Source organism: Psammomys obesus, unplaced genomic scaffold, assembly GCF_907164565.1.
Source record: "Psammomys obesus unplaced genomic scaffold, mPsaObe1.curated_primary_1811, whole genome shotgun sequence".
NCBI classification, from domain to species: Eukaryota; Metazoa; Chordata; class Mammalia; order Rodentia; family Muridae; genus Psammomys; species Psammomys obesus.
In genome coordinates this window covers 8,360,823-8,432,911 of record NW_026592666.1, presented here as the reverse complement: position 1 = coordinate 8,432,911, position 72,089 = coordinate 8,360,823, and the positions used below count along the sequence as shown (strand labels likewise).

Here is a 72,089-nt window from a genome sequence, read left to right as displayed (position 1 = left end):
GACTTAGGGGTTCTGGTTTAGACCATGCCACTCTTACCAAACAGGTTGGAGGTAGTTTCTCATGTGTAAAGTGGGGTGAGCAGGTAGAAGAAAATAGGCTCAGTGGCTAGTTGGTCGCCAACCTTATACTGGTGAAAGACAGAGTGCCAGGGCAAGGGCAAATAATTGGCACAGGCTGGGATTACCGAGAAAGGTCTTTGTGCTTGTGGGGCTCAGGGTGTTTCCCGTCAATAGTGGGCTGCTGCAGCCGGTCATCGTTCATGGCTGGCTGCCTTTTTTTTTTTTTGTCAAAAGTAACTCATCTCTTTTTCTTCTGGGGGAAAGATATTGGCTTTCTGAGCCCAAATAGCACATGTTTGATGGGGAAATCTCAGAGAAAGGCTCTTCCCATCAGCCACCAGCTCGTCTACCCTGGTGCCGGCCCTCGATGACTCACTCGGGTCTCAGCACAGGCCTAGCTGCAGCCTTTGGAATTCTGAAGACCAGTGAGTGAGACAAAGAGCCTGTGTGAACTCTAGTGACACAGTGATGGAGTCAGGATAAGAGCCAGATGCAGGCACACTCATCCTGAGTTCAGGAATGAACATTTCTCAGGGACACAGCCTTCCCTTCTGTGTTCCTTACAGATACATTCATTTTTTTTATTGTTTAATTTTATGTGCATGAGTGTTTTGCCTGCATGTATGTCCGTGCACTGTGTGTGTGCCTGGTGCCCTTGGAGGTTATAAGAGGGCATTGTATCCCTGGAACTGCAGTTACGGATGGTTGCGAGGCACTCTGTGGGTTCTGGGAATTGAACCTGGGTCCTCTGCAGGACTGACAAATGCTCTTAACTGTTGAGCCCTGTCTCTAGCTCCCAACCCCCTGTAGGTTGATTTTAAAAGTAGATTTTTACATTTATGTGGTTGTGTATGTGTGCACACGCTCACACGTGCAATGGCACACATGCAGAGGGCACGGGACAGCTGTTGGAATCCGTTCTCTTCTTCCAGTGTGCGTATTCCAGGAACTGAACTCACGTCACCATGGTCGGCAGCACCACCTTTACCCACCGAACCACCTTGCCAGCCCACATGGGTGGATCTTGAACTTCTCCTATAGACATCAGATGTCTTGTTGTGGCTAAGTCACATTCTCTTACGCTGTCCAGACTCCTATGAACGATAAAACCAAAGGAAAGGCCAAGCCTCGGGGCGTCCAGTAATGACTTAACAGAACTACAGAACTAGATGGAAGTGGGTAACTGTGCTAGGAGAGAAGCCAGCTCAAACAGCATGGCCCCAGATCTAGATCCAGTTAGACCTCAAAGACAAGTATGGGGACAAGAGGACAAGCTGTGCTGGCACAGTTCTCATCCCAACATGGGAGAGGGGCAGCTGCTATGTTTAGAATGTGGTTTGTTCTCCAAAGTTTATGTGCTTGAGGCTGAAGTCAGACATTGGGAGCAGATTGGCCCAATCCACTCTCTGTAGCCTTATTTTCCACAGTAATCAGGTGACATATGGCCCCTTCCATTGCTGTGGCTTGACCAGCAAGAGGATCAATGGGAAGGAACCCTTCTAGCATGCCCACTGTGTAGTTGTTGGAAACTGTTGATGCACCAGCTCTCATGTCAAAGCCAAGGAGAGCTCATTCACCCTTGAGCCAACTATGTGTGGCCCATGGCTCAGAAACAGCAATTTAGGTTGCCCCAAAGACACATTCCACTGTGGAAATGGTTATATGAGATTTTATTAGCTCCAAAGCAAGGGAAGTAAAAAAAAAATCAAGACAGTTAGGGAATACATTGATGACAACATAGAGTGAGTGCATTATAGCACAGTGGGAAAACCCAGCCATCAACTTCAGATGCTATCTAAAGACATGTTTGGTGGAAACTAGTCATTTGTAAGGATATATTTTAAGGATGTAATGGTCCAAGGTCAGTCAAAGGGCTGAGTGATGAATGGCGTTGAAAGGACTAAAGCAACCTAACAAAATTTAACCTGCAGCAATCTAAGTTTGCATAGTCATGAAATTTGTGTTTAGCTTTGTAGACACTTCAACATAAGTATGTTACCCCCCCACCCAGGTGGGGATTTCAGGGATAAGAATGATAATGATCTTTGTTCTTGAGGTTCACAAATTAGGAAAACATTTGGTGACAAGCAAGCACGGTCCAATGTGCCTACCTGTCCACAAGTCTCCGTTGTGGGATGTGCCCACCAATCTGATCCTGTCTCTTAAACTACCCCTGTTTCATCACTCTGCTGTGATGGCTCCTTAGGACGCCATCTTAGGACTGCCCTCTTCCCATTAGCTAGCTAGTCACAATAAAGTTCTTTATCCACCACTGGCCTGTGTCCCCACTGAGTGGCTCCCATCAGCAAGCAGAGTGAGCCTTCCACATGGTAAGAGAACCTTGAAGAGCAGGAACGTGGTGAGAAGGCACTAGGTTCTTGGGGACACTTCCTGTGATGGTTTGAATGAAACCACCATAGGCTCACAGGGAATGGCACTGTCAAAGAGGTGTGGCTTTGTTGGAAGAAGAGAGTCACTAGCCGGGGTGGGCTTTGCGGCCTGCTGTCTGCTGATCCAGCTGTAGAACTCTCAGCTCCTTCTCCAGCAATGTCTGCCTACATCCCTCCATGTTTCCTGCCATGACAAAATTAGACTAAACCTCTGAACCTGTAAGCAGGTCCCAGTTAAATGTTTCCTTTGTAAGAGTGGCCATGGTCCTGGTGTTAGGCCCTTGGATGTCCTGGCCCCTGATGGAAGAAGGAATAGGAAAGAAAAGCCTCCCTCCAATCCTGCTGACCTCCTTGAAACCATGCAGTATTTGAGCTCCTCAGGGTGAGAAGTATTTACTGAAGTCTTGACATGACAGCAAGGTTGCTCACACCACAGGACTCCAACAGCTTAGCCTTGATCAGCCATCAGCTCTCCTTGTCTAAGTCCACAGGCTTGCCTGCTGTTAGGAGTTCATCAGTCTCCTTCCTGAGCTGCTGGAAGTCCTCCCAGGACAGAGAGACAGAAGTTCCGCTCTACACTCCTCTATGGGACACCGAGGAACATTAGAGTGCTCTGCTCACTCAGGGCATCCACTATTTCATTTCCCCTCACTGATGTCCCAGAAGGACCAGCAGGGACCTTGACATTTCAGTACTTCCGTTCTCTCCTCCGTCTGTGTGGGTGGAAGGGCACAATTTAGATATTTATCTTCCCACTGGGGTAAATGATGCCGTTCCCATTAGGAGGTGGTGGTGACTACAATCAGCTTGGCTGGTAATAGCGTTCTTTTTTTTTTATAGTAAAAATCTGAATGTAGGGTATCAGTGGGCTCCTAAACATTTAACAGGGTTAGGAAATGAATTGCGTGAGCCTGCACAGCTAGGTCAATGATTAGATAATTAAGTTTCTATTTTTTGAGCATGATGTGCCTTGTGAAGATAGCAATTTTTTTTTCAAATGAAATCTGGACTTGATCTGTACATTCTGAAAAATCCATTTTACCCAATCACTTAAATCACTATTTACTGTGTACATTGTTCTGCTTTGGGACTCTTTGTGTTAGTCAGACTATTTATCTAGTGCTGTACCAATGGTACACTTGAAATATTATGGTAACTTCTCAGGTTTGATGGCTCGTTTCTGTAATCCTAGCACTCCAGAGGCTTCGGGGTAAGATTGCCATGAGTTTGAGGCCAGTCTTGGTTACAGAATGAGATCCCATCTAAGAAAATAAGCAATAGCTCATGGCAGTTCAGTGTCCAAGTGGGTTCCATAGTAATGGGAACAGGGACTGTCTCTGACATGAACTGATTGGCCTGTTCTTTGATCACCTCTCCCTGAATGGGGAGCAGCCTTACCAGGACACAGCTGAAGACAATGCAGCCACTCCTGATGAGACCTGATAGACTAGGATCAGAAGGAAGGGGAGGAAGAGCTCCCCTATCACTGGGTGGAGAAGGGGGAGGGAGGGTGCGATTGGGAGGGGAGGAGCAAGGGAGCTACAGGGGGGATACAAAGTGAATAAATTGTAATTAATTAAAAAAAGAAAAAGAAAAGCAAAACAAACAAACAAACAACAAAAGGCTCTGATATGTTCTATGGTATATTTTGATACCTTGCAGAGCTAATAATTATCCTGTCATTGTGTTTTTGCCAAAGATCTTGGCTTCACCCTTTTCTTTCCCTGTCTTAATGTTTTTTTAATTTTTTGGTACTTGAATTTGAACCTAGGGCTTTGTGCATGTTATATAAATGCTCTACCACTGAATATCCCCAAGTTCGTTTACCATTTTTGTTTCAATTTTGAGATAAGTCTAACCTGTTGCAGGACATCTGATCATGCTACGAACCCTGAAATTGTTATTTAATGGAAAAACCTGTTTCTAGTTGTGGCTGATTCAGCCCTCCCACACACCTTTAATCTAAGAATGTTTTGCTTGAATATTGTGAACAGGATTAAATAAAGTTAACCTTAGGTCAAGAGGTGGAGCAAGCAGCCAGTTGACTGGGAGTGATCATAGGATCAGTAAGAAAAAAACCTATAGAGAGGAAGAGGAAGTCAGGGGGATGGATAGAGAGATTCTCGGGAAGGAGAATGGGACACCTTCAGTTTCAAGGAGGTTGTTGGAGAGGAGAGGGTGCTTCTGGGATGCCACCTGAGGAGGAGGATAGCTGGGCGCTTTCTCTGTCTCCGAGCTAACAGGCTTTCACCCCAGCATCTGGCTCCCGGGTCTTTGTTGGTAAAATAGAATGATCAAAATTTTTTTAAAAACAATACCACGTTACTCAGGTGAGCCTTGAACTTACTCTACAGCCTAGGAAGGCCTTGAACTGGTAACACTTCTGCTTCAGTGCCTCTCAAGCAGCTAAGATTTACAGCTTATATCATCAAGCCTGACAGAAATCAGGTAGGTGTGTGTGTGTGTGTGTGTGTGTGTGCTGGTAATCAAAGACATGGCCTTCGGTATGCGAGGCAAGCACTCTATTACTGAGCAGTACAATATGTATATACGTGTATATGTAGGTATATATTTCTGCTTTCCTAAAGCAGAATTCACTTGCAATAAAATCAGTGATAAAATGAACCTATACCGTTTTTAGTTTTGACACATGAATATCATCATAAAATCACCCTTATAGTTACGGCATATCACATTTCCATCATCTAAAAAGGTTTCCTCATGCTCTTTTGCAGTCAACTTCTCCACAACCCTAGCCCCAGGCAATCATTGTTCTTTCTTCCTGTTCCTATTACATGAAGGAAATCGTACAGCATGTAGTCTTTGTGTCTGCCTTTTCTTCAGTGGCATAATGCTTTATGAAGCTGTAGGAATTGCTCATTTGTTCCTTTTTATTGCTGTTGGCCATTCACCCCGCTGAGGATATACACAGTTTTCTGAACCATTCACCTGATGTTGGATGTTTGAGTCATTTCCAGCCTTTGTCCATCATGATAGAAACTTCTGCCTCACAGACTTAAACTTACATTTGTCTTGAATAGACACTCAAGAGCAGGTTTGCTGGATCATTTGGTAAAGTTTAACTTCACAGGGAGTGTTTAGATGTCTCAATTTCTCTGCATCTTCACCTGTATTTGTTATTGTTAGTTTTTTATTTCTATCTCTTTTGACAGCTGTGTGGTGGCACTTCATAGCTGCTTTAATTTTCATCTCTTTAATGACAGATGATAAACATCTTCTCATGTGCTTGTCACCTATATAGTTTTGGCAAACTGTCTGGTCGAGCGCTTTGACCATTTCTTTTTAAATTGGTATGTCCTATTACTGCTTAGGTAAGTCATTTGTCTAGTTTGTGATGTTCATATACAGATAAAGAATGTTATATCCAAAATGTCTGAGGCTACATCTTGAGCTAGCAGCAGCCCTGGGCAGTATCATTCACACAGTACTGGTTTAACAGTCATAAAAGATGCAGAGGAAAGGGGTTGTGGAAGCCTATTCTAAGGTCCCGAATAGCCACCAAGGCTAAGTAAGGTGTGACAGTGTCAGAGTCCCTGAAAGGAGCCCTTTCCACCCAGGCCATTGCGTCAGGCTGCGAAGGTGGCGCTTAAGTTACAATGCAGACTCAAGATGTTGGAGACAGGGAACACCTCTCAAGGAAAGCTACACCCATGGAGTGGAGCCAGCCCGAGACAGAGGTTACACCTGCCATAGGTGGTAGAGCTGGAAGAGAGCAGCTGCCCAAGGCCAGTGGAGCCATTGGAGCCCTGATGATTGCCACTTTCCCAGATCTTGACATGTGTGGGGTAGGAGGACCGTGCAATAGGCAGAGCCAGCGTAGAGCAAGAGTGATGTCGAGAAGTGTCCAAACCCCGAAAATCCATTCTAGAGACCAGCAGGAGTAAGGACTGTTCCCTCCCTGTTCTGGGCTTACATGTCCCTTTGCATGTAGCCTTGTGACCCTCACCTCTGCCACCCTTGAAGTGGCCAGGTTTCAGGTTAAAGCTTCCTATTTCCTTATAAGGACATGTCCAGCTAACATGCAAATGAGGCATTCCCAGCACCTCAGCCCCAGCCAAAGATGTACACTTGACCCACCGAAAAACCCCTACCCACTTCCCCAAGGATTAAATAGGCCTATTCTCCCCAGTAAAGGAGAGCTGTTTCACTGAAAATGGTTTCGGAGAAGGCTGTTTCTCCCCACACTCACCACAGGACTGAGGTCCTGCTAACCCAACGGCCTGGCCAAGCTGCATTCCTTTCAGTCCAGCCTGGTGAGAATGATGTCTGGCCGCCTGGGGGTCAGAAGCGGCCCCGGCTGGCAGACCCGGAGCTGTAGACTGTGACGTTTGCCCTGCTCCGTTCGGTCTTGCCGTGGCACATCCCTTGCTGTGCCCACATTCTTCCCTTTCAGAAGAATGTCTGCCTTGTGCCTTTCTACATGGGGGATGCTTTGATATAATTGTGAAGGGATTGCCTGGGGTCTCAGAAGAGACTGTGGACTTTTCAACGGTGTTGGGACCGTTACCCACTATGGGGACTTTTTTGGTTGGGTTGAATGCGTTTTGTGTTGAGATGACTGTGAGCTTATGGAGCCAAGGGTGGAGTGTTGTGTTTTGAATGTGTCTCATGGATTTGAGCGCTTGGTCCTGTTTTGGGAAGCTGTGGAATCGTTGGGAGTTAGACTCTCACTGGAGAAAGTGTTCTGGTGGGGGCAAGCCTTGAGGTTTTACAACCTGACTCCACTTGTAGGCTGCTCTGTTTCCTGTCCTGCAGCTGTATGAGGAGAAGATGAGCTCCAGTTTCAGGCCTGCCACCGAGTAACTCCTGCCACAGAGGAGCCTCTCGCCACTGTGGAATGCCCTGCCACCATCCCTTTTAATCCATGATGAACTTTTTGTCCTCAAACTTATGGAACAACCTGATGGAAGTAATCCTGCCTCCTTTGCGTTGTGTCTTATTAATTAATCATGCATGTACACATGATGTATACATGTATATCTGTGTCACAGTGTGAATATGGAGGTCAGAGGGCAACTTAGTGGAGTGAGTTGGCTTCTTCCACCTTTGTGTGGGTCCTGAGGATCAAACTCAGGTGGCTAGGATTAGCAGCAAATGCCTTTACCTGATGAGCCACCCTTTTGGCCCTGGGTGGCTTTTTTTTTTTTTGGTCCTTTCTTTTTTCAATGCCACTTTTTTTTATGTGTATTTTGTTTGCATGCACATCTGTCCACCACATACATGCTTGGTGTCCACAGAGGCTAGAAGAGGGCATCAGATCTCCTGGAACTGAGTTATAGATGGCTGTGAGGCACTATGGGGGGCTAAGAATTGAACCTGCATCCCCTGGGTGAGCAACCAGTGCTCATAACCCCTGAGCCATCTCTCCAGCTCCCTGTGTGGCTTCTTGACAGATATTTGGTGGTAGCAACAGGAAAAAGAGCACACCATCAGCCTCTATTTCTCTTTCATTCTCATCTTATCGTCTATCCTTCTCACTTTCCATAGAGCACAGTGTCGATGTTGAAAGGCCCAATCCAATGGTTTTTTTCACTTTTGGTGTCATTCCTAAGAACTCTTTTCCTAAGCCACACTCACAGATATGTCCCTCTTTGCTTTCTCTCAATGTTCTGGAGTTTCATGTTCTTTAGCCAGTGACTGACTTTGAGGCGTGATGCTATGGTAGGTTGGCTCTTCCTTTTGTTGTTGCCTGTGGTGGCCCAGTACTCCAGCGTCACGGTTGACTGGGCTGTCTCTCCGCCAACTTGCTTTGCACCCTTCCCCTTGTGTGAGTCTGCGTCTAGGTTCCCAGCTTCGTTCTGGCAACAGCACAGGGCCTTGGAGAACAGAAACACCAATGAATAGTCTAATTGTGTGTTAGGACTCAGCAGACAGTTACCAGGTCACTCAATCTTTGAGTCTTTGCTGCCCCTGTGCCTCACAGCCCCACCACCCAGGGAGCTTCAGGAGGGCAAGGACATGACTTTCTTTCCTCTACGTGGGACACATGGCCCGCTGCCTAGCAGGGACACAAGATTTGTTGCCTAAAATGAGTAAGGGTTCTCTGGCTGAATGCTGCCTACATTCTAAAAGAGAGACAAGAGGAAAGGTCTTTGCTCCCATGGTGACGATTTCACAAATGAAGGCCTGAGACAGTTTTCTATGCTGTGCTGGTGGGCAGTTTTTCTTTTTTCTTTTTCCACTCTTTTTTTTTTTTTTTTTTGTATGGCATAGTTCTAGAGAAAACGGTAAACCCCTGGGCTGGACTTCTTCCCTCCTCCATCAAATGAACTAATTATGTTAAGTCCCACGGGGAAAATAATATATTCTGTACCTAAATTTACCTACTCTATTCTATTTAAACTACTGTGAAAGACAGAGCAGGCATTGCGTCCACAGCCAGGCTTTCTCTGAGGTATTCTGTGGGATGTGGGTGGCTGGGTTCTGGCTTTTGTTAGGAAATGGTCCATGTGAGGTTGCCTCTTGCAGCTGTGATACAGTTTTCTGGTAAAGAATTGATAAGAAATCAGAAATCCCTAACTTTCTGTCATAAAAACAGCATGATAAGGCAGATTTTTCATAATGGAGGGAGAGAGGCAGAGAGAGAGAAAGAGAGAGAGAGGAGAGACAGAGACAGAGACAGTGACAGAGGCAGACCAAGATAGAGAGAGACAGAGAGAGACAGGCAGAGAGGCGCAGGCATACACAGAGAGAGGCAGAGGGAGACACAGAGAGAGAGACAGACATATAGAGAGAGACAGAGAAAGACAGAGACAAACACACAGAGACACAGACACACAGAGACAGAGAGACACATACACAGAAACAGAGAAAGACACACACACTCACACACATACACGGAGAGAGAGACTTTGGACATGGACTTTGTCCATGTTAGGCATGCCCTTCATCCCTGAGAGGCACCTCCAGTCCTATAGTGAACTTTTGCCTGTGATTCCACTGATCTGGTGGAGTTGACATATGCCTCTCTCATCTCTTCCCCACCCAGGGAGGAAGAACACCAGGAAGCCAGCCGGAGAGCTCCCAGTTCCTTCTCAGATGTTCAGTTTCTCAAGTCTCTGCTTCCGACAGTCTGGTGTAGTAGAACAGCTGACAAGACTGGAAAAGCTGGCCCGAGTCTCAATTCTCAGAAACTCCATGTTCTTTCCTTTTAAAGGCACGGGGATATGGTGATATGTTGCTCAATGACATGAACACGTTCAACAGAACGTGGAATGAGGCAGTTCCGCCATCAGGTGAGCGTGAGAGAGCGCTCACACGACATGCTGCGACACTGCAAGCTGGCGGCAATGCTGTGATGGGCACTGAGTGCACTCAGAATACAGAGTGCCACGCCCTAGCCCACCATCTTCAGAGAAGGGCTCATAGGGGGCAATTAGTGTGAAGTTGCTGCTTGAGGCCCCACCTGTGATAATTAGCTCCTTTACACTTTCTTTCTAACCCCACCTAGAGGGTCATGTAGCTCAACTTGACCTTAGAGTTGATATGTGGGCAGAGCTGTCCCCCCTGAATGCCGGAGTCTTCAGGCTTTACACCCTTTCTCCCTCCCCCAGTTCCAAGGGGGAGGGGTGGGGAGTGCACCACTGTGCCCAACCCCTTACACTTTCCTGACCTCAACCAGGTAGATGCTTCCTTCCTGGTGTGAAGTGGAACTCTACTGAAACCTTACCTGGATTTTAAACTTGCTTCCTTTGCGTAGAGTGGAATTTGACATTCTACTTTCAAAATAACCATACCAAACTACTTACTTAAATCCAAAGCCAAATAGCTCTATGCTTAATATTCAGAGCCATAAAACCATGTATGAAAATTGCAAACAGATAAATGCTATCTGCATGGGCTTTGAAAACAAAAGCGTTCAGTCATGCTGGTCTATGTAGAAGTGCATCGAAGTATCTAAAGGTGGCCTCTGCAACAATCAGCTACACCTGCAGTGTTTAAATGAGGCCAGAAGGAATAGGACTCATTTTTTCAGAAGCCTGACAGGCCTCAATTTCAGTGCTTCTTTCTTTAAAGAAAAATGTCTAAATATTTAACCAGCACCTGCCAAGCTCCACAGAAGAGCCATGCAAAGCCTTGACATCCTGTTTTTATTTTAGATAGGTTTCACGTAGCCCAGGATGGCCTGGAACTTGCTGTGTAGCAGGGGTGTGCCACCATGCCCAGTTAATGCGGTTCTGGGCCTCGGACTCGCTAGTCAAGCACTGCACCAAGTGAGCTACACCCAGAATCGAGCCACGACTGAGACCTCAAAATCCTGGGAATTACAGTAGCTTCAAGGTAAACCGCCAATAAAGAAATCCAAGGGCGAAGGGTGTACACATACGTTTGGGGAGCGCTCACTGAAAAGCAATAGCGCTCGTTGTCCTGACTACACAACTGAAAAAGACATCTAACGCCAAGTGGGCTGTTCAAGCACCAGGGGCTGCGGTGCTTCTTTGTGTCTGTTTGCATAAGGAGTGTGTGTACAAAGATACTGTGTCTGCGCGCAGCCAGGATTGGGTAAGAGAAGCAAAGAGGACAGGAGCAAACATTTTCTGTACATTCAGGTCTTTACTTATCCTCACAACACCTGTGGGGCATCATGATCATTGTCGAACAGAGGGTAAACCCGTCTCTCTATCCCATGGCTTTGTTCTCTTGGGCTACTATAACAAAACACCATTAGCTGGTGGCTTATCAGCAACAGCAACAAAATATTTCCCTCTGTGGCAGAGGCTGGAAATCCAGCACCAAAATGCTGAAAGCTTTAGTCTCTGGCATGAGCCCACTTCCTGATTCGCAGAGAGGGTCTTCTCACTGTATCTGCTGTGATGGAAGGCCAACCTGTGGTCTTTGCAGCTCTTACAAAAACACAGATCCACGTCTGAGGGCTCTGTCTACACATAGCCACCTCTCAAAGGGCAGATCTCTTAGTGCCATCACACTGTGGTCCAGGTCTCATCCTATGGGTTTTTTGGGGACCAGATTCATTCCAATGTAGGCCCATAATGGATTCATTTGTCCCCACCATCTCACCAAGGTGACATAGATATCTCTGCGTGTATCTCACAGACATGGGCTTCTTTTTTTACTCAAAGGTCCCCAACAGCTGAAGCACAGCCCCAGCTTCATTACAGACACCCATTTCCTCAGCTGCAGCTTCCTTTGTTTGCACACTGCCAGAAAGAACCACAGTCTGTGGTTTACGCAGCACAGCGGGAATAACCTGAGCATTCCGTTCAGTCAGTTCACATCATAGTTCTCTTTGAAAACAGGATTTTCTTCTCGGGGAAAGTACCCTCAGCATGTCGCTACTGCGCTGGTCCTGCGGAGCTCTCCCTCTGCAGAGGCCTCTGCAGACTTCCAGCAGCAACAAACGCCAACCCCGAGGGCAGCCTCAAGCTGGGCTGGCATCCCATTCTGTGTTCTCTCTCTGTGCATCGCTTCTAGGGCCAGGATATTCTGAAAGCCTCAGGTGACTCAGCCAGTCAAAGATCTCATTTCTCTTCCAAGACAGCTCACACATCCAATGCAGTGACAGCCTTTCCTGGTCAGTCTTATGAATAACTGAGAAACAACTTTTAAAAGTCTTAGTGATGGGGATGGGATTCTATTTTCTCTTGGGCTTTGTTGTTGTTTTGTTTTATTATGTAGAGATTTTGTCTTTATTTTTAATTATGTGTGTCTGGGTATGTGTGAGCGCAGTACCTATGGAGGCCAGAAGAGGGTGCCACATGTCCCGGTGAGTCTCTGGATCTGGGTGCTGGAAACCGGATGAGGATCCTTTGCAAGAGTGCAGGCTTTTAACTGCTGAGCCATCTTTCCAATCCTTGTTTTGGATTTGAGTTGGCGATTTGGACCAGCTGTCCTGAGCCCAGGAAGTTCAGGTCATGCTCCTGTCTCAGTCTCCTACGTAGCTGGTACTGAGGGTGCAATTCCCGAGTGCTAGGCTAGCCAATAACCAGGCTAAACAACATAGTCTATCAACTGCACTTGGTGATGCCAGTGCCAGGTCAGTGCAGCTCTGGGATTGATAGAGGCTGTCTGCCACCTTACTGGATCCCTCACTGGTTTCATGTTGAAGAAGAGGCTATGAGCCATGTGCCCTCTTTTTATAGACTCTGCCTGAAAGGGACCCACACCATTTCCACTGAGATCGCACTGGTCAGTTGATGGCAAGGAAAGGGGCATAGTAAGAGCAGAGCAGAACTTGCTCATCTCCAAGGAGACTGCATTTCTCTCCAGCCATTTGCTGCACCCCTGGCATCTATCTCCCAGTAGCTGGCCTCCTACAGCCACCACTTTTTTTTCCTCTTAGAGCAGTATGTTCAATTTGAAGATGGACTGTGGCTTCCAAATTAAACTCTCGCTTCTCACCTTCCTTTGCAAGGATGCATGGCTACAATTAACCTTTTACTCAATACAAGCTGAGCTAAAGCAGTAGATAGCCCATGACTCTCCCACAGGAAGGGATGTGGCTTTTCTGTTCTGTCTTTTTCTATATGCTGCTGGCAGAAACCTTGATTGACACACAGGTGAGCCTTCCCTGGCCATCATGATGCTGTAGGGATGAGGAAGTCTGGAGGCAGTAGGAGTCTTTACCTTCACAGAAGTCATATCATAGATCCAAATAGCAGTTAGGACTTACATACCAGATAAGTAGAGTGTAATTTATTCTTTTTGGCCATGGCTATTCTGAGTTTTCATCAGTCCTACACAGTTCCTGCCTGAACCTATTTAAAAAAAAAAAAAAAAAAAAGACCCAGCTGGCATTAAACAATACCAGAGGCAAAAAGCCAGGCTGTATTTAGTAATAAACATACCCAACTGTAGGATTGTTCCTTGATGCCACTTTTAGCAATGCCCTGCAAACAGCACACCTGCTCCTACAAGCAGGCTCAGCCAAGAGAGAGACACTGCTGTCACAGTGATGGCTGGCTCTGGAAGCAGACGCCATGCGTCTTTAACATCATTGTCTTCCATGTGGTCCCATAGAGGTGATTCCTGCAGAATCTTGTTTGTTGTGAATAGTGAGGGAGGCTGGGTAATCTAGTGGTCTTTAGAAAAGGCCTGTCAGGCCAGATGATGCTGTGTGTCTGGGACCTTTTCTGAGAGCAGTGGATAAAGTGGGAGGCCATTCTGAGCCTCTCGATTCTTCGTTGTGGTGGCTGATGTTGTCAACTTGGCAAGAATCACATGGGGATGGCCCCCGAGCATGCAGAGAGGGTTTTCTTAAGTGGGTTAGGTGAAATGGGAAGATCCCTGCTCAGTGCGGTATTTCACGGCCTATGCCCTGAGGAGGAGAGAGAGCACTGGTGCCCACTGCTCACCGCTCTTGACTGTGGGTTACGAGACCACTTCTCCTGAGTTCCTCTTTTGATGGACCGTGCCTGCGACTGTAAGCCCAATCGACCCTTGCTCCCTAAGTTACTTTTCCCAGCATACTTCACCACAGCAGCAGGAAAAGACACCAAGACAGTTTTGTCCTTTTGTGCTGTTACAAACTTATCTCCATGTCATTTCCCGAGCTGAGGTCAAGTAGGTTTTGCGTGATGTGTCAACTCTTAGACATTGTCTGCCCAGGCAGCTTTGCTGGGACGGTTTGTGCAGTCACGGAGAAGAATCTGGAGTGAGCCTGACCAGAACCAAGTATCTGACATCTGTGTTTCATTTGCTTTTAAAATCACGCTGATTCAGAGCTGGAGAGGTGGCTCAGTGGTTAAGAGCACTGTCTGCTCTTTCAGAGGTCCTGAGTTCAATTCCCAAGAACCACATGGTGGCTCACAACCATCTGTAATGAGATCTGGTGCCCTCTTCTGGTATGCAGGTGAATATGAAGACAAAGCACTCATATCCATAAAATAAATTAATATTAAAAGTAGATTTTTTATTTATAAAAAATATAAAAAATATTAAAAGCAGATTTTTTATTTATAAAAAAAATTACACTTATTCATTTAGTGTGTGTGGGGGGGTCAGATAACATGCTCAAACTCAGGTGGTCAGGGTCAGGTGCCAGTCTGCCCTGTCCTATTCTCTTAGGACAAGCCAGAGGGCCTGGCATTCTTCTCCACCATGAGTCATTTTGATTACAATATCATTGTGCAGAACAACACGACAAAGCCCCAAATTACGGTTTCCTACTAATTGTAGGAGAGACTTAATTGGACATTTCCTTTGTTTCTCTCCCCCTACCACTCTAGGTTGCAGGACAATTAAGGCACAGGAGCCTTGGTTAAAAACCACTGAGAAAATTCAGAAACTGGTCTGTTTTGAATAGGTCATTCACAGAGGAGAACTGGGGCGCTCATTCAGGAAACCGTCATTTAAAAAGTCAGAAGTCCACCCAGGAGGCCCATTCAGCTCTGGCTTTGTGTTTACAGGAATCTGCTGTTCCTTGGAGGATTGGATCATGGATTTGGGCCTGACGGCTGAGTGAACTTGGACTACTTCCTCTTTTTTGCCATAACCAAGCTTCAAACAGAAATTATTGCACCAAATTATTGCTGCCAAAGCCAGCAAGATAAAACTGTCCCTTTTTGGTTCCTGATGATCCCTGGCCTCTTGCCTCACACCACCTGACCGCAGCGTGCAGAGAAGGAGGGAGGAAGACAAAGCCTGAAGTGACTGTTTTTAGCCTGGCACCAGCTTTACTGAGGTATTATAATACTGATTATAATTATAAAACGGAGTTTTCCTTTACTCAGTTTTAGTTACTAGAGGTTAGCCACAGTCCAAAAATAACAAACAAAAAATTCCATAGATAATCAATTCATGAGTTAAAAATCTATTTTATTATTTTGCTTATGTGGGTATTTTGCCTCTCTGCATGTCTATGTACAACATATTTGCAATGGTCCTTTAGTCAGAAGAGGATACCAGCTTCCCCAGCGCTGCAGTCACAAGAAGTTTGAGGGCCACCACGAGGGTGCTGGGAGTTGAACCTGGGTCCACTGGAAGAGTAGCCAGTGCTCTTAACTGCTGAGCCATGACTCCACTCCCAACTTACGAGTTTAAAATTGTGTATCTTCCCTGTTGTGTGAAGAAATCTCATAGCATCCGGCTCCATTCTGCCTGGGCTATGAATCCTTTCTTTCTTCAGCATAGCAGGCAGTTCATTCCACCCACATGTCAGGCACTCCTTAGCTGTCTCTGTCGGGTTAACCATCACGGAATTGCTCTGTTACTGTTTCACTTAACAGTGCTAAAGTACTGCTGGTCTAGATAAGTAACCCAAGGTGACGCTATAACATACAAGGTTGATGAGAAAAGATGGAAGTTCCTGACTTAATGAGATCATAATTGTGGACTGAGGCTGCTCAGACCTGTATTGAGACAGGAAGGCCATGCTGGACTGGCTACCGTCCTTCCAGGTATACACTGTGTGTCTTAGTTAGGGCTTCTCTCGTGGCCACAGAGCACCATGACCTAAAGCAGCTTTGGGAGGAAAGGGTTTATTCCATCTATGCTTCCAGATAAAGGTGTATCAGTGAGGCAAGTCGGGGCAAGAACCCAAGCAGGGCAAGAACCTGAAGGCAGGAACTAAAGCAGAAGCCATGGAGGAGGTCTGCTTATAGCCTGCTTGCTTGCTTTCTCTTTCTTTTTGTGGGTTTGTTTTGATTTCTTTCTATTTTTCCTTCCTTCCTTCCTCCTTCCTCTCTCCTCCCTTCCCCTTTCTTCTTCTTTCTGAAGGGATGAGAATATGACATCAGGTGGGTAAAGGGAGGTGGTGAGGATCTACCTTCTTTTTTTTTTTTAAGATTTATTTATTTATTATGTATACAATGTTCTGTCTGCATGTATAACTGCAGGCCAGAAGAGGGCGCCAGATCTCATTATAGATGGTTGTGAGTCATCATGTGGTTGCTGGGAACTGAACTCAGGACCTCCAGAAGAGCAGCCAGGGCTCTTAACCTCTGAGCTATCTCTCCAGGCCCCAGATCTGCCTTCTTTTACCACCCAGGACCACCTGCCTAGCAGTGACCCCATCCTCAGTGATCTGGGCCCTCCTACATCAGTCATCATTTGAGAACATGCACAAAGGCTCACCACAGGCCAGTCTGGGGAGACCATTTTATCACCTGAGGTTTTCTCTCCTGAAATGACTCTGGCTTATGTCCTGTTCACTAGCCGGCCCACTGGGGTCCTGAGCTGCATCCTCTACCAGCTCATAATTTATTTAGCCATTCAGGTTTCAATGATTTTTTTTTTAAAACCCTTGGGCTTTTAAGAATAGCAGTATTCGGAACATTTGTGTATGTATATGTTTTTGTGTGAACATATGTCGCCTTTTCTCTCTGAATGGGTCTTTAAAGTTATATGTATTTAAGGCATATAAATGCTGTTTGTACAGGAAAAGCTCCAGCCACACCAAATAAAGACATGCCTTGGAATATCAGTGGATTTTACATGCATCTGTTGGAATATCCCACTGAGCTCCCATTAGTATGTACGCATGGTCGATTTTAGTCTAAGAATGGCAATCCCACCTAGAGACACACACGTACCGCAACAAGCACACATGCACAAAGATTATCTACTGAAGTCAGTTGATCTATTGCATTGTTCAGTGATCTGTTTTTGTCACTTAATGGAGTACCATGGCAGAATGATGATGATCCGGCTCGACCATGATCAGCTCCAGCCCTCTCTTCACACAGCTTGGATTCAAATCCTTGCCCTGCCAGTACTACATATCTGTAAGTTGCTTAGCTCTGTTTTTAATCTCTAAAATTAAAAGGGAAAACCTACCTATCTCTCAGGGTTTGGAGAAAATAAAACGCAAAAAGACGCTAGAACACTTAACGTCAGTGTGCAGAAGGTTTCAGCACGGCTCTGTGGGCGTTCTCTTTCCTTGGTGCTTCCGGTTGGCCTAGCAAGCCATCCTGTCAGAAAGCGCGTGGTTGCACAGGACTGTCCTCTGAGGCAAACTGCCACCATCTTCAGAAGTCCAGCTGTACCTGCTGGCCGAAGATGGTCACAGCCGGGGTGGTTGACTGCTGAAGATGATGGGAGGCTCACCGGAGTCTCCCTCCGCCCCTTCCTGTCATCTGTGTGTACTTCCGCCGGAATGAGGAGCCGCAGGGACGGGATATATAGGTGGGGATACATAGGGAGGGCTCCAGCGCACAGCCACGGGAAGCCCAACGGGTGCAGACCTCCCAGGGTGCGTGCTTTAAAGTCACCTCCTTCCCGTAACCCCTCACCCACTGCTCTGGGTTTGTCATTGGGGCGGTAGGAAGAGGGGTAGTGTTGTTCATCTTTCCCCAGGGAAAGAATTTTAGCAGCATTTGCAGACATACCCTTACGCTATACGTACATACACACTTTTTTCCCTGAATGCCATATTTCTTTAGACAGAATTCTCAGCCTTGATTGAGACTCCAATGGCTGGTACTAGTTTTAGCCTTTCGCTTGCGGTGAGCGTGGAGACCTCAGGCCTCTTTATTGTCTTGGGGACACTGGTCCCGATGCTGCTTCTGTGAGTTTTGGTGAAAAATGCTTTGGCTCAGACAAGGTGAGCGTAGGGAAGGGGGAGGGTCGGGAGGGGAGGGACATTACGGCAGCTTGGGCAGCAGACGGACCCCAGGCCCTAGTGCTGACCATGACTTAGAGCGTCTCTTTCAGAGGCTTTCAAGTCACATTAGGCTCTAGCTGTCACTGACCTGATACCCAGTGTCAGGAGTGGCCAAGAGCAAGGGTTTCTACCGGCTTAAGGCCCAGGGAGTCAGTGTTTGCAGCTCTCAACGTGACCCTCCCCCAATCCGTCCACCTACTCTCTATAGCCCTGTCTCTCCCTGTCTCAGAGTCCTTGGGGCTCCCTGGATCCTTCTACCAGAGCTGATCCAGCCTGTTTTCTAGAAATATGTAGCCCATGGTCTCATTTCAGATCTTGCAAGGGACTCACTAGAGAACTTAGGAAGAAATCCCATGGTTTGACTCCCATTCTGGGGCATGCTGGGGCATGTGTGGGAGATTCAGGGAAGGGGCTGTGATTGTAAAGGGGTGACATGGGCTCTATGCTGGTGAGCGGCATCCTAGCTCAGAAAGCCAGTGGATGGCAGGACCTGGACCACAGACTTCCCGCCTCAGCCTAGTTCTTGCTTGCTAATGTGTCTTCAGGGCATTGGTTCTAGGACTACTGTGGCATGAAAGCTCACGGTGGTACGAAAGGTGCTCTAGTTTCTTCCATAAAGTAACTAAGTATTTGCATATCCCACACACGTCTTTTTTATACTAAAAACAAACAAAAACCCTCAAAACCTCTACATTTTTTCTAATACCAAATGCAATGCAAATTCTATGTAAATACTTGGTATATTATTCTGTTTAGAGAATGATGAGGAAAAAATCCCTTTGAGCATGTTCAGTAGAGGTGGAGTCATGCCCCGCCCCCAGTATTTCCCACTCAGGGTTTGTAGCACTGGGAGAAGTAATCCCACAGACACAAGGGGCTGAGTTTCCTGCTGCAGTGGCCGCTTCATTTCTGCATCCGGATTCCCAGCCTGCTCCCTCAGACTGTCAAGAATGCGTTCCTTACTATGACAGTGTGGCTGTGTACTAAGGTTCAGTATTTTTGAAAGCTTAATGGAAATTATGCCTTAATCTGTAATCAGATTTATCCTTAGGAAGTATAAATGCTTGGAAGGCAAAAACCTTCTAATCTAAGAGACCATGAAAGGAAAACGATGTCATGGGTCAGTCTTTCATTAAACAAACAAAAGTTTGGGAAACTGGCCCCGTGTTCCTGTTGGGATCCTAGCTGCCTGGCTCACCAAGGGTCTGGCCAATGGGAGTCACACTTTGAGAATCCCCCGTGGACTGGGTCTGATGTGTTAGGCAGGCTCCACCACCAACAAGAGGCCGAGATCTGAGTGAGGCTCTGGGAACGAGGCTCAGTGCCCCACGGGGAGGCTTTCAGCCTGCCTCCAGGGGACCTGGCCACTAGGCTCCTCAGACAAGTGTGTGGAGTTTCAAGGATACTAGAGTCCAAGGGAACAAGGAAACCTGTGTCTGGCATCAAGCTAGCTCGTCCCTGTCTCCTAGGAGCATCAAGAATGAAAATCAAAATGTTTTCTTCCATACTCCCCGTGATAAGTCGAACAATGGCCTCTAAAGATGGCCACATCTCAAATCCCAGAATCTTTCATTTATCCTGGATCATGTTGGTGGATCCAAAATTGTCACAACAGTCTTCTTTAAGGGGAGCCAGGAGGATCAGAATCAGGGAGGAAGAATGTGGCCTGAGAAGCAGAGTGCTGTGGCCACAAGCTAAGGGGTGCGTGAGGGCCCTTCCCAATTGGACAAAACAAGAAAATAGTTTCTCTTCTGGAATTTCCAGAAAGAAACTGAGCTGACACCTTGGTGTCTGCCCCTGGGAGGTTGAAGTTGAGCTTCTGAATGTTGGTAAAACTTCTGGCCATCATCTTCGCAATATCATATCCTTTTTATTTTGTTTTAAAAAATTAATAGTTGAATGTGGTCCACATTTTGAAAGGTTAAATAAAAAGTCATGGTTCAGATCTTACATGTTTCACAAAGTTTCACAAATGTTGTATTTTAGCCATGGTTGCCAGTCTGTGGCACTGTCAGGAAAATCTAGGAGGTGAGGCCTGCTGGGTGCAGGGACTTGCTGGCAAGATGCACTGGAGCCATAGTGGCACAGAAGTTATGGCAGTAGCGCTCTGGTTTGCTTCCTGAGGCTGATAAACACCATGGCCAAAAGGAACTTGGGGAGGACAAGTTTTCTTCAGCTCCGTATGCGAGGGAAGCCAGGCAGGTGCTCAGGCAGGAACTGGAGGCAGGAACTGAAGCAGAGAGCATGGGAGAAGTGTGGCTGACCGCTCTAACTCATGTCCCTAGTTACCTGCCTAGGCATGGCACTGCCCACAGTGGCCTGGGCCCTCCTCCATCAATTGCCAATAAGGAAAATGTCCTAAAGTCAGGCCCATAGGCCAATCTGATAGAGGCAATTCTTTAAGTGGAGCTCCTCTTTCCCAGGTGTGACAAATTGACCACCAAGATCAGCCATGGCCCTAGCTTCTTGCTACACAGAACATTCTCTTTTATCTCTTCTGCCATCTGGTAGGTAGGAGCGTGATGACCTTGACTGACTCAGAAGCTAGGTGAGTATTGCTGGTGTTGCAGCCTGGAAGGCCTCCCGTCCCGTGTTCTTGGCATAGCTGAGGCCAGCACACGCTGTTTTTCTGTCCCAGCTCCCCTGGAAGTGACGACATGAGAGCGATTTCTCTGGTTCCCTTTTTAACAGCACCCCCACCCCAAATGGATGAGAGAACTCACAGCTGGGAGGAGAAGTCTGGGCCACTTGAGGACAGGACTGCAGCAGGGAGCTGCTGCAGGGTCCTGCTTTGCCCCGAGAAGTAGGGCGAAGGCATGACTGCATTTTCAGGGCGCATTACAGCTGCGCCTCCTGATTACTCTACCCCCGACACTCATCAAATCTCTGGCAGTAATCTGAGTAACAACTTCATGTGAGGGGAAGCCATCCAGCAACTTTAAAAAAATGTACCACTGTGCTTTGACGTTCGTTTCTTTCTCCCTGACTTGACTTGTCACATTGCCCTTCTCCTCCCTGCAGATTTATTTCATAAGCACCTATTCAGTCGGCCCATACGAACAGTTCCCAACCTCCAACGGTTTAACTTCATGAGTTAGCAACTTCTTCGTGATGTAAGGACATTTTCCTCAGTAGAAACCATGGTGGGGGAGGTTGCTAAGCGACGGTATAGAATAGGTGTGAGATGTGTATTTTCAACAGATGATGGATTTATTAGGATACAGCCCTGTGCATGTCAGGAGCATTGTAGTTCTCCAAATGTATCCAGTATGCTAAAACCAGCATGAGTGGGATATACAGGCCTGGGAATTTTTTTTTTTCTAGATAATTGAGGTAAAGAGGTCAGAGAGGAGAAAGTGGAGTCTTGGGTATTAACAGATATTTAATCTCTAAAAAAATAAAAATTCAAGTGCTTCACTAAATGCAGATGGGGATGGAATGACAATGTTCAAGGCATGCCTTTTGCAAGCAGCATCATGACCATTCTCTTTCCTTTCTGAGATGCCTGGTTGCCGAGAGGAGATGAGAACCAGCAACCTGAAGCCTGGGTCATGGAATTCCCATCCTAGGTCACCTGTGCAGGACCTGCCTAGGACCCTAACAGAAAGATGTATGGGGGCAGCATGGTGGGTTGACAGCAGAGGTCACAGCAGGTGGTTCCAGGAATGGATCCTGCTCATGTAGGGTGACCCCTGAGGTCTCACTGAAGGGTTGTACCGGAAGTGTGCCTGTGATTTCCTGAGGGATTGACGGGGAGAAAGAGGTGTGTGATCTGGTGAAAGAATCACATCTTTGCTCTTCTCTCCTTTCTCCAAGGACAACCCTGCCCATTGGTTGGCTGGCATGGCATGCTGACCCACCAGATAAATAGATGTTAGGATGGCCTGGGATGACTTAGGAGGATTCTCTTTCCCTGGGGATTCATTTAATTGATAGAAGAGACAGATCCTGGCCAAACAGGAGGTGGGAATAAAGCTTAGTTAGAGGGTGGCCGGGCTGGTGATGTGGCAAAGCAGCAGCAGACGGCATGAGGGGAAGGGTCTGTACTTTAGGAACAGTGAAGGCTGTCCTCTTAATGCCCCCTCTGACAAGAACAGGATCACACTGCCACTCTTGCTACTGCACTTCTTTTCATTGCCATTCTTTCTAACGGTCACAAAATCACAAATTCTCCCAGTCATCAGTGCAAATGGCTCAACTCCCTAACATTGTTCCAAGTAACCAATAAATTTGCCATGAACCTTTGTGCTTGTGACGTCATTGTTAGGCAGACTGTCCAAACTATAGACAGAGGAGTGTTATACTTCGGGTGTGAACTGTCCCCAAAGGTTCTTGGTTGTGAATACTTGGTCCCCAGCTTGTGGTGTTGTTTTTAGAATGCTGTGCAAATTAGGAGGCAGAGTCCAACTGGAAGTTGGTCACTGGGGGTGGGTCTTGATGTTCTGTAGCCCCACTATGACCTTACTTCCTGTTCAGTCACTTCCTGCTTTACAAAGATAGGAGGAAGAGACTTCTATCTGCACTTCCTACTACAGTGGTTCTTGTGCTCACAGATAAACAACAGGAACCAGGAATGTTAAACACACAGGACTGTCCCTTTAGCGAGAGGGATGCGTAACCTGTGCTCCACCCCGAAGGCTGGGAGCCGACATGGTGACTTTTGGATTGTGTCACGGAGACCATACCAGATCCTCCCCCAGACTCTTATCATGAGCTTGTCAATCTATAGACTCTGTCTTTATGGAAGGTATCGCACGCAATCGGTCTGTAGACTCTGCCTTTATGGAAGAGGCCACATGTGCTTCACAAGGAGTTTTGGTGTAATCATGTCTTAAGCTTTGCTGTGCTCATGGGGTTGAATTAGTTATCACCAAGAAAGTTTTCACCAAATTTGCTGTCTAAATATAAAACTACTAAAATAGACTACTGAAGTAAACTACTTGGGGTCAGACTTCAGAAATTTGAACCAACACCGGCTGCTGAGTCACACTGAACTGAACTACCTTTTTCCTTCTTGCGATTACCTCTGCTAGCTGTGGAGGTCAAAGAGACCCTGCCCACCATACCTTCTGCTCCAGCATACTCCGCCTTTCAGACTGTGAGCCCAAGAAGACTCTTCTACCTGTAAGTTGCTTTCTGGGTAAAAGCAACAAGACAAGAAGTAGGGTTGGGCTGTAGCTTAGTGGCAGAGAGCTTGGCCTAGCCCTTGGAAGTCTCTGGGTTCAATCCCCAGCACCACAGAAAGAAAAAGAAAAGTAACAATATGGAGGGGTGGTGGTGGTTCATGACTCTTGCAAACCTGACCATGTAGGTCTCAGGTCTTTGAAAACCTTTTGTGGATAAAATGTGGGGGAATTTGGAGCTATGGGCTAGAGAGGCCCCAGAATGCTACAGAAGGAACTTAACAGAGCATTGTAGGGGAAGTTCAGAGAACTGAGCGGACAGTGGAGGCCTGGCTCCTCAGCCTCAGGAAGGTTCACAGGAGAACTAGGTTCTACTGGGAACTGGGCTGGAGGCATTTCATCTTACTGAGAACCAGAATGGGGCTCTGGCTCCCTGTTCTTTTTGGGGTTAGGGGTCTTTGTTAACAAATGAACCTGTGGGTTTGGGACAGAAAGATCTCCAAGGGTCCATTTAACCTTTTTTTTTTTTTCACAATTTATTCATTATATAGCCCAATTGGAGCCCCGTCCCTCAACTCCTCCCTGCCCCACCCTCCCTCCCTCTTGCCCTCTAGCTCCTTTCCCTAGTCCACTGAAAGGGAGAGTTTTCCTCCTTTGCCATCCCCCCAGAGCCTATCAAGTCTCATCAGGATACTTGCCTGGATACTTTTCCTCTGTGACCTTGTAAAGCCGCATCACCAGGGCTAAGTGATCTAAGGCAACTGAGTTCATGTTAGAGACAGCCCCTGCTCCGCACTCAGGAATCCACATGGAGACTGACTGAGCTGCCAATCGTTACATCTGAACAGGGGCTCTAGGTTCTCTCCAGTGATCCTTGGTTGGTGCATCGGTTTCTTCAGGATGCCCTGGGCTCAGATTTTTTAGCTTTGTTGGACTCCTTGTGAGGCTCCGGTCCCTTCCATGTCCTTCTATCCCCACCCCCTTCTTCTTTCCATGAGACTCCCTGCACTCTGCCCAAAGTTTGGCTGTGAGTCTCAGCATCTGCTTCGATCCCCTGTTGGGTAGAGCCTTTCAGAGAACCCTCTATAGTAGGATCCCATCCTGTGTTCTCTCTTCCACTGCCTCTGGTGTCTGTCCTGCTTGCCATTCTGAATGTGATTTAACCATCCTTAGTGTTAGCTTCTTTATGTCTCTAAATTTTAGGGGGGGACCCTCCTCCATTGCTGGTGGGAGTGAAAACTTATAAAACCACTTTGGAAATCAGTCTAGCACTTTCTCAGAAAGTTGTGACTAGCACTACCTCAAGATCCAGCTATACCACTCCTGGGCATATACCCCAAAGATGTCCTACCATTCAATAAGGATGTTTGCTCAACTATGTTCATAGCAGCTTTATTTGTAATAGCCAGAATCTGGAAACAATCTAGACATCCCTCAATGGAAGAATGGATGCAGAAATTGTGGTACATTTACACAATGGAATACTACTCAGCTATTAAAAACAAGGAAATCATGAAATTTGCAGGCAAATGGTGGAATCTAGAAAAGACCATCCTGACTGAGGTATCCCAGAAGCAGAAAGACACACATGGTACATACACACTTATAAGCAGACATTAGCCATATAATGTTGGATAAGCTTGCTAAAATCTATGGGTCCATTTAACTTACCAAGATTGTAACACTAAATGAACTCTGGCAAATGGTTCCTAAAATGCTTTAACATGTGCAGTCCTTCTCTAAGAGCAGTTCCGGTGTTCTAAGATTGTAGCCAGTTTTAACACTCCGTAAGTCTATACTTTTAGAATTTACTGATACCTGGAGGATTCTGATGCAAATAGCACTTAAAGCCATACTGTGTTAAGTTAATTTCCTTTCAGATGCTCGGCTCCACATGGCCACAATGTCTTCTTTTAGACAGAGGGCTACATGCAGGTGAGGTTTGCTGGAAAGCACTTACTGTTGGGTCTGAAAACTCAGCTAGAGCTGTGCCTTTTCCAACCATTTCCAACTAAGGACGTTTTCTGACTGTTTGGTGCCCTTTTCTATGGCAAGGCACACCTGGTGTTGAGATATGCAAGCACGTGGCTCAGCCGACAGTGAGCCCGTGGCGTAGTTATACGTAGCTATGTGCCATCTGCCACCTTCAGGATTTAGTGGTGCAGAAAAGCGTGCACCTCTATGCTGAGTTCTTAAAGAAGAAACAGAAGGTCAGTGTTCCTGGAACATTTGAGGTCCACAGAACTTTGTCGCTGAGCTGCAGATCAAAGCCAGGGCCTCAGCAATGCTAGAATGGTGTCTCTATTGCTGAGTCCCAGTCACCTTCGAGACTCTGCTAAAAAACTAGGAAGATTCTCTTCAGAAAAAAATGCATGAGCACGGATCTCCAGAGAAGCTTATGTGCAATTTGTGGGGGGGAGAGGGGGAGGGAGGGAGAATGAGAACGAGAAGACACGAACTCTGGGCACAAGCCTCGTGCACGGACACCTGGCACCGTCAGGTCCGTAAGGGGTGCCATCCAGCTCACTGGACCCACTGCCAGGTGAAACCACGGGACCCTTGGTTCAAAAAATGCCGAGACTTTTGAGAAGACAGTAACAGTATGGAACCAATCTTGGGGCCCTCCTGAATGTGAAGTTGTGAGTGGCTGCAGCAGCAGATACTCACGAAGCAAAAAGCCATTGTGAGTTCTTCTCGGTAATTCTGAAACCACAGCCATCTCAAATAGAATGTCCTGCCTTAATAAGTGTTCCATGAACCCCGCACCTCATGTTATAATTTTCTTTTACGTCTCAATATGAAGCTCATATTTATGGTAGAGTAGGGGAAAATGGGAGAAAGAAAGAAGGAAGGAAGGAAGGAAGGAAGGAAGGAAGGAAGGAAGGAAGGAAGGAAGGAAGGAAGGAAAGTGTTGTGGAGTTTGTGACCCCTGGGAAAAGAGTATAGACTCAATCCAATTATAAGTAAAAGATTCACTGAGTAGTTGCTAGCAAGACAGTCTCTGAGCCACATTTGAGGTTGCTGTGAAGAAAGGGTCTGGGGAAGGACTTTTAAAAGGGAAACCCACATGAAGACCTTCACTATCTGGCTATGCAAGCAGGTAAAAATGATTCCGTTGTGTCAATTAAGTAAGACAACTCAAAACACCGTTGGGTGTCTGCATAAGCCAGCTACAGGAGCAAAAATAGCAATTAGTCATATCACAGCAAGTAGATAGCACGGCTGGCTGTACATTTCTGGGTGGGGTCACTGAGTCAAGGTTATACTGGGAACTTATCTTCCAGGGACTGAAGTCAGAGACAAACCGCTGGTGGCTATCAAGGTAGATGCCTAACACAGAATGGCTTATTTAGCCATAATGAAAGGAAGAAAGATGGAAGGAAGGAAAAAGCAAGCAAGAAGAGAAAAAGAAGACAACACAGAACCTAAACAAACAAACAAAGAAAACACCAAGCCATTCCATGTCCCTCCCCCAGCTCTGACATCAGTTGTTAGGAGCAATGGCTGACCCACGGACAACTCCGGACAGACTGACAGAACACTGGTTATTTGTCATCAGACCAACTATCCTGGCAGGCGCCTCTGCAGAGCCACCTGCACTGGGCTATTTAAGGAACATAGTGTTTTGTTTTTTTAAGATCATCACCTGCACAGCTATATATAAAAAAAGACACTTTCCAGGAACTATGAAAAACAGCTGTCCTTGACCTATGCCCCTGTGTCTTCTTAGGACCTTTGACTCTGAGACAGTTCCTCCTGCCTTTACCATCATCTTTCTATGTGAAATGCTGACCTGTGATTTGGGATGTTTTCTCTTTCATCAGTCCACTGACTTCCCTGAGGGAGACATTTGTTACCTGTGGAAGCCTGATACTCTTTGAACATGCATCACATCTTGGTAATTTCCTGTGTGGTTCCCCAAATAGAAGCCACGAACACCATGTTCCTGGCTTTCCTCGCCTCGGAGACGCAGCTTGGGATGTAGGCCTCATCCACCAAGCACATGCCTGCATTCAGCAATGAGCTCCTGACGGAAGGGGAGGAGAAGGACACCATGTTCCGGGCTTTCCTTGCTGCGGAGAGGCAGCTTGGGATGTAGGCCTCATCTACCAAGTGCGTGCCTGCATCCAGCAATGAGCTCCTGACGGAAGGGGAGGAGAAGAAAGGGCTCTCCTGTGGTGGTGTATAGTCTGGTTGGTGAGCGTGAAGGGCAGACAGAGCCTCTGATACATGGGCTAGTATCAGATGTGCTATCTTGGCTGCTGTTCGGGTCTCGGGCCCTTGAGCTGGTAGCAGAATTCCACATATCCTCTAATGATGTCATTTTCTGCTCTAAAGAGCCCTGGTAGAGTCTGTTTGAAACCTGGCGCTCTGTCCTTCAGACCGGCAGGCACAGCTGTGTTCTCACCCAACACACCTCTCATGGTATGATGTCATCACCAGTTTTTATCAATTCCCAGTATTTACATTATTATGGTAATGTAATTATCGATTAGTGCCAAGACAAGTTGCCTATTCTGTAGAGCTAGGTGTTAAAATAGGACTCCTCACACCCCCAATTTAAGGTGAGACTCCAAGATAATGCAAATGAGGCCCATAATTCCAAGCAAAGTTCCTGGAGCAGGTCTTGCGATAGAGAATCCAATAATTAGATTCTGTCATGTGTTAATTAGCTTTCTGTCACTGTGACAAAGACCCAAGAAAAAAGAGTAAAGAGAGGAAAGGGGTGTTTGGGCCATTCAGAGGTTTGTGACAGAGCAGAAAGTTACTGAAGAAAGGAAGCTAAAAGGGACATCAGGAAGGGACCAGGGCCAGGATAAACCCTCCGGAGGCCCAGCTCAGTCCCAGCTGGCCTCACCTTCTGCAGTCTATTGTCTCTCTGTAGTCTGTTCAGATCCTGGTTCATCAATGGTTTAAGTTGTTGGTTAGGTCAGGGCCCTCACGGTCAAATCCCTTCTGACAGTGTCCTCAGAGACACAACCAGGAGTGTTTTTTACTACTCTCCTAGGTATCTCATGATGCAATCAACCTGACAGGCAAAGCTGGCCACCACAGGCTCTCAGCTGGCCACCCAGCTCTCTCTATAAAAATGACTGCAGGAGCACAGAGAGATGGAGATGGGTGTCTGTCAGGGAGAACTGCCAGAGTTCAAGGAATCCTAACGCCAGGTACCCTGCCACACAACCTCTCCCAACAATAGCATATGTGGTGAGGGGAAACCTCCAGGCTGGGAAACTGGGCTTTAACAGCTCCCACCAGAGCCTGAAGGACTCTGGTGATAGTGACAAATCACTCTTGAAAACTGAAAACACTGAAGGAGAGATTCCGAGTCACATGGGGGCCTGTGAGGAGAGACATCTTAGTTCTCAGTAGGGGAAGCTGAAGGATGACTAGCTTGAGGCCAATCATGGGTGAATATCTACCCAGATCAAGAGAATCATAGTGAGAAACCCCAAGAATGGTGGGGGTAGGGCCCTGTCTACCCCCTTCCACCGAGAACACTTTACCCTTCTCATGCCAGTACTCATCACGAGTGCTCTCATTCTCGACCTCTTCTTCCACCCGGAAGGACCAGAGAACCCTGTTCAACACCCTGACAGCAGTGTCTGGATTTGGCACGCCACAGGCAGCCTGGCTTCTGGAGTGTTCCTTAAACTGAAGTAAAATTCAGGCTAGTAGGCAGGTGTGGAGACTTAATGGTCAGAATGAGACATTTTTTGATTTTCGATGACCAGAGGACATTTGATGTTCATAACACCAAGCCCTCCACCGGCACATACATACGAACCCGAGGATTTGCCCTAAACCTCATTCAAATGGAGCTTTGCAAGTCAGAGGCAGAGGAGAATCATAATAAGTTTGTTTTTAGTACAGAAAGTTTATTTGTGATGTGAACCAGGACAATGAGGCAAAGAAGGATAAACCCTGAGGAGTGTTAACGGAGCCGCCGAGGGAGGCGGGAGAGCTCAGTTCTGCAGGAAGAGTGTGCAGAAGGGTCCCATGGCCCACTGAGTGCGGGAAACTGAGTCGTTAATTTTCAAACAACAGCTCTAGAGCTCTAGAGTTGTTTTTTTAATTACACGTGTTGTGAGTTTAATACAGGACGTACATCCATTTTTTTCCTTTCCCATTAAACTATTATTTCTTCTCCAGAATTAACTAGTGCTTCTCTTCCCCTCTACCTCCTTTCCTCCCTCTCTCCCTCTCTCAGTCCCTCTGCCCTTCTTGCCTACTGTCCTTCCTTTTTCGGGTTTTTGAGACTGAGTTTCTTTGTGTAGCCTTGGCTGAGCTGGCACTCTGTAGACCAGGCTGGCCTTGAACTAAGAGATCTGCCTGCCTCTGCCTCCCGAGTGCTGAGATTAAAGGCACCACTTAAAGGCTCACTTGATATCTTTCATTTGTTTCATGGCCTCAATGGTTTTGACTTCTAGTTATCCATCTTTCTTCTTGCTACTTTATAACATGCTACATTGTAAACATGTCCTGCAGTGCATTTGATTCATTTTCCTTCCTGCTGATCCACTAGAGACTTTCAGCAGGGTGGACAGCTCGTGATCCAAATAGTTTTCACTGCCGTGTTTCTTTTCTGCCTTTCACCTCTCTCTGGGGGCTTTCTTGTGTTTCTGTTCCATAAGAATGAACCCACAAATCCCACAGGTTAGGTTTGTGCCTTCCTGTTTCTCAGTTCATCCTTTCTTAAAACAAAAAATGCTGGAGACTTGATGACCTGGGGTGGGTTATTGGAAAGGGGGGACTCCCCTTTTCTAAGGAATAAGAGAAAGGGGAAAAAAGGGTAGGAAGGGGGATAGGAAGGAAAGGAGGAAGGGATGGAAGGTGAATAAATAAATAAATTAATAAAAATGCCGGAGGGTAGGTTTTCTGGAACTTGTTTTTTTTTTTTTTTTTCGGAGCCGGCAGGATGGCTCAGTGGGTGAGAGCATTTGCCCTGTGAGCCTGGCTGCTTGAGTTCCATCCGCAGAACCTCCTTAAAGGTGGAAGGAGAGGACCATCTCCATGAAGCTGTCCTCTGGCCTCCATGTGGGTGACTGTGGCATGTGCCACCCCTGTCACACGCACATACATACCCCCCAAAGGACAAAGAAAAATCCTTTTATTCCATCTTTAAGTTTGACAGTTCAGCTGAGTACAGATTTTAGGTTAAATGTATTCTGTTTGCAGGATTTTAACCCCTATCTTTTTTTTTTTAATTTTGTTTTGTTTTTGTTTGTTTATTTATTTATTTTTTACCTTCTTAGGATGGTGTTGAGAGTTAGAAGTCATACTAAGAAATGTGAATTGATTTTTTTTTCTCCCTCACCCCCTTATAAATTTTTATCTCTGTGGTTCTGAAATTTCACCATTGGGAGATGTCACTTTAGAGCCAGGGAGGGGGGGATGTCCAGTTTTTAAAAAAAAAAATTTTTTTTTAACTTGAAGATCTCAAAATGCCAAACAATTGGGGTGTTTATTCTTCAGAATCTCAAGGTTCTGGGAACAAGTAAGGGAAGAGTACGGATATTTCGCTACTTATGCATAGACTCCTGCGGTCTATACTTCCAGCTTAATTCCCACATTTGCCCAGAGCGAGCCTATTCCCCAAGTGGAGACCATCCCTTGAGAACAAAACTCCCTGCCTTAGGTCAGGAAGCAGTGGGCTCAGCGGTCGACACTTGAGCTGTTCGTTCTGCTTAAGCCTGCTTCCACCACTGTGCATTCTAGGTGCCGCCCCGCCCCCAGCCCCCACCGCAGGCTGCTCTCATGGTTCTGTGCGAACTGAGTTAGGTCTCTGTGTCCACCCTGCAACTTACCCTGATTGGCTCCTTGCTTATTACCACGTTGTCTTTGCGCATTCATAATTTAAAGTTTCCTTCACTGTCCTTTTCACAGAATTTTTGGGAAAGTGGGAAACTTGTGGTTGATGTGTTTCACTAGATTGTCACAACTAATTATTACTTTAAAAACAAGAGAAGTTTCAGAGAAGCCTTGTTCTTATTTATGAATCACCCCCAGGGAATCAACACAGCCCTCTTCATATATGATGGTCGTTTTTATTCAGCCTCCAAACTTGCAGGGGGAAAGGGCATTCAAGGGGTTGGAGGATGTCTTAACAGGTAAGAACACTTGCTGCTCTTCCAAAGGACCTGGGTTCGATTCCTAGCACCCATATGGAGGCTCACATCTGTTTGTAACTTTGTTTCCAGGGGATCTGATGCCTGCCCTCTGAGGGCACCAGGCCCATACATGGTGCTCAGCGTACATATGCAGGCAAGATACCCACCTCCATAAAATGAAGCGAAAATAAAGCTTATTATGAGAAAGTCATTCCCCCACCGACACATGCTGGCGCTGTAAGGCTCTAGCATAGGTCAACCCTAAGGAAGTGCTGTGCTGCTTAGACTGGGTGTCTCCCCTGAGCGCAAACCTCCCATAGCCGTCAAGTGGCTCCCGGGCTGCGCTTTTTTGCTTAACTTAGTAGCGTGTCAATCTCTGTGTGTGTGTGCACGTGCACGCCATGTGTGTGAGACATCACGTGGCAGAAGCTGCTGAGCTCCTAGCCAGCATCTGTCCTTGATTTCTTCCTTACCAAATTTTGTTCCAGCTACAATGTATCCAGATTTTAAATTAAACCTCCATTTTCTGGTCTCCTTATAGATAAGCCCTGAGGGAGAATTTGGATTAAGAAATGGAAGCTGGAGTTCCCTGGGGAGGGGGGCTATTGCAGAGTAGGTTTACTAAGCTAGCTTGAATCATCTGACCTTTGCCCTTCTCCTTATCAGGGCCTAGCCAGTGGACAGTGCTCTGGGGCTGGAGTGGCCAGCCTACAGCCACAGTGGGCTGGCATGAGGACCAAAACTGCATCAGGATGACTAGTTGAAAGAGGGAAGAATTGCATCTCTTCTGCAACTGCAGAACTACCCAGTCAGACCCTGTGCTTTCATTTCCTGGTTTTTGGCTCTGTGAGAAAACAAAGCCTCTAGATGTATTTAAAGCACTATTTAGTCACATTTTCAATTTCTTGCAAGTGAGTCCAACCCACGCTGACACAGATTTTCTGTTTTGAGTTTGTCTGTTAGGCGTCTACTTGGTTATATGTTCAGAGAGGGTAACGAGAGAGGGCAGGGCAGATGTCACTGGCACCACTCTGTGCTTACCACCTTTCTGATGCCAAGTGGATTCCCCATCGTCTGGCTCCTACAATCCTACCAGAGGTCACCCTCCAGCTCAGGGGTTTTTTGCTTGTTACACATGTGACAGACTGGAAAGAAACCACAGGGAGTCACAGCCCTTCTTCCTTTCCACCAGTGGGAGTGTCAGTCCTTCACCTTCTACTGACGGAGCTGGTGTGCAAATTTCCAGCTTCTGCCTTCATCAGTGGGGTAATTCAAAGACGAGTTTCCTATTGGCTTCCAGGATATGCCGGTACACAGCTCTCATTGCCTGGGGTGCTGCCATGGTCTAGTCTTCACTGTCTTTCTTCCTTCGTCTACATCAAGGCCCCTCTACGTTACCAGGCTGGGAGAGTTGCTTCTGCGATAGAATGTGCCACATGTTGTTAGTGAAATGACCCTGGAAGTAGCTGTATGCTCTTTATGCACATATGTCAAGCAGATCTTTGGAGAGGAGCCTCGGGTAATGGTTCTTGCAGAGACGGTGTTGCAGGGCTCCTGCCTGCTCATCCTTTTATTGAGTCTTTTGCTCCTCCACAACCCTCTGAGATTCAGATCCACATGGATGGGACCAGCAGGGAGATGTGTTGGATATGTGTCCAGGGTGGTGGACAGCTTGAGGGGGGGTTGCTATGGCAATAAAGACAAAAAGCGAGGAGAGAAGACACCAACAATCACGTCCATCACTGCCTTTGCTGAGCTGTGTGTCTCATCAGCAGAGGCTGACATCAGTCTCTCGTTTTCATGTCTCCCAAGGGTTCTCAGAAGACAATTGAGAGTACGTCAAGTCACACACCGTTAGGAATGCTTCAAGTAGGTAAGGACCAAACTGTGTTACGATTTTCAGACTAAGGGTTGTATGTGGGAAATACAACTAGGCTATGTGTGACTGGGGAGCAAGAAGAACGCTGTCCAGTGGACCGATCCAGTGAGACTTCAGGTTTTGGGATCAAGCGGAATCAAACCCATAGCTGGTCTAGAGTGTTCTACACCACATGAAGGCACACTGTGCCCTCAAAACAGAGGCAGGCATGCTACTACTAACAAGCCTACGGAGGCCCATGTCTGGTTTTGGACATAAAGTTTTATTGGAACACAGCTATTGCTTGTCTGTTTGCATAATGCCCGTGACTACCTTTGTGCTGGACCTGGAGACCTGACTGCTTAAAACAGAGGCCTTGAAGCCTGCAAATACTTGCTGTCAGAACTTTACGAGGAAAATGTACTGACTGCCTTCAGCAGCTACCGAAAACCCCACCGAAATCTGCCCTTTCCTCCAGCCTCACCCCACTCCTGCCACTCCAGCTCAGTCCGTTCTCCACCAGTCCCGGTAATGGTGCTCTGAGCCCGCAGTGCATCTCGGAGTTAACCCGAAGCCCATCACGTGACATATAAACTCTAGTTCCGCACTTTTAGGGTGGTGCCCAAGACTTCAACTCCTACAAGCCGCCTGGGCACACGTAGGCTGCAGGGCCGAGGCCACACTTTGAGGAACAAGGTGGTAGGAAGCTAGAATTTTCTTATTATTGTTATCATTGTTTGGCATTGCCAGACAAAACTCATCTGTTCTGTTCTGGAGTCTTTACTATCCTCTCTCTCTCTCTCTCTCTCTGCACACACACACACATGCACACACACACACATGCACACACACACACACACACACACACACACACACACACACACACGTGTGAAATCACAGATTCCCCTTTCAGTAAATTCTGCCCTTCTGTAGGAGAGGCACCTTCAAGGGTTAACAAGCGAGGGAGCCAGAGCAGGAGGCAGGCCAGGACTCTAATTAGTCTCCTTTTTATATTTAGTTTGCTATTAGCTAATTCGCAGCACCTGTTCACTAGACAGATCTGTTTTTAATCTCTTCTAGTTCACTCCCTTGGCCAGGCAGCAGCAGACATGTTACTCCGTATGAGCCACAGACGTAAAGCCAAATAAAATAGCCCTTTCTCTGGAATTAGAAACGCAGAGGACTGAAACCAAGTGCAGCCAAGGCCGGGGGTGCCGGTGGGAAGACAGTGGGGTGTCCAGCATTCACCTCCTGGGGTGGGGGGCAAGCATGGGCTGTTTTCCGTCTTCTTGACTTTAAGCTCCAGCACATCTTTGAAATGCTTCACCCCTACCCCCGAAAGAGGAAGGCCAAGTTACAGGAAAGGTTCCCTCTGCGTGCTCTGATCAGAGAGCTGGCAGACAGCCTCACAGACATGATCTAAATAGCTCTAACTCTGATTCGACTATTTCATTAGCTTGGAGTTGCTCCAGTCACTTTCAGCCTTAGGGGTCCGCAGACCTTTCCGGATGCTGCAGGGGAACCGGAAACACCAGACTCGCTCTGAACCTTTCTCCTGGCCCTTGGGCCTATTCTCTGCTGGAAGTGGCTGGAGCTGAAGGATGGATGCACACGCAAGCACACGAATCACGAGTGGGCTATAAATGGACAGCGCACGTTCAAATGGCACCCATGTCGGGGAAGAGACCTCAGAGGGCTTTGTCCTGTGGGTCAATGCGACAACAAGGAAGTACTTCTGGGCGAGGTCTTTATGAACTAACAGGGGATATGCACTGTGAAGAGAGTCCTTAGCTTTCAAGTAGTTTTCTTCCAAAACCAAGGCCAGAGCAATGATAGCTCTGTGCAAGAACCATCTAGTGGCTTCTCAGTTATTCTGCATAACTCTAAGAACGGTTTGCAATAACTGGATTTTCATTTTCTTTTTCCTTTTTCTTCCTTCCTTCCTTCCTTTCTTCCTTCCTTCCCTCCCTCCCTCCCTCCCTCCCTCCCTCCCTCCCTCCCTCCCTCCTTCCTTCCTCCCTCCCTCCCTTCTTTCTCTTTCTTTCTTTCTTTCTTTCTTTCTTTCTTTCTTTCTTTCTTTCTTTCTTTCTTTCTTTCCTTTCTTTCGAGGCAGGGTTTCTCTGTGTAGCCTTGGCTGTCCTAGATTCACTTTGTAGACCAGGCTGCCTCGAACTCCGAGAGATCTGCCTGCCTCTGCCTTCCAAGTGCTGGGATTACAGGCGTGCACCACCGCACCCAGCTGGACTTTTGGTTTTTAATAGGTTCTTTTAGTAATTACATGTGCTCATTAACAATTTTGTGCGCATATATAATACACACGCACACACATACTGCATTACTCTCTCTTATCTCCCTCCTGCTCCAGCACCTCCTCCTCCCTTCTACCTGGTCTCAAAGATACAATGTTCTTAACATGGTCAGATGTTTGCTGTTTTTCCCTCTCTCCTTCCAGAACCACAGGCTAGCCTGACCCAGAACAGAGCGGTCTGGAGGAGATGAGGGAGGGCCTCTGCACTCGCCCAGTCTGCTTTGCGAGTTTAAAGAGTACTCACAGTTTGCCAGCACCATGTCAACTTACAGAGTTACGCATTTGCCACATGGAAAACCTATGTTAGTTTATACCACAGAGTAAGGTTCATTATCCCCCAAATATGTCATTTTCTCAGTCCTCCTTGCCTGGCATTAAGATGTTATAAATGATAGGCCTCTACACTGGGAAGCAGAAATGTCAAACTTTTTGTCTGTGTTCTGTGCCACAGTTACATCCGTGGACGTCAAGCTTGGGTAGCGTTTGACCTGGAGTTCTCCAGAGGACCAGAGCCACCAAGATGCCGCGGTTTGTCTACCTCTCCACCCATCTGTTATAAGGATCATGTCACCCCGAGGTGGAGGGTGCGGAGACCTGTGCCTGGTAGACTGGGGCTAGTTCCTGTCCCTGTCTGAAGACCTGAGAAGTGGGAGAGCCTACAGGATAAGCCACAGTCTGAGTCCTCATTCAAAGACAAGAGAAGACTGGTGTCCTGTATTAAGACAGGAGGGCAGAAACTTTGGGCAGAGTGTGGGGAATCTTATGGAAGAAGGGGAGATAGAAAGACTTGGAGGGGACAGGAGCTCCACAGGAGACCAAAAAATCTGGGCTTAGACGGTCCTGCAGAGTCTGATGCATCAGCCAAGGGCTGTGCATGAATTGGACCTAGAGCCCTGCTCAGAGATAGCCCATTGGCAGCTCAGTCTCCATGTGGGTTCCCTAGTAAGGGGAACAGGGGTTGCCTCTGACATGGACTCAGTGGCCAGCTCTTTGATCACCTTCCCCTGGTGTGGTGACCTAACTAGGCCATAGAGAAAGAGGATCCAGACAGTCCTGATGAGACCTGATAAGCTAGGGTCAGATAGTAGGGGAGGAGGACTTCCCTATTAGTGGACTAGGGGAGGGACATAGGGGCAGAAGAGGGAGGGAGGGTGGGATTGGGAGGAGATGAGGAAGGGGGCTACAGCCAGGATACAAAATGAATAAATTGTAATAAATAATAATAATAATAAAGATAAAAACTTAAAAAAACAGAACAAAACAGGAGGGCAGTCCTATGATAGATGGCACAGCCTACCAGGGCTGAGGACAACTGACTTTGTTCAGTGTACTGATTCCAACATCAATCCCCAAATAGCCACCCAGACTCCTAGAACACTGCCAATACACATCAGGGCTACCTTGGTCCAGAGAAGTTGACCCATGGAAGTAACTCTCCAGAGAGCCTAGGCTTTGAAGCACTGACTTTCTAATTGTTGGAGTGATGGTTTTTGTGCACATGCAAATGCTGATTTCTGTGCCTGGCTGAGATCTGATTGCAGTCTGGACTCTGGTATTGTCATTATTATGAAACGTCTCCCGTCTTAGTATTTGTAAGCATTGTTCTCCATCACCTTCCGGTTGGTCAAATAAAGAGTTGAACAGCCAATAGCTGGGCAGGAGAGAAAAAGGTGAGATTTCTGGGCCCAGAGAGAGGGAGAGGGTCTCAGGTGGGGACCAGGTGAGTTGTCGTCAGGATACTGATGGAGAAGGAGGTGCCAAGACTGAGATGGTTACATGGCAGGATGTAGGCCAGGCTAGTATTATCGGGTTAGAATAGCTGGCTATCTGGCCAGCTCAGGCCTAAAGCTTACAGTAAATAACTATTAGTCTCCTTGTCATTATTCAGAGCAAGGGCAAAGAAAAGACCTTACTTTCACATCAATTAGAAGTAAACACTCTCACAGTGTTCTCTGAGCAAGAGAAAACCATTTCGAGACCTTTGTCAGAATGTTCCACAAAAGACATTGGTTAATCTGGTTGGGTCAAAAGTGCCCATCTCTGAGAAGCCTACTAGATTTTGTGACTGGTCAGTTTGAGATACTTGTTGGACAATGTCCTGAGAGAGGCAGAGCTCTTGGCCTCTGACACGGGCTCTATGAGGCTTCCAAAGGCTAGCGAACTTGGTTAGAAAATCTACATTTTTACTTCATACATCCTCTGCCTGAAGTTGAATGTTTTTCTATAATAACATACAGATGACAAACCTTAGAGGTAATAATAATGCCAGTGACTTTGAAACAAAAAAACCCATGAATTATATAGTAATGCATATGTACATTTACTATAATCATTACGGTAAAGGCACGCATCGCAGAACAGTGTCACTTGTGTATGTTATAGCTGTAAAGTGGGGTAGTTATGAGGCCTGACCCAGGGCTTGAGAGTGAAGGCATTAATAAAAGAACAAGGAAAACCAGATGTTTTTGTGTATACCTGCACTCCCAGCACTCAGGAGGCTGAGGCAGCAGGACTGTGAGCTTGAAGCCGGCCTGGGCTGTCCATAGAAAGACTCTTGATAGAGAGAGGATGAGAAGGTGAAGAGAGAGAGACTAAGGGAAGCAGAGAAGAAATATAGAAAGGAAGAAAAGAAACAAGAATATACCTATGTTACAGAATTAAATATTCCAATATTATAAGTGTAGTTTGTAACTGTGTTTTGACTTGGGAATTTTAAATTGCGTTCTTAGGATGGGCCCATAGACTTATGAGATTGCCAAATGAATCATCCTGAGGCTGGCTGTGTTAGTGGGTGGAGGTCAGTGACAGTCTTGTAAGGAGGGCTGTGGACTCACACCTGAGGATGCCTCTGCACTTGATGCCAGGACATGAGTGTTTTGGCATTAATTTCTCCTCATGGAGAATCTATTTTGTGTCTACTTCTTCACCTTTTGGATCTTGAAGGTTGATAAGTGAACGTACTCTGCCTCCTTCAACTTTTCGGTGTGATCAGAGAAATTCAGTATTTTGAACAGAGAAGGATTTACGCTGAGATACTCAAGGGTCTCTAAAGCTTTGCTGTCATGGTGGGGCAGGAGTTTGAAGCTGGGGGTGGGCCTTCTTCATGTTGCTGTAGATGAATCTAGAAGCTGAGGACTTGACCAGCCACTGCAGTTGGTTCTTCACGGACTGTTCTGGATGCACGGATGCAGCATGTTGAATTGGCGATTCCTTACCCTGCCCCACAGAGGGACGTGCCCACACACACTTGTCGGCTTCCCCATTTCCTATAGGCTTTCCCCTCTAGAGAGGGCCTCCATGAGAAAACAAGTACATTTCTCCAATTTCTAGAGATCTTAAACATACTTACATCTTGCTTTCAGTTTGAGTGACAGAGGGTTGCTTGCATTGGACAATGTCAAGAGACACGGCTGGCAAAGGGATGTGCTGCTAAGCATGAAGGGGACAGAGTGAGGGGTGTTGCTAACTAGAATGGACAGGACAGCTCCCACAGCAAACCCTTTATCAGATGCCAGATACCAATACAGCCAGGTTGAGAACCTATTTCACAGTTTGAGGACAAAATTGTCAGGGAATACCTGCAGAGGCAAATGCTAAAGGGATAGTTGAACAGTTAAGTTGAAAATAGTGGTCCTTTCAAATGTAATACAGTTCTTAAAGAGAGAGAATGATCATTTTCTTCCACAGATATATATTTTCTCCTCTCTCCCCACTTCTCTCTCACTTTTTTTCCCCTTTGAGACAGGCTTTCTTTATTATGTAGCCCTGGCTGACCTGGAGCCCTCAATGTAGACCAGGCTAGCCTTGGGATTTCCCTGCTTCTGCCTCCTAAATTCTAGGATTAAAGGTGTGTCCCTCCACGCCTGTCTTATGTTCCTGTTTCAAAAGATTTACATATACTTTATATGTATGGGTGTTTACCTGGGGTGTGTCTATGCTCCTCGCGCATGCGGTGCCCATGGAGGCCAACAGAGGACAGCAGATCCTCTGGAAATAAAGTTGCAAACAATTGTGGGGGCCATGTGCTGGAAACTGGACCCAGTCCTTTGCAAGCGCAACGACTGTTCTTCACCACTGAGCCTTCTTGTAGTCCTAGGTTTATATTCTTGAAGCGATCAGGTAATTCTAGCTCTCCGTGCGGTGTCGGCATCATCTTGATGAGCTATGTGATTGTTAGGAATGTTGTGAGAATCAAAGCGGAGTCTTGTGTCTCAAACTCTGAAGCCAGAGGCCCGATAGCAGCACATATCGAAGAGATTTTTCCAAACTTCTGCTAGCTACAGGGCTGCTTGTAAGAGACAATTCTCTAACGTGCTGTCTCCACGGATGAACTGAACTGACGTGAATCCTGTGAAGAGCCGAGGCAACTGCGATTTTTCTATTTTAAAACAACTGAAATGAATCTCTCTTTGTCTTTAAAATCTTTCATTTTTCCTAACTTCTCTGGGTATAACTGTGCTGGGTCTGCATGCTGGATTGCTCTTTCCTGTAACTCGTTCACAAATAAGTGTTATTTTTCCAAGAGCCGTATTCCCAGTTCTAATTTTGGTTAGCATGATAGAGTTGCTCTATCATCTCTCTCTCTCCCTCTCCTTCCCTGTCTCTTTCTCTCTGTGTGTCTGTTATCCCCGTCTCCTTATCACTCTATCATCTATCAATCTATTATCTGTCTATCTTCTCGATATTGATCATTCTGTCATCTTCACATCTATGTATGTATCTGTCTGTCTGTCTGTCTATCTGTCTCTCTATAATGTCAAAGAGGAAGTGCTTGAACTTTGGAACAGGATGACTCCTTCCGAGTCCCTGTTGACTGTGCAGGATCTGGTGGTTCAGGATCTGGCTGTGAGTTTCTTGGTGGAGTTTGCTGTGACCAGATGTCTCACAAACACAGACCTTCATCCTGAAGCGGATCAGGAGTCAGAGTTTGCTCTCTCCACTGTGACGGGAGTACAGTTCCTGGGAGTAGCTCATGCTGCCGTGGCCTGGCCGTCTCCTGCCCACTCTCCTTAACCTGCTGGCTGATGCTCAGGGGGCAGGGCTGGTAAAGCAATTGCTTCAGCTTGGGTAGAAACGGAACATGAAGCTGGGCTTGGATGCATTGCATCTTCCTTCACTTTCCATTATTATGAAAGGAATGTGTTGACCCTTTTATTTTCTCACATGCCCACAGGCAGCCTTTGATGTTGATTTTAATCTGACTTAATCAGGTAAACAGAAGACGGAGATGGGGCCAACCTCTAAGCCAGGATGCAGATGTCTGTTCCATGGCTCTCCTAGATCCTGGAAACAGGAAAAATCCCTGGGGTATCTTAGGTGTGCTGAACTGTGTTTGGTTCTGCCTGCCAGGGATGGGATGGGAGGGCTATTTGGTTTAAATCATGTATGTGGCTTGGAGTCAGGAGGCAGCAGAGCGGAGACAGTTGGGTAGGAACCATGGGGAAGGTGGTGATGAATGGTTAATGTTTCTGCTGCCCACTCCAGTAATGAGCTGCATACCTCGCTCAGAGGGTGGAGTACGAAAAGAGGCTGAGGGATGCAAATCCACAAAAGATCACTCAAAACAGTGACACAAACAGGTGACAGAATTAGGGAGGGGGCAGGCTTTCCTCATCTCTCAACAACTTCACTATAACTTTCATGGCCCGGAATTCAAGACCCATCAGCAAAGTGGCCAAGCTGCTGAGGTCAGGCAGAAGATAGCTATAAAGGTGATCAGGTTTGGTAACTTGAGGTGAGACATGCGTGAATCCGTACCTTGGCACCAGGGGTCAGCAGATGGGAGACTTTCTGCCTTGCTCTGGGGCTGTCCAAAGAGGTCCAAGGATGGGTTCTATAGTGTCAACTAAAAGGGAGGGTCAGGAGTCAAGAACATCCTGTGGGATAGAAACCGGATTAGAGTCTGAGGATGGAGGTAGGTGGCAGAGTGCTTACCCAGCATGCACAAGGCACTGAGCTCAATCCCCAGGAACACACATGCGCACTCCAAGCAAAAGAAAACAAAGTAAAACAAAACAAACAGGGTTCAATAAGTAATCGAGGGTCTCTGTGTTTTATGGGCTATCAGCACTTCTCTCTGATAAATTTTGTTCTGCCTTAATCTTTGTATTAATTAATTTTTCTGTTGCTTTTGAGGAAACACCATGTACCAGAAGCAAGTTAATGAAGAAAGTTTATTTTGGCTTCCAGGAGCGGGATGTCATGGCAGCAAGCTGAGAGGTCATGTCTTAGCCACGTACAGGAAGCAGAGAGAATGAAATGCAAGTAGGTATAAGGCCATTGACCCTTAATGCTCTCCTCCTCTAGGGACACACTTCCCTTAGCCAGGATCCACCCTCTAAAAGTTCCATAACATCCCTAAACAGTGCACCAAGCAGGGACCAAGAGCTCACATGCATATGAGGGACGTTTCTCATTCAGACAAGATCAGACACATTTAGGGTGGCACAGCTGCAGAAGACATTTCTTATTCAAGCCTTAGTCACAGTCTTCAAACATTTTTGCCATTTAGATTGTTGGAGAAAGAGAACGGAGAAAGAAAGCATATTTTTCCTCTGAAATTGTGAGACACATTTGAGGTTGTGAGACATAGCAGATTTCAGCACATTTGTGTAGACAAGCAATCATGGAGGCACCAGAACCCAAAGGCAAACTTTACACTACAAATACCCATTTATACATTTATCTATTCATTCAACCTTTCTTATGAGCACTTACTGAGGACTAGCTACCATAAGCCAGCCAGGAACAAGAGGCATGCGCTGGGCCAGTGCCTTCGGCTGAACTTAGTTTCTGAGTCCCAAAGCCTTCCAGCCTCTCCTTTCAAACGACTTTTGCTCTTGTTTCCAAGGGACTCTGTGTGTCTCAAGGTGGTTCACACTAGAGGAGTTATTTATGGCATAGACGACTCTATTTATGACTGTCAACAGCAGATGGACGTTGGGGTGTCCGAGAGCCAGAAGTATTCACAAATGCAGATTTTCTAGATTTATGAACTTTTATAGGTGTAAACTTTGGAAACTGTGTTCATGCCTCTCTGCCCACATGGTGAGGCCACAGTCACTGAACAGTCGCATGCCAGCTGCTCCTCCGTCCTCTTGATCATAGCTGATGGTTGGTTCACTTGACAGAGCTTCAGGAGCCGTCTATGTAGAAGTGGAGTAAAGAGAGGCCCCTCTCCTGGCATCAGATAATCTAGGAGGGACACCTGCAGGCGACCAGCTTTAAACCTGGTCTTAGAGGATGAGTTGTGAGTGAATCTGTTGAGTTTTGGGTGAGAAAGAGAGGCAGCAAGCTGAGAGGCCATGTCAAAGGGAGAGAGGTGAGAGAGCCCAGGCCGCAGTGGTGTGGCCAGGCGTGAGGCTGGGAGCAGGGCAGGGGCCAGAACATGTGCTCTTCCTTGAGATGCAAGCGTGTCCTCGGGAAATGCCACCACTCATTGTGTACAGAGGGAGCAAGACAGACAGACAGACCAACCAGAGACAGGCAACCGTGAGACGTGAGACGTTTCTTCTTCCTTAGCCGGGCGTGGCTCAGGTTTTGTAGCATCCTCCAGTGGGGAGTTGGCTTCTGTAGGTTTGGAGGCCTTTGTGCCCCAGGGCTGTCTTGCACTTCTGTGCATTTATGAGCAGTGGCATTCCATAACAGATCTGGAGGGCACCTCTCTCATCACGAGCTCTCGCCTGACCTTTGTCTCATCCTGGAAATCGGGCTTGGAGTGCTGCACAGAAGCAGATTCCCTCCCACTGCCATGGCTCTGAGTAACAAGGTGTGTTTTCTCTGACCTCACTCCGTCTATGAATTTGTGGCTAACAGTCCTAATGACCCTGGGCTGTTGTCACAAATGTCACAAAAAGTGCCATAGAGCAGGCAGCTTAAGGAATGGACCTTTATTTGTCAGAGTTCTGCAAGCTGGAAGTTCAAGATCAAACTATCAGCATGCTTTGATTCCAGAGAGAGCCTCACCCTGGCTTAGAGCTGCCTTCACACTGGGTCTTCACAGGGGCTGGTGTTGCGTGGGGAACCAACCCTGTGTCTCTTACCATAAGGACACTAATCCTCAGCATGAGTTTCCCATCCGCATGATATCAACTAAACCTAATTATTCCCCAAGGCATCATACCCAAATGGGTCACACTGAGGTCAGGGCTTCAACACATGAGTTTTGAGGGTTACAGATATCTATACCATCCTGCTGGCTGAATTGTTAGCTTCAAAACAGGATGAAACCTAAGACCCTTAAGTTCTGGATATTTTCTTTCCAGAATCCTGTGGGAAAGATGGAATTATCTTCCCAATTCTGACCAGATACTGTGCTGTGCTTATGTACTATACCTGATATTCCGATATTCCTTTCATGGGATTTATCACATACTTCATATTCCATTCATGTGACTAACCACGTAAAGGATTCCCATTCTGACCTGTCAGCTTTAACCTTAAAGCAATCTTTAGTTTGTTTTTTATTTTAACTACACTATTATTGGCTTATTTCATGTGTCTTTGTGTGTAGAATGTAGGTGAATACATGCCATGGTGTAAATCAGAGGTCAGAGGGCAACCTGCGGAATCAGTTCTCTCTTTCTACCATGTGGGTCTCAGCTGTTGAACTCGGGTTTGAAGACTTGGTGGCAAGCGCCTTTACTTGCTGTGCCACCTCGCCACCCCTAAATAGAGTTCTTTTTTATGTCCTTAGAATATGTTATGTGATGGGTATGGGGTAGGCTGTGCCCTGTGTGTGTTGGAGCCACCGGAGACAGAAACTGTACATACTGGTTCTGAGAAGAGGTAGTCACGGATAGGTTCCCCTCGTCATAGCACATTCAAGAAGATCAGCTGATGCCGTGCAGATGAACCCCAATTCCAAGGTCGCCTGCTAAAATCTACAGACATTAGTGTTAAGTCACCTTCCACCAGCCGCCCCTATCAGAGCCCTTGAACTGGCTTCAAAGTGTGACACCAGCGGGGACAAGTGTTCCAAGTTCAAGCCTCAGGAAAAGAAAAATAGGTAACTAAGAGCTCAGTGCCAGATGGCCTGAAGGGCAGAGCTGGAGTGGGGGATTAACTGGCTGGCAATAAAAGCTGTCCCTGCAGCACGCCATCGCTGGCGATGTGTCATCGTTGGTGGCTTATTTATTAGCTCTTCTCTTTAGATACCAAATGTCAAGCATGTTAATGTGCAGAAACCAAGCCCTCCCCTCCCAGCTGCTCCAGCGTCAGGCTGCCAGCTCCATTGTGTCCTGGGTGGGACCTGACGGGGAGTTTTGCATTCATATGTCATGGTATGTGTACCATACTGCAGTTTCAAAAGGCCAGATGAGGCTAACTCGGCCTAATAACCAGCCTGCCAATCATTCTGCTGCATTGTGTATGAAACCGCTTTCCCCAGGACCTTTGTTCTCACTTAGAATGGGCTCTCCTTGAGCCCTGCAAAGCCAGACAGGAATGTATGTTTTATTTCATCAGTGATTGCCTTGAATCAAAGAGGTATTTCTGTCCCTTTAGTGCTTATGGGGGCTTTAGGGCAGGACAATGGACTGCAACGAGAATGATTTTGCATGTGTAAATGATATTTTGTTTAAAACTAATGTATTGCCCTAATTTGTTTTCTCTCTCCCTGTCTTCCTCCCTCTCTCTCTCTCTTTGTCACATATACACAACCCAAGTTAGTTTTATAATGGTCAGACATGTCTTGTTTTAATCTTAAAACTGAAGTATAATGTCTACCCTCAAGTGGCAAAACACCATACAACTAATCCCCAATTTAGGATGATTTGACTTAAAATTTGTAGTATTGTGAAGGAGTAGACTCGATAAGCATTCATCAAAAATTGTACTTCGAGGGATGAGAGACGGCAGCCTTGAAATCCCAGCGTTTGGAAAGACGATGCAGGAGGACCACTCATTCCAAGCTATACTGAGCTACATAGCAAATCCCCATCATCTAAAACAAAAAGCAGGGCTGGAGAGAAAACTCAGTGGTATTGTACATGTTATATAAACACAAGGCCTGAAACCTCCGTAAAGCCGGATGCGCTAATGGGCGTCTGTAATCTCAGTGCGTCTGTAACAAGATGAGAGAGGAAAATGGTCAGTTAGCCTGAGGTTCACCGAGTTGTGATGATGGTTAGCTGGGTGTCTTTGTGGGACTCCTAACAGTCGGAGTGCTGTGTCTCTGACTCCTTGTCTGTTCCTGGGACTCTTTTCTTCCTACTGGGTCACCTTCTACAGCTTCAACATGAGTGCTTTTTCCTTGTCTTATTGCATCTTTTTTTGTCATGGTTGGTTGTTGTCTCTTGGAGGTCTGCTCTTTCCTGAAGGGGAACAGATCTAGAGGAGGAGGAAGGTGGGTGGCAGCTTGGAGGAGTAAGAGGGAGATGTAGTTGGATGTATTGAATGAGAGAAGAATCGATTCTCAATAATAAATAGTGTCACCTCACTGTAAGTGGGCCACAGGGATGGAACTTAGAGGCTTTAAACTATTCACCCTGTGCTTCCAGATGGTAGTCTGACCAGAGAAGTCCCTCTCCTGCCTCCCCACCATGACTGGCTATATTCCTTCAAACCACAATCCCAAATAAATATTACTTCTTTTAAATTGCTTCATGGTAGGTATTTGGTCACCGTGAGAAAAATAACCAGTACAGGAGAGCTGTTGTGACCCTTTCAGGCAACGTAGGAAACAGAACTGGGTGCTTGCAGCACAATCAAGAGGCTGAGGCAGGAGGAGCAATGAGCTTCAGAGCAGCCGGGGCTACATAATCAAACCGTAATCTCCATAGGCTAAAAAGAGGAGAGAGATTGAGCAAAGACTGCAAATGTCCTACTTCCTAAAGAAAAGCCCATGAAACCCTTATCTGGCATTTTCTAGTCAGCCTGCTGGCAGAGTTTTAAGTGGATAAGAAGATGACATTTGGGTATTTTATTTGTCATTTCCTCTTTTATCCTCTCAGTGTGGAAACAAATTTCTGGTTTCTTAGCTTCCACTAATGATGTCTTTGAAACTGTCCCTCCTCATAGTCCCTTCTGTGAGTGGGTGTATAAACAAGGGAATCATGTTTGGAGGGTGATATCAGACTCTACAGAAGTCTAGAGCCAGGATGATAAGTTGGTGGAATCCCAAATATGATATCTATGATGCTGGGGTTTTCTGAAATGACAGTTTCGATGCAGTAAGAGCGAGGAAAGTGGAGCTGAGTAGATGCAGACAGGAAGTGGCCTCAATGATCAAGTTTAGTGGGCTAGGGAGATGGCCCAGCAGTGAAGAGCATATTGCACAGATGTAGTCCATGTGCAGCTTGGTCATCATGTGGGTTCCCTAACAACTGGCATGGGGGCTGTCTCTGACTCTGTGGCCTGTTCTGGGATCCCTTTCCCCTAGTTGGGCTGCCTTGTCTGGCCTCAGTGGGAGAGAATATGCTTAGTCCTGCTGTGATGACATGCCAGGGCGGGTTGATACCCATGGGTACCCTTCTGAGGAGAAAAACAGGGGGGAGTGGGAGGGAGGGGGTGTGAGGGTGGGACTGGGAGAAGAGGAGGGTGGCTGTAATCAGGATGTAAAGTGAATAAATAAATGAATTAATTAATAGAAAAAAAAACAGAGCATGCACTATTCTTGCAGAGGACCTGAGTCCAGTTCCCAGCATCCATGTCTGGGAGCTCACAACTGTAGCACTCTTTTTTATAACTCTATTTTATTTGGGGTGTTTGGGTCTCATCCTCCCTTCCAAGCTCTCAACCCTACATAGGAGAGAGAAGATATGTGAGGAGAGGGGGTGCAAACCCCTTTACTTCTCCCTGCTGTTTAGGGTTGAAGGGTCTTTGGGGACATATCAATCTCTGTCAACAGCAAATGCAGACAGCAGTCTTTTCCAAGCCTCTGTGCCCCAAAGTGTCTCTCTCCATCTGTCTGCTCCAAACCTTCACACTGTCTGACTCTGGTCTCTCGAAACTGCTACATGCCACACACCACACCCTCTCTTTCTGGGTTCTCTTTTATGTCCTTAGAGCCCTAGACCCCCCCCTCCATGCTGCCTGTGGCAGGCTGTTACCAGCCGGCAAAAGCCTCGCCCCACATGAGACAATTAACAACTGTGGACAAACTATAGCTCAAACAAAAATCCTACACTTGGGATTAAAACAAAAACGTATTTTCATAACATAACTGAGTTTACAAAGAAACCAAAACTTTCACTACACACAAACACATGAAACTGTAGCTCCAGGTGACCCAATGCCTCTGGCCCTTGCAGACACTCGAACTCATGTGCATACAACTATACATAGACATAATTAAAAGTTGATCTTAAAAGATATCACGTTCAGAATACACGTTTCTCACATAGCTTGGTTTAACAAAACCTCAGAATGAATGTTAGCTCTTCAAACATATCTCCTTTAGAGATACTACAGCAGTTTGCTTGTTCCCTGGTCTAAAGCGGATGTGACACTGTCCAGGAGTGACTGCCTTCAGATTCGGTGACGTTCTCCTTCCCGGAGCTTTTGCAGCGGTTGCTCTGCCACCAGAGGAGGTGGACTTGGTGGTGGAGCATAAAGCGCGAACCATGCAATTGTGTTGGCTTAAAAACCATGCAGTGCTGAAAGCTCTGTGTCTAGAACCCCGTGCTCTGGCAGCTGTGGTCCAATTTCCTTCCAAGACCCCTAACTGGTCAGCTAATGAGATTCTAGGGAAAAGGGCCAGAAGAAACCACTGCACACAGGGAGATGGCCACTCCCTCAGAGATCACTTTGGAGAAGGACACCTCTCCCCAGATGAGAGGAACCAAAGGATATCAGTAGTCATTTTTATGACCTTGATTGAGCATTTGATTAGGTTATAGTATTGTATATGAGCAAAGGGGTGCAAATTCAGGCTCATTGCCAGCTGTTGTTAAGAGAAATTGTATGTTGTGTTACCATTCTCAGTGCCATATTACTTGAGCATGCCGTGTTCCTGTTTATAAAACCTAGCAAAGGTTGTGTGGTCACATGAATTGTCACCCTTCATAGTGGCAAAGGCAACAGTTTTTCATCATTCAGGCTCCATGAAATGTATGACTTTATAATGTTACTTATGTATGGCTCTGATTCAATGGGTTGGGGAGTTGGTACATGTGAGTTTATGTGTGAGGAGCAAGAAAAGAAGGGAACGGTTTAGCCTTGAACATGGATCAGACTCCCCCCCCTCCCCCCGCCAATCCACTTCTCAAAGTGATATAGTCTCATCTTTGATCCGCCGACTTTCAGTGTTTTCTTGTGGAAATCACATCCTCAGTGAGAGGCTGGGATGCAGAGCCATCTCACCAGGTCAGCCTAAGAAAACGTGGAAACAAATCTAAGAGCAAGTCAAGTGTCTCTTACAGTGTGCACTGTGGCAAACAACCTGTTCTTTTTTAACAAAAATCTCAGTCGCTCGATTTTACTGATGAAGACTTGGAAGCCAGATGCTGGGGTGAAAGCCCACTAGCTCAGAAAGGCAGAGAAAGTACCCAGCTGACCTTCCTCTTAAGCAGACGTCCCAAAAGAAAAAGGGAATCTTCTCCACACCTTATCAAAAAACCCTCAAAACTGAATGTTCATCCTTTCTGTTTCCTGTGTGTCCTCCTGACTTCCTCTTATTCTCTGTGGTTTTTTTTTCCCTGTGTTCACTTCCTGTCACTGGTTGCTCACTCTGCCTCTTGATTTACTTTATTTACTCACGTGACTAAAGCACCACATTATTCTGCTTTGGTAGCCCCAACTGCAATGGAAGTCTCTGCTTGTGGAAAGTTCATCTGAAGGCCATCAGCCACTCAGGTGTTAAAAGAGCAGCAAAATTGAGGATGAGAACACAGGAATTCTCTACAGAACTCACAACTGGCAAGGAGGCTATGCCTGCTTCAGTATATTTAAAAAACAATCCCTGTGTGGTTGCCTTCCTGAAGAAATCAGTCCTTAATGGAGGGTTTGTTTATAGGTGTCATAGAAACTAGAAATGGGAAGATTCATTAATCAGTATTCTTTATGAGGTAAGCTGTAAGGGACAGGCCATAGGATGAGGGCACACATGTGTCTGCTAACACTCTCCGTCAGGGGCCTTAGTGAACACCGCCGGTGGATCATGCTCCACTGAGCTTGAGGATGAACACTCCAAGGGAGGCCTTGGAATTCTCAATGAATAGCCACTAATGACCAATTGATGGTCAGACGACATGTATCAGGCACCACACCTGATGTTTCAATTTGTTCCAATGACACTAGCCACGGGCTGTGACTTGAAGTACTAACGCCGGTGTTCAGGGCAACAGCTAATGTTTCCTGACATCTCGCTGTGTGTCAGACCCTCACAAGCATTCTGTTCGTATCTCCTCATTTCTTTTTAGGGCAACTTTATAGATTTATATAAATGTTCTCATTTTGTTGATAAGGAAGTAAAAGGCAAAAGGGGGTGGGTGGGTAAATAACCTGCCTAAAATCATGGATTATGGACCCAGGCCAGCCACTTTCTGAGATCACAATCATTCTTTTTATTCTTACTTTAGACACAGACAGCACAAGTTTCAGACTCAGATGTTCAGAGATCTCCTAGGTCATTCACTGCTGTCGTTCCTGCTCCCATGTCACCTCTTTGCCTCGCTTCCTCTTGATTGTCCCCTGTCACCAATATGTCAGCTACCTGTAAGGACCTTCCGTTTCTCATATCGAAATGCCCTTTGTTATATTAGAGGCGGGTTGTCCTGGGTAAGCTGCTTCATGAGTGGGGGGCATCTCCTTCAGTCTGCCGATTAGAGTGTTATTACTTACGGGAGGACTCTCACAGACACACCTACAAAGAACGTTGATCCAGCTCTCTGCACATCCTGTAGCCCAGCCAAAATGACACGTAAGATTAGCTACCACTCCTGCTTCCACACAATAACCCACTCTTCAGGAAGGACTGCAGATGTCTGGTCTAAGATCCAGCATCTAGAAAGCTCCAGAACAACGTAAAAGTAACTGTGTCGCTCAGTACCTCTCATCAGGTCAGAGGGAAGGGTCGCTGGAGCATCCTTAAGAGCCAGGGTTCTGGAACAAAAGGGCTCCCTCATACCGTGTAGACAGAAGTGTGGCCGGGGACCACTTTGGAAAATAACATGACTCCCTGTAACTCAGCCGTTCCACTCTTGGGCATGTTTCCTGGACAAACTCGCATACATGCCCAAAAATGTTCATCCCAGCATTTTCTGATGGTGAAAAGGTAGAAACAACTTATTATAGGATGATGGAGAAGATGGTGGGAAAGGGGGCTGAGTGGGAAACGCTGAGGATTGTTTGGCAGGAAGCGACAGGGAAGCGTGTACTGGGTGGAAAGGAATGAGAAGCACTGGGAAACCAAAGAGGCGTGAGGAGGCCTGGCAGCCGAGGCCTCTGCTACCAGGCTTCTGCCACCTGTCACTGATGAAGAGGCGTTGCCCTCAGTAGAAACAGCGACTTGCTGTGGTTGCTGTGATGGCCATTCTTGGTTGTCAACTTGACTGCATCTGGAATTAACTGAAACCCAAGTAGCCTGGGTACATGGGCCAGATGTTGGATCATTAAAGAGGGATATAAACCATGTATCTTAAATAGTTAATGAAATAAAACAGAGAACCCCAAAATGAATTGCTGAACAGGACACTATCATAAAGAGCCAGAAAGATTAACACAGTTTTACAGATAAGCAAATAGAAGAACTGGCACTCAAGCGGTTGGTGCTACAGTTTGAATGGGAAGTGTTTCCCCCCAGACTCGCGTATTTGAACTTGGCGGCTGCTGGTCGTTGTTGCGGAGGTTATGGAGCTTTAGGGACCGTGACCTATTGAGCAGGTCATGAGTAGTGAGTCGCCATGGGTGGCCCTTAAAAGTGCTGTCTTCTTCTGGTTCTTTCCAGAAATGGTATGCCCGTAAGAACAGACTGCATATTCTGTGCCACTGAGTGTCAATGACATGGCTTTTCCCATGTCATTGAAGTGAATTTGGTAGAGGACCTGCTGAAATTATTTGCATCTTTTCTGCCCTTTGTCCTACTGACATTGGTTACTATGAAGTTTTCAATGATTCATTTTAGCCCTCTTAACTTTTGCATTATGTACATTGAATCTAGGTTATTAAATCCATCCAAACTTAGTTTTGTTATGTCTTTCTAGATTAACCTATCACCATCCATTGAGAAATGTTTTTGTTTGCCTGCAGCAATGTTTCTTGCCTGAAAATCTACCTCGAGAGCTATTCCTGTACTCTTTGGTTGAGTGTTAGTGTAGTATATATTTTTCATTCACTTACTTTCAACTTGCTTATATTTATTATATTTTATAACAACATATATTTTTAAAAATATAATTTGTAATACTTGATATTTTAAATACTTTTATTGAAATATGTTCCACATATCATGAAATTCACTTTAAGATGCAAAATTTAGTCTTTAAATATATGCATAGAATTTTGCCACTATCAAAACTATCTAAATTTAGATCTTTTCTAGTTTCCTTTCTGTTGCTCAGATAAAACATTCCTGATCAAAAGTAACTTAGGGTAATAAAGTATTTATTTGGTTTAAACTTCCAGGTCATAGGTCATCGTTGAAATAAGTCAAGGCAAGAACTCAAGGAAGAACTTGAAGCAGAATCCTCAGAAGAATGCTGCTTGCTTGCTCACTGGGAGAGTCCTGATGAGCTGGAGTCTGTTCAGCCCAGGCCACCTGGCAAGGCAAGGGTGCTCCCTAGAGTAGGCTGGGACACTCTATATCATCGATCAGGACAACCTCCCCACAGACACGCTCACAGGCCAATCTGACCTGGGCAATCCCTCAGCTGAGACACACTTCTCAAGGGACTCTAGGCTGTCAAGTCAATAGTTAAAACTAACTAGAACAAGATCATTTACATAGCTTATACCCTTTAGCACCCACTCTTCATCTCCCATCACCCCTAATTAGCTCTGACCGGATCTGCTTTTCTCCAGTGTGGATTTGCTTACTGTGACTATTTCAAATGAACGCAGACATGCATCATGCAGCCTTTTGTGACTAGCTTTAGATGGGTCATCATCATTCCTTCATTCTTTTCATCACCAAGTCATATTTCAGAGCATTAATATTGCACATGTACATTTGAGTTGCTTCCGCCCCTTGGCTAGTGTGAATAACACTGTTAGGAACATTCAAATGCAAAATTTGAAAGTGTGCATGTTTTAGCTTCTCTTAAGGTATGTATGTGAATGGAAGCGCTGGGTCCCGTGGCTAGTCTACATGTGCTATTTTGAGGAACCACTAGGTAGTTTTCCAAAGTTACTGCTCCATAATCCCCTCGAGCAGTGCACGAGGATTCCAAGTTCCCGCATCCCCACCCACTCATGGTATGGGCTGTCTTGATTCTAGCCGTACTTGTGGGTGTGACGTGCTGTCTGTTGAGGATTTGATTTGCATTTCCCTAATGACTAATGGTATTGAACATCTTTTCATATGGTGCTTGTTCTGTGAGTTGTCGTCCCATTTTTCTTAATGGTGCTCTTGAAGCACAAAAAGTTTTATTTTGGTAGAGTATAATTTATTATTTTGTTATCTTTTTGATGTCAAATCTAAGAAAGCACAGCCCACTCAAGACCCACCTTTTCTAAGTTTTATAGTTTTAACTTTTATCTTGCATAGACTGTCTGTTTGAGGAATCTTGGCTGTGATGGGAAGTTGGAGAGAACTTTATGGGCTTCATGTGGGTATACGGTTGTCTGAGCAATGTATTAAAAAGACAATTTCCTTATTGAGTAATCTTTGGCTCTAGTTATGAACAAATTGATTACATATGTGCATTTTTATTTTAAAGTTCCAAATTTTGTTCCATCAATATGCTGGCCCATACTTACACGCTAACATGCTGTTCTGAAATTGGAAATGGGGTCCTCTAAATTTGTTCTTATCTAACTGTTCTATGTCCTTTAAGTTTACATGTGGGTTTTTGAATCATACTGTCAATTTCTTTAAAAAAAGAGAAAAGAAAGAAAGGCAGAAATCTGGGTTTCTGATAGACATCACATTGAATCAGTAGACCACGATTTTAAAAATCGTGTATATTTAATATTAACAACATGATGTTTCAATGTATTAAATTAACATGTCCATTATCTCACATACTTATCATTTGTGTATATGTGCGAGGTAACGACGCTTACAATCTAGTGCTGCCGTTAACTTCCAATACACAAAACAGTAGCTGCAACCTTCATGGTGTGCGTCAGGCACCAGACTTAGCCACACACCTGCACCTTTCTCCCGCTGAGCTCCAGCTCTGTTTCTCTTGCCCACATTGTTGTTTCTGCTTCTCTGCAGTCAGTGCTATTGTTTCAGGCAAGAAGCTGCATCTAAGGGAGACAGTAGTTCTCTTCTTTTGGTGTCTGGCCTAGTTTACCACATCTTCAGGCTCATTTCTGCTTTCAGATATGGCAAGATCTTCCTTTTAAAGTCTGGATAATATCATGTCACACATACAGATCACAAGTTCTTTACCAGTTACACACTGAAGGGCATTTACATCGTATGTCTTGGTTAGAGGGAAAACGGCACGCAGACATTGGAGTGCAGTCCTTGCCTTTCTGTTTAAGGGTGTTCTCTCTTATTTCTGTCACGGAAAAGGCCTCTGAGCCTCTGGTCTAGGGGATTCTCCGAGCTCTGGCTCACTGTAGGAGTGCCAGCATCACAGATACTCGCCTATGATCTGGCTTTTATGCGATTTCCAGGGAAACAGACTCCACTCAGTTTTCCTCACTTCCACCCCTTGTAATCCATTTTATTTACCCATACAGGAACAAGGCAACTGATTATTTTCTTCAATGAATAGACATTTAGTTTTGCCATATAGCTAACATTTCTGTTGTCCTTAATTTGTTCATACATTCTCTCCCCCACTCCACACCAAAGAAATCCCTTTAATGCTGTTTTCATCTAAGTATGCTGGCAGACATTAGAAAAATCCTTTCCTTTCTCTGTTACTTTTAAGGAGTGCTTTTTTTTCCTGAGTGTAGATTTCTCTGTTGACATTATTTTATGTTAGTTTCATAAAGATGACATATGCCTTAGTCTGCCCAACCACTACAGCAGAATGGCATAAACTGGGTGGTTTAAATGACAGACATTTAATTCTCGTAGCTCTGAAGGCTGGGGAAACAGGGTCAGGAAGCAGGCCAGTTTAGTCTCTGGCGAGGGTTCACTTCCTGTCTTGCAGACAAACCCCTTCTTACAGTGCCCTCGTGTGCTGGAGCGTAGATGCTCCAGGTATCTCTTTCGTGAGGCTGCTGACTCATGAGTCTCCACTCTCAAATGCCCCAGTGCTCAGGGCTTCAAGCTCTGGGTCGGGGGACTCACAGTCAGCTCAGAGCAGCAGCTTGCTGTCTTCTCCATTATGTCTGTTGCAATAATAGCCTCATGTATTTACTCTTTGGAAGGTCACATCTTCTCCTGGACAGTACAAATGATGTTTCTGCTTGTCTTTGGCTTTAGCATTTTAGTCTTGTGTGCCAAGTTATGTTTGCTCTTTTCTCTGCTCATAGTCTGTAGGATGTTATGAGCTTGTGGTTCCTAGTTCCCTGTGAAAGTCCTCATCGTTCATCATTCCACACAGCACTCCACTTACATGTATGGAAGCCATTTCATCATGTGATACTTCATATATGTCACCTTTCTGCATGCCCCTGTTCTTGTTTCACAGTAAGGATGCCTTCTGTTGACGTAGCCCTCAGTGACTGCAACTCAGCTGACCTGTGTCCAGTCTGCATTTAACTCATAGTAGGGTTTTAATTTTAGTCACTGTAATTTTCAATTTTATAATTTCAATCTGTGTTTTTTTTTTAAGTTGGTTCCAGTTCTCTGCCCAAATCTCCAAGGTATAGTCTAGTTTTTTAATAAATTGATGAGGTATTTAAAAATCTGTCAGATAATCTTAATTTGGGGCTACCTGTCAGTCTACTCCGGTTGCTTATTGGTCCTGGCTTTTCTTTATTCATGATTATTGTTATCATTATTATCATCATCACGTAACTGTAGGCTGAATAATGGATGTAGTATATAATGAATTATAATAAGTTAAAAAGTTCTGTGTGATTTAGCCGCCCCTGGGGGGGGATACACTCTTCTCGCTGGACAGCGAAGAGAAGAGCACTCCATCCAACTGAGAAAACTCAAGGTTGACTTAGGCTACCTTCATTGGGATTATTCTAGAACGAGAGCATGTCTAGGGCTCCCTGTCCTTCTCCTTCATGGGCAGGAGCCTTGTGACACCATTGCAAGCTCTTCTCTCTTTTCTGGTTGTTTTAGTTTGGCTTCCTCACATCTCCCCGGTGGAGAAGAAAGGGCTCGGTAAAGGTGTTAGGAGCTGGGGCGATAGCTGTCAGGGAAGTGTTTGCCCAGCAAGCACTGGGACCTGAGTTTTATGTATTTTAAAAGTCCTGAGCATGGTAGCACAAACTTGGTGTTACAATATGTAAGGAGTTGCGTGTCACACAACAGATCTGATTCAAAGAAGTTTGAGAGAAGGGAAGAAGAGAGGAGTTAGGAGTTAGTGAACCATGAGGGCAGAGACAGAAAGAGACAGGGAGAGACAGAAAGACAGTGGGAGAGTGGGAGAGGAGAGAGAGAGAAGGAAGAATAAGTGGGAGAGGGGAAAAAGGCTGGGGGTCCTTTTTATCAGGGATCAGCGGTTGCTAGGCAACCTAGAAGCAGGCTTTTGGAATCGCAGGTATGAGGCAGAGACAGGAGGATCCCTGGGGGCTCACTTGCCAACCAGCCTCCCTATGTGATGAATTCCTGACCGGGCCAGGGGAAGACCCTATCTGAAAAACAAAAAACAAAACAAGACACCAAGGTCAATGGCTCCTGACATCCAAGGTTATCCTCTAGTGTCCACATGTGGGGCCTACAAGGACACCCACACGAAAGTGCCCCGTGGGGTGGGAGTGGGGCGAACAGGCCTAGGGCAGAGCCCATCTGCCTCCTCAAGACCGCTCTGCTCTGTGTCCACACTCCCCCAGCTTTTGTCTCTCACAGCAGAGAGCTTTCGTAGAGCTCTGCTGGTTCTTCAGCCACGTAGAAAGACTTTGAGAGCTTCAAGGAGGGGTGTGAAGTCAAGGCTTCTTCCAGCCGCCTTCTTCTTTTTGGGGTCAGCTGGCTCAAGTCCTGCCAGCCTTCAAAACTCCCTCAAAGCCCTGCACATCTTCAAGCAGATGATTTTTTTTTGAAACAGCTTTTGAGTGTTTATTTTTATGTGAGCACTGACCTCCTAAGAAGTCATTCCATCATAGCTGAAAGTAAAAGTTTGCTAGTATTTATTATTAATGACTTGAATCTTAAAGAAGCTTTAGGTTCACAGCAAAATTGATGAAGAAAGTACCAAGAATTCCCAGATGGCCCCTGTCCCGAAAAAAGTTCCTCCCATTATCAGTCTGCTCTACCACCCAGGAAGACTCACCACAGAGACACACGCTGATCAGCACAACCAAGCCCAAACCCATAACTCTTGGTATGATCCACTTCACTGCTTCTGAGAGATGGCACTTCACTTATTTATCTATTCATCTATTTGAAGCGTCTCTTTCTAAAGATCGTAATTAATTAACTAAAGAATTAATTAATTTATATGTGTGTTTGTCTGCTTGGGTTTATCTGTACCACATGCATGAAGAAGTTCATGAAGGCCAGGAGTTGCAAGTGGTTGTGAGACGCCGTGTGGGCGCTGGGAACTAAACCCAAGTTCTCCATAAGAGCAGTAAGAACTCTTAACCACTTAGCCATCTCTGTCCCCTAGTGCTATTTTTAAATTCTGTGTATCTGTTATGCCTCTGCACGGTGAATACAGGTGCCTGCCTAGGTTAGAAGAGGCTGTTGGGTCCTTGGGAGCATGCATGGCATACCTCTGGGAGCTGCCTGATGTGGGGGCTGGGAACTGAAGTTAGGTCCTCTGGAAGAGCAATAGGTATTTCTAAACCAGAACCTTCTCTGCAGCTACCCATTCTATTTTTTTTCCAAATAAACTTTATTTAAGAACTCAATATCAGGGGCTGGAGAGATGGTTCAGCATTTAAGAGCAGGCACTGATCTTGCAGAGGCCATGAGCTTGGTTCCAAGTCTGAGCTCCCACATTAGGAGGCTCACAATGTCCTGTAACTCCAGCTCAAGTGCCCTCTTCTGGCGTCTGTGGGCACTGCACTCATGTGCACATCCCATCATGCACACAAATTCACAGAATTTACATGGACATAAAATTTGCAAAGACAAGCTGGGCAGTGGTGGCCTACACCTTTAATCCCAGCACTTGGGAGGCAAAGGCAGGTTGATCTTTGTGAGTTTGAGGCCAGCCTTGTCTACAGAGTTCCAGGGCAGCCAAGCCTACACAGAGAAACCCTGTCTTGAAAAACCAAAATAAATAAATAAAAATAAAAATAAAATAAAATAGATATATTTTAATTTGCAAAGACAGCTCTGAGAGCCCATCTCCACACTTCACCATCCATTCCTAACACTGGGATTTCATCACTGTACAACGTCTGTACAAACCAAGAGAAACAATAGTGCTATGCTCCCAAGGAATCTCCAGACTTGACTTGTAGTTTTCTTTCTTTCTTTTCTTTTTTGTTTTTAGTTTTGTTGTTAATATTTCTCATCTTCTCTAGGATCCAGTCCAGGCCCCTGCCTTGTGTATGTGGTTGTTGTGTTTCATTTGGCTCTCTTGATAGGACATAGTTTCCTTTACTGAGTCACATTTTAAGTCTGGGAGGGGCGGATATTGAACTGACATTTTATAGACTAAACCTCTCCTTGGCTTCATTTGTTATTTTTCTTATGTTTATAATAAGGTTATGACTTAAAAAAATCACAGGGATGAACTGTACAATTGTATTGAAGGTACACGTTATCAGCGCATTCCAGCTGGTGATGGCAGCCTTGAGCACTGAGCCAGGGCAGCGCCCACAGGAGTTTTTACCACAAAGCTACCCTTTTCTTCTTGTTGGAAGTAAGCCCTGAGGTCCACCCTTCAGCAAAGGAGCTGTGAAGGTCACTAGTTTCTTTTCTGGATGTTGATACAAGGTCATAATCCTTACCTGGGTTGACCTGCTCCAGACTCCTTAGAACCAGGTCTAAGAATTAGTCTCTCAGCACCATGAGCCTTTGTCCTTTTTAACTGTTTTAAAAAGTGACAGAAAGGGACCAGAAGCGATAAAGGAAGATGTGGGATGCTTGCAAGATACAGGAAGACTCACCAGGAGAATTGGGTAATTCGCTTGTAAATGGATCTGTCGCCCCAGGCCTCTATCAAGCCAGCAACACAGTGAAGTGGAAATTTGGCAAACATGATCATTAATTATCTAATTTGGCTGTTTATTCCAATCAAGTTAATTGGTTAGCTGCCAGGTTTCCACTCCACTTTAAATTGCTCAGGGAGAGTCAAAGGGAAGGGATTAAGCTATGCATCAGATTCTTTTATGCAGAACTGATGAAAATCTCTTCAAGGAATTGGTATTTGGCCTTTAAGGTAGTATGAGATAAAACTTTTCCTGTATTTTCTTTGCAGAATGACAGAAGAGGCTCAGCTGGATTTCTGGGTCCATTAACTCTCTTTGGAGTCTGAGATGAAGCCAATTCTTCATCGCAGATCCCCAACGTTACTGTCCAAGGGTTCCGCTAGATGCATTTAGCAGCAATATCAAAACTCCCGAGGGAGCGAGGGGGTGGCATTCAGCTCACTTCAGGAGCTTTGTGTCCTCCTGTGGACTCAGTGTTTGTGGCATCACATTCCTTCACTTATTCATCCCTCACGAAGGTGTGCCAGGCACTGCCTAGGCAGTGAGCAATAGGGATTCTTGCCTGAGGAGTTCCATGTCTGCCTGGAGAGCAGGTACCAGAGACTTAGCATGTCTCTGGAGTATGATTGATATGATGGTGGAGGCATTGGCATCGTGAGGGTTAGCAAAATGGAGCAGAGGACATTTGCTTGGATGGGTCATGTAAGCTGTGGTTGGGAGTTAGGTGTTGAAACTGATAGACCCCTCTGTCTTTGGGAGCCATTAAGAGGTGGGAAGGGAAAGGTACGTGGTCCAGGCGTGCTAACAGTGCCTGCAGGGACACACTAAGCAATGAGTCTTCTGGGGGTTCTGCACCCAGAGCCTGAGATGTCGGTGGGAAGGTGGGCTGAGGGTGCAGAGGGCAGTTTTATCCATTGCTTCCTGACTTTGTTGTTGTTTCAGTCTTTTTTAGTTTTTGTTCTAAGACTCCAGCCATACAGGTATGTTAGGTCTGTTTTAACTGGTTCTCAGGTCTCCGTTAGTTACCCCATTTGGCCACCCAGGCTGCTTTCTTTCTTTTAGTGGTGCAAACTTAGATTATTAAGGAAAAACTCTTGAGAGTGGGAGAAGTCCCAAGGGAGGGGGGTCCTGTGTGTTTCCTTGGGGTTCCTTGACTCTCTGAGCTTATTTCCATTCTGATCTCAAGAGCAGCTAGTGGATTCCTAACTTATGAAATTGTAATTTTACTTCTAGAATTTTTATTTGGATCTTTTTAATAGTTTCTGTTTCTCTGCTAGGCTTTCTGTGTTTTCCTCCATTGCCTATGCATTGTGCCTTAATTTAATGAACATGGTTCAAGATCTGCTTTAGAGTGTACATCTGCTATTTGAACCTCTGGGCTTTCTCCACTCATTGTCTTTTCTCATGAGGATAGGTGATATTTCTTTGGCTCTTCATACATTAAACAGATTTTTAAAGGCAATAAGCCAGAGTTTAGGTGGTAAAATCCTGGGTTTTGTTAGATTTTCTTGCAGGTGTTTGTTTATTTCTGAAAACTACAAACTCTTAAATGCTTAGAAACATTTTTTTAATCCTAGGCATAACTGTTTTAGGTGCTTGGTGATAACTGGTTCAAGGGTGGGTCTCTTCCTCCTGAGGACCTGGGTCTTGCTAACTATTGTGCCCTGTACATTGCTCACGGAGCAGCCATGACAGTGCTGAACGTGTGAGGGGATAGTGAAGCATGTTGGTTGCTAGCTTTGCAGTGCTGCGACAGGACACTTGCAGGAAACAACTTAGGGGGGGGGTTGATTTTGGCTCACGTCTTCAGGGGGATCAGTCTAAGGGACACATAGTCTCTGGCTCCACTGATCATGGGCCTGTGATCATGCTGTTTAGAGAATAATGGGAGAGAGAGAGAGAGAGAAAGGGTTTTAAAGACCAGCCCCAATGACCTACTCCTTCCAGTTAGCCTCCACATCATGAAGTGTCAAACACCTTCCAGAATACTGACAGCAGCTGGAAAACCAGGCCTTCCATTCATGACTGGGGGAGGGGTCACAAGGAGACACTTCCTAACCAAACCATAACGATATAATTTAGGAAACAATTACCAAACTAAAACACTTTTATTATCAAGATCCAGGATCCAGGATCCAGAAAGGAAAAGATAGGAGTCATGTCTATCCATCAGTTTCCATCCTCCTGAGCTTCAGGGTAAATTTCTCTTGTTAGCCACTATCGGAGACCCCAGCCCCAGCCAGGCTTCATCTTCAATATTTGTTCCCTCATGTAATATTTCCTATAAAATGTACAATACGGGAAGTTTCACTATAAAATAGCACACAGAGGTTGTTCCTTTAGTGACATTTCCATAGAGTGGAGCTAATTCAAGAGGGCTAGATTTGCACACATCTCTAGCCAAGGCACGAGCCTGTCTTAGTCATTCATTCAATCTTCATTCATTCGTTCATTCATTGTTTGTTCTGTGTGCATTTTTGACCCTATAAGTCCAGGTTCCAAGTTTAATCAATAGTCAGCACAGCTGCTACCCTCAAGGGCTGAGAGGTTAGACACCTGCCCCTTACTGCTATTTAGCACTTCAGCAAATGTTCATTGAACAAAGGTGTGTGTGTGTGTGTGTGAGTGACTATGAGTGTATGAATGTGTGAGAGTATGAATGTGTGGTGTATGTGGTGTGTGTGTGTGTGTGTGTGTGTGAGGGTATGTATAGTGTGTGCGGTTTGAACAAGTATGGCCCCTATAGACTCGTGTGTTTGAATGCTTGGCCATAGGAATGGCACTATTAGGAGGTGTGACCTTATTTGAGTAGGTGTGGCTTTGTTAGAGGAAGTGTGTCATTGTAGGGGCAGGCTTTGAGGTCTGCTGTGCTCAATCTCTGCCCGTGTGAAAGAGTCTCTCCCTGCTGCCTGTGGATCCAGAGGTAGAACTCTCACCTGCTCCAGCGCCCCATCTGCCTGCACGCCCCGTGCTTCCCGCCATGATGACAATGGACCGAACCTCGGAAAACATAAGCCAGCCTCAGTTAAATGTTCTCCTTTATAAGAGTTGCCATGGTCATGGTGTCTCTTCACAGCAATGAAACCCTAACTAAGACAATGTGTGTGTGTGTGTGTGTATGTAATTTGTGTGTGGGTAATGTGTGTGTGTGTGTGTGTCTGTGTAATGTGTGAGTGTGATGTGTGTGTGTGTGTGTGTGTTTGTGTATAGGCTGGGGAATTTGAACTTTTCAGGGCCCCAGGTCCAGTAATGAAATAATGGACAAATCTTTGCCCTTAAGGAGTTCAGAGTTGCTCTGAAAAACAAACCAGGGGAATTTTCCTCACATTTCAGTCATTCAAATACCACCTACCCTTCCTTCTTCTGTGTCTTTCTCCTCTGCCCCTTCTTCTTATTCCTTCTCTTCTTCTCATCCACCTCCTGCTTCTCCTTGGTCTATACAACACATGCTGCTAGATCGGGTTTCTTTTGAGTCTCAGCCTGCGCAAGCCCATCTCAGGTTAGTGTAAGAAGAAAGCCTGTGTCACAAATTGGATATTCTCCTTAAAAGTTCCAAATGCACATTAAAATAAATGCATAATTACTGCAATGCGAAATGACTAAATGAAATATCAAGTATTATATGTCCCACACTTTGACAAGCACTGCTTTAATTGTGTTAAATGTTGTCAGAGAGACATTTATAAAGTGCAAAAACAAACCAGAGGGAATAGGAAAGAAGTTACTAATCTTGTTTTGTTAATAATGAAGACTCTGAAGATATTGTCCCCTTGATGCAAATATGAGTGGTGTGTGGTGTGTGTGGTGTGTGTGTTTGTGTGTGTGTGTGTGTGTGCATTTGGCGTGTGAGTGGTGTGTAGTGTGTGTGGTGTGTGTGTTTGTGTGTGTGCGCGTGCGCGCATTTGGCGTGTGAGTGGTGTGTGTGCGTGCGCGCATTTGGCGTGTGAGTGGTGTGTGGTGTGTGAGTGTGCGTATCCCCATGACCACTACAATTTCTGTAGGAGAAAGAAAAATACTCCCCCCTCAACAACCCAAGATGTCTACAGGTGAAAGATGGAAAGATGGAACCATGTGACGTGGCAAAGCTGCCTTGAGGTCTCAGCAGATGGACCTTTCAAACAGACTGAGGGCTTCACGCAGCCTTGGTGTCTTTAAGAGTCAGGGAGAAAGGCAGAAAGGAGACAAAGCCAAGTGTGGTCCTCGCACCTATAAGGCACAGGTTTGAGGCTGATTGGAGTTCTAGGCCTCCCTGTGTTAGAATGGGACCCTGTTTCCCACAGAGCACAATGGAACAGAGCAGCACAGCATGGAGATGACAGAGAATGCAGCAGACTCTAGGACAGTCCCTAACCTCACAGGAAGAGAGAGGCGGGGCTGCAAGCCCAGAAATGCTTACGGCCTAGCGGAGGTGAAACGGGTCGGGTGGTCACGCGGCCCTGCTAGCATCTTGATTTTAGCCCAGTTAGATCCATGTTGGACTCCAGAATTGTCCAATAGTATGTTCGTAGGGAGTGGCTCAAGGCTAGAACACTTGCCCAACACTCATGCTGCGAAAGTAACGAATTAGTAAGTTTGTGTTGTGTTCTGCCTGCGAGTCTGTGCTAGTTGTCAGGGCTGTCTTTGGAAGCTAAGAAACCTTCCAGAGCCACATACATCCCAGATGGCAGCTGAGAATATGGTCAGGAGCGTGAGGACCACGGCCCTTCTCTGTGTGGACCTGATGTTTCCGTAGGAGAGAAAAGAGGCATCTTTCACGGTATCATTCTAGATTAACAGGAGGGAAGTGCAGAAAATTCATTTAACCAAAGTGTTCTGACATGTGGAAGCCTCCAGAAATGAAGACCCAAGTGCCCAAACTGAGCATGAAGAACGGGCAGCTGTGTACATGTCTAACTGGACAAACCGGGGGACTATGACAACTGCAATCAACAAGGGACGGTGGAAACTCCAAGGCCTATTTGTCTTGTAGGACGCTCTGTGCAGCGTTCCTTGCCTTTGGGAATAGAACAAGACACCTATCACCATGGGTCTCATGACTTGCTTTCCAGAGAGGATGGCCAGAGAGTTTCTCCATGGCCAGTATGCATATTGCCAAACAGAAGGGCAGAGAATGGCCTTGCTGGTTTCCTCAGTTTCCAGAGTGGCTCGTGTTGGGTCAGTGAGTTCTGAACCCACGCTACCATCAAATGTGGCGTGGAGTTTTCTGAGTGCTTCCTGAGTGCAAGCCTGAGTGGGGATCCAGAGGCGGACTGAAAAGGGGGCTCTCGAGTCATGGCAGAGGCATGTAGACGTCTGTGGAGTGTTTAAAGAAATATGCTCTCATCTGGCAGGAGGCATGTGCTTCGGGAGGATGAGTGTTTGAATCCAAGGCGGTGATGGAGAGCAGACCAGGAAGGGCCTGTGTGGCCTGCCAAGAAGCTCGGCTTTGTGTCATGAGGCCAGAGGGAGTCAGGCATCCATTCCTGTCCTTCTGTGTGGCATGAAAGAAGATCTGCTTTGAGTCCCCACAGGCTGCTCTATTTGCAGCACTCCCCCCTCCATCCTCTCCCCGGCAATCTTGGGTTTCTGGAAGCCTGAGATCCTAGCCTCTTCTGCAGACCTAGGGGGCAGGTCTGACCTTGCTGGGATTAGTTAGGTTTTTAGGTGTGGAAGTCAAGAGCTGTCTGTTAAGAATGGCCTGACTGTGGCCGGAGCAGCTGGGTGACTTGGATACTCCCTGAGCTGCCTCCCTGCAGGAGAGAGGAGCTGTCAAGGTTTCCACCCTAAAGCCATGTGTTTGCAATAGGGCTGCAGAGCTGCAGGGGTATTGTGGGAGCTGGGGCCTGCTGGGGCTTAGCTCTGGACTCCTTGCTTCCTCTAGTTCACTGTGCAGTTCGCAGACAGCTTATTTTCCTTGCTGCGAGTTACGGCGTGGAAGAAAGGGATAGTAACGCGTTCCAGATGCTTTTATTTTTCTCCTTCTATAATTGGAAACAAAAATATAGCATGGCTTTTAAATTGAAAGTGCCAGAGAGGGGTGATGCTTTTAGCTCTGGGGTTTTTAACCGTGATTTAGAGCCCAGCACGCGGCTGTGGCCGTCATCACCACAGCTAGCTGGCTCTTGCTGCTCCCTGCAGACCAGCCCAAGGCTTTATCTTGGAGCCCGGGTGAGCTTTGGTGGTGAGTCCTATTTTAAGAAACTCTAATACATGAACCGAAATGCACAAAGCAGACGGATTTGGGCGGGCTGAACAGCCACATGTTCAAAGAATGATTGTTCTGCGAAAGGCCCCAGCTCAGGCCTCTGGGTGCATCCATGTTTCCCAGCACATCGTTAATCTCCGAGGAAGGGGACAAAGGAGTGTTCCAAGCAGGAAACTCCAAAAGGAGATGAATGAAAAATCCCAGAGACAGACTGGTGCAGGGTAAAGACCTCAGGAAGGCAGTACCCGAACTGCCTCGGGCCCATCCATTCCCACTCAGCTGCAGGAATCCTGATGCCCAGACCTGACTTACAGCCCTGTTAGGTGTTGTAGCAGCCTCCTGGCAAGTGACTCTGAGAGAGCAGCCAGTGCTAGCAGGAACAGATGCCCCTCTCACGTTGATTGAAAGCTCTAAGCATCTCTTGGAATCCTTTGTTCTCACCATTGGCCAATCACAGTGAAAAAATGGGATGGTGGAGGAAATCAGTATTCCTTAGATCTGGGAGAGCCTGGCTTCCCCCAACAAGTAACAATAATAACAGATTCCATCCCCTCTGGGGACATCATCTTATCACTACACAGATACAGAACTCCCATGTGACAGCAGGCCAGGAGGGAAGACTACAGCCACCAGCCGCCCCTCCTTAGGTAATGTGCACGTGTGTCTGTGTGAGTGGGCTCTGAGCTCTGCAGCAGATAGTCAGATAGTTCCTTACCTTCTTCTACTGCAAAATAAGCATGGACAACGCTCTGTGTCTGTGGCTTCTATACCCATAGATCTAACCAACCTTGGACACTAAGTAGTTCTTAACTCGCCTCTGCACTGACCTTGTAGATGCTTCACGGTGGTGATGCACTAGACACAACAGCTATTCACGTCGTATTTACGGTGCAGTAAGTACTATGTGAGGGTTTATATCGCTTGTCAACTTGACAGGTTCTAGAATCACCTAGGAGAAAATCTCTGGGTGTGTCATGAAGGGTTTTCTAGCTTGGACTAATCGAGATGGGTAGACACACTCTAAATGAGGGCGGTACCCTGGGCTGGGCTCCCGGAGTGCAATAAGAGGAGAAAGTGAGATGAGCCCGTGTTCACCCCTCTCTGCTTCCTGACTGCGGATGCCACGTGACCAGCTGCCTCAGGATCCTGCCATCAAGCCTCCCTTATCACAACGGACTGTCCCATCAAACCCAAACAAACCCTGGATTTTTGTCACAGCAACAAGACAAGGAGCTGATTCAGTAGTGTAAATAATCTGTAGGTGATGTAAAGTGTATGAGATGGGATGGAAAGATGGCGCCGGGGGTTAAAGTTCTCGCCACATAAGTTGGAGCTCCCAAATCTGTGTAAAAGTGGGACACGGCAGGGCATGCCTCTGTAATCCCTGCATGGAGATGAGAAAGAGGAACAGGAGAATCGTCAGAAACTAGCCTGGTTATGCAGCAATGGACAAGAGACCCTGTCTGCAGCAAGGCAGGGGGGGAAAATCAACACCCAAGGTCGTCCACCAAGGTTGTCCTCGGACCTCCACATTACATATTGTGGTACGCGGCTCCATCCATACACCTACACATACAAACATGAACACGCATAGGCAGATACACCTCTCTGTCATATACACAGGCACACACACACACACACACACACACACACACACACACACACACTCAAGTAAATTATGTACACGGGTTGATGTGACTAAGGAATGTGCAAGTACTCTGTCATTTTTAAATGAGATTTGAGCAACCATGATTCAGGTATCTGTGGCTGGTCCTGGGTCATGTTCCTCCTGCAGCTGAGAGGTGATTATTCTAGTTATCATTTGAGGTCAAAGATCTTACATCAGTCTCAATAGATCTGCCCCTCCCCCATGCCCTTTCTCCCATTGCCTTTTAGTTGTCCACCTGCAGTCACACCAATAATTCTCACATTGTTGACTTGGAATCCTTTGAATATCTGCTGTGCAGCCATCTTGTAAAAGGTATGGTACCCTCCTCTTAAAAATGCAAGTTTCTTTCTTTCTTTCTTTCTTTCTTTCTTTCTTTCTTTCTTTCTTTCTCTCTCTCTCTCTCTCTCTCTCTCTGTTTCTCTCTTTCTTTCTTTGTGTATGGATAGGAATGACCAAGGTACATATTTACAAGAGGACAATTTTTAATAGAGTCACTTCTCCCCCTCCCTACCCCCAGCCCCATGTGGGTTCTGGAAATGGCACTCAGTCATTGGGTTTGGTAGCAAACACATTGCCAGTCCAATATAATTTGTCCTCACCTCATTATCCAGGACTTTGGATTTATCAGTCGTTTCTTTTCTTTTGGTTGAGGTTTTTGAAATAAAGTCTCATGTAGTCCAGGCTGGCCTCCAGCTCAATATGTAGGCAAAGCTAGCTTTGAACTTGTAAACCTCTTGCCTTCACCTCCAGAGTGCTAGGATTATAGGTGTGTGCCTCAAAGCCTGCTGTTGATCAGTTCTTTACGAAGCTCCCAATCCTTTTATGCCATGATCCAACAGTCACCTAAATATATTACACAATGGTTAACTATTTTAAATCTTAGTGTAGTCAGGGGTCCACCCTGGATGTTTGAACTCATACTCTTTGGGGTTTAAATATCTTCTCTGTGACTCAGATGCTTAGCATGGCTGATAACCTGTGTAGGTACATCTTAGACCATGCAGAGTCTTGGGGTGGATTGGAGAGTCTGTCCCTTATCAGGGGCTCCCGTGCTCTGCTATGTGGCTGCCTTCCAAAAGTTGCCTCTGCTTGGGTTTGAAAAGTCACAGGGAGGACAGGTACGGGGCATACATCATTCTGGCAGGGCTTCCAGCTTTTTGCTGGTCTGCTAAGTAAGAAACCATGGAGCTTCTATTTTTCTTCTGGAAGGCTGAGCCAGGATTCAGCCTCTCTCTGGCCCCTGTTCCTCTGAATTCTGAATAGCTGAGAGGCCCCTCAGAGAAAGCACGTGGGAACTCCACCAAGATCTAATTACAGAGTTAAAAACATGTAAGAGAGTGGGACCAGAACAAAATACCCCACTTTTCACAATGCAGGGGAGGCAATATTTGAATATTCTCTGTTTATCTCTGACTTGTTAGAATTCTGCTAAGTCCATGCTGTTTCCATTTTGTTGATGTCTTCATTCAGTGTTGTCAGGACAGGTCAGGGTGTGGGCAAGGATTGCCTGTTTTGTGACCCCTGGGATGTAAAGGAATCTTCAGGCTGCCACAGCAACTATCTGAGGGATTGTCTGAGAACAGACTCAAACCTACTCTGATCTTTTGGGTCCATCTGTTCCAAGTCAAGGTCCCCATAGAAGGCAGAGGCAGAGGCAGAGGCAGAGGCAGAGCCTGAGTGCTGGAACTCTGCTTTTTCTTCTCCTTCAGGCTAGCACCCCGGTTTGTGCAATGATGCCATCCTCATTCAGGTAGAGTTTTGAGTTCTGTTTGGTTGTCTGTTAACTGACTGAAAACACCCTCACAGACAAACCTCCACAATTGACAAGACTAGCCACCACACACGCCACACTTGACAGTTCGCTGGGTGGAGACCAAGGTGGTTCTGATTTCCTCCTTCTTTGGATGCTTGCATTGAATCTAATGCTTGTGTATGGGGATAGCGGGCTTCCAAAAACGAGGCGCTTCATCCCTGGAGAACCTCCAAAGTTGTCAAGGTTATATCTGCAAGTGCATCTCATCCCAACTGCACTTCCCAAACCTTCTCAGAGCAGCGCTGGGCACAGTGGGCCTTACCCACAGGCACCTCACGTTTTCATCCCGCAGAGGAGAACAGAGGCTGCTGGCTGATGACAGTGGCCATGCTGTTTCCAAGGCTTCCTAAAAGAGTGGTGAACCACAGACACAGGGATCCAACCCAAAGTGCACCCCCTTTTCCGCCACTGTGGGGGACCAGGAAGGAGGTCAGTATGCTGTGCCCTCCTGGCCCGAGTTTGCGGTAACTGAGCAGACACTGAGGACCATGTAGATGAAGCTGCCTGTCATGTTATCTCCGTGAGCTCGCCCATGGTTACGTCACCGTCTTAGCCAAGCCCTGCTGAGACTGCAGCTCCGGAGAAGGCTGACTCCCAGGCCAGTGACTGACTGCTCTAAAGAGCTCCAGGCACCCTGGAAGCCCCACTCCCTGTGACTTCAGTGTGAGGTAGCTCTCTGCACTCAGGCGGAACCCAGAGACGAATGGCCTGAGTTCTCCAGCGGAGCACAGCCATCACTTCTAATGGGTCCCCTGGGAAGAATAAGGGAGGGAGAGGCCAGAACGGTTATTCTAAAGTAAGGGTCAGCAGACTGCTCCCAGGGGCTAAATCTGGCAGGCTGCCTGCTTTTGTAAATTAAGTTTCCCTGGAACACAGCCACGCATGTTCATTTACGTGTTGTCTAAGGCTGGCTTGAATTCCAAAGGGGCAGTCAGGTAGTAATAGCGGAGACCCTATTAGCCAGAAAAGCCAAAAAAAAAAAAAGTGTCATTTAGCCCTTTCCAAAAAATGTTTCTTGGCCCCTTCTCTACTGGATGCCCATCCAAGAAGACCAGAAGAGAGGCGGGCAACTCCGGTTGGTCATTCCTCTTCTGGACACATGTGAGCTGTCCCCCATCTCTGCTGCTGAGTTTCCCTGGCCAATCTTCTGTTTAAGCTTCAAACTTCTCTTCTCTGCCTTTCTCCCTCTCAGGATCTTCTCTTAGCTGCCTCAAGACTGCCACATTCTATGTTGTATCTTAAAGCTTAGTTTATTGGCTCAGACCAGGACATTCTGTCATGGTTTGGATATAGTTCCAGCTTGTCTACCAAAGGAGGTTGTGTGCGTGTGCGCGTGTGTTGAGGGTGGGTGGGCGGGTGGGTAGAGTTTAGCTCTTAGTCAAATTGAACAGACAGGAGAAGAATGAGACTAGCTGCTTGGAGCCCTGCAGGCTGGGGGTGTGAGCGGCACCGTGCTCCCTCTGCGCCTCGGGGAGCCTCTGCCTCTGTCCCTCACCTGCTGGTGGGTTTCCTTGGCTTTTGTGGTTAACGTCCCTCCCATCATAGCCTTCCTGTCACCTTTTCCTCTTGTGCTCAATCTCCTTCTTATTCAGATGTCTTACCATGCTGGCATTTAGGGCTCACCTAGACAATCCAGCGTACTCCCATCTTCTCAGAGTCCTTGATTTAGTAAAAACCATCTTTGAAAAACTCCCTTCTGTCCAAACATGGTCTAATTCATAGGTTCTGGGAATTGGCTGTGGACATATTTCTGGGTGTGTGTGGACACAGGAACATACTATGAAGACACAGGCCTGGACTTGATCTGACAGGAGAGGAGGTCTCTTTCGGGCGAGGCTTTTTTGCAAAGCTGTAAACAGAAAGATTTGACCGGGTTGGGAGTCGGGGGTGGAGGTACCTAAACCCTCTTGGTACCTAAACCCTCTTTGCTCACTAACCAAGTTCCTTTCCTTTGGCATAGGATGTGGGCGTGGTTACCTTCCCCATTACTGAAGCAAACCACCTGACAAAAGGAATTCAAGGAGGGGAAGGCTTAACAGGATAAAACTCATCACTACAGGGGGTCATGGCGGCAGGAGCACAGGAGGTCACATCCTGTTGGCTCAAATGAGAGGGAAGCACACACCCCCCTAGCTTTCTCCTCTTTTTGTCCATTTTAGTCCATTTCAGAGCCCTAGCCCATTGGATGGCACTACCCTCAGGAGGGCGGGGCTTCCCTGCTCAGCTGATCCTTTCTGGAAAAGCTCACTGGTACACTCAGAGTCACTAGGTGGCTCCAGTCAAGTTGGCAAGGAAGATTCTCGTGACAATGGACCACAGTCTGTCCCTATATACTGTTGAAACTCTCCCGAGATCAGGGAGAGGAACCAGACAAGGCTGCACATTAAATGCATCATTCAGGTCTCCAAGGTTTATCTCAGCCTTGTTTTCCCCAGTTAAACATTGAGAGAGGGAGGGAGGGAGGGAGAGAGAGAGAGAGAGAGAGAGAGAGAGAGAGAGAGAGAGAGAGGCACTATGGCCATCTTCCCCCAAGGAAGCAACTGGAATGTGTTTCTTGTGACTTTTTTCCTGTGTCTTGGGACAAGGGTTGTTTTAAGCATCTTTGTATTTAACAAGTCAGTAGGTTCTTTGCAAAGGCTGTTGTAGCTTGAGGCTTCTTCCTACATCTGTAAACCCTTCAACTGCCTTCAAATGTAGCCAGAGACCCACCAAGCTCCAACCCCTGGGTCCCACTCTCTGTGCCTCTCAGTTGGAGTCCCCTGTGCCAGGGGCCATCAGCTATCTTAAATGATGCTTAGAAATCAGTTCTTTGTGGCAAGGACCAAAGAAACATCTTTAAAAGGCACAGACTTCTCAACAACACATTGGTACAAAAATATGGGGGCCTGACTAGAAAAAGAGTACTGCTGTGTTTTTAGAATCTGGGTTCTTTTATTCTTAGGTAATGGGGCTCATTCAGTTTCTATAAATCCCACTTGCCCTTCTGTGGTCTGATTTCAAATGAGCGTCCTGTGCCTCCGAGAAGCCTTCTGAAATGCCAAGGCCTACGGCTGTGCTATTTAGGGTGGTAGAATTGGTGTGAGTTTCTGTTTTGGGCGAAGGGTGAAATAAGGAACTTTCTTTTGAGTGGGCTGTTCTCAGGGCTGAGCTTGGCAGCATGGCTGACTCCCCGCACATGTGCCCAGCATATGTTGGTCTTGCCTCTGAATACCGAGCATGAATCACCCCTGCTCAGTGGGGATTTTCAGAGCATGCTGTTCCTCCAACATGGAAAGCAGCATTTGATTTTCTGGAAGGGAGGCTATGGGCACTTTTTTTTTCTCAGTAAAATATGAACAGTGTAACACTGTCAGTCCCCCCTGTGAGGGCCGAGGGAAAACAAACCACGATGACCATTGCATGATGCCCTCTCAATGGGGAGCTTCCAGATACCTTTCCTGTAGGTTGCAGGGGACAGGCAACCTCCAGAGAAAATAAGGTTGTGGACAAGGCTCCCGCCTTGCCAGGAACTCCAGTGGTGACAGGGAAATGCTGGACTGTGAGCTGGCCCACATCTGTTTGCTTCCAATGACGTGAGATACTCCCATCGCTCTGAATGGCACAATCCTCCAGCAAATGGGTTTTTGGTAGCTCAACTGCAGCATTTTGGTCATTTGCAACCACCAAGGTCCTGAATCTCTATGATGCTTACCCTGCGGGTCCTTCAAGAGTTT

At 46.3% G+C, this 72,089-nt stretch overlaps 1 long non-coding RNA gene across 1 annotated transcript; it reads left to right on the top strand.

Moving 5' to 3' along the window:
- Positions 1-14,839: 14,839 nt before the first annotated feature.
- LOC129682570 (uncharacterized) lies at positions 14,840-36,571 on the top strand. The gene is made up of 3 exons (XR_008720999.1): positions 14,840-15,111; positions 33,077-33,137; positions 35,882-36,571. It is a non-coding gene; the product is annotated as an uncharacterized LOC129682570 (long non-coding RNA).
- The last annotated feature ends 35,518 nt before the right edge of the window (positions 36,572-72,089 follow it).